Raw genomic sequence first — 70,844 nt, 5'->3', positions numbered from 1 at the left:
CGTTTTACAAAGAAACAGACCGAATTCTTAACTGACCAATTTCAAAAAGGGGAGCAAAGTGGACGGAAAAGCGATCCACAGGAAGTTTCGAAAGCAATGAGCTTAGCAAGAGACCAAGCGGGGGAACGCCGATTTCAACCTGATGAAGTCCTCACGTCGCAGCAGATTAGTGGCTTCTTTAGCCGTCTTTCAGCAAAGAAGCGATTAGAAGTTACAGCCGCCGGTAACGAAGCAAAAGCCAGTGACGTCTCAGAAGTGGTCATGGAGAGTTCCGACGAGGACGAAATTTCCGCCGAAGCTGAGAGTCATCTATCTGCTGTGTGTGCGCATGTGATGAGAGATGTGGCTATTCAGCATCCGATTGTATCTTTCGATCTTAACATCTGCGAACTTGTACAAAAACGTACACTCACAACTTTAAGAGTGGATAGGCTAAGAGACATGTGCATCGACCTTGGGCTGGATATTTCTGACATTTCACCTCAGAAGAGGAAAAAGCCATACATCGCACGACTCACACAATTAGTCCAGGAGTGTACCTGCACTTCCAAGTAACTGAGCCCTGTACGTTTCACGAATAACTGATCCGCTGATTATAAAACGCGGTGCGTATATAATTTTTAAGAGGGCGTTGCGTGACAGCAGAGTTCTACATATCGCATTTCAGTCACTCGAGCTCGTCGCTGCTGGTGGCATCTCCTCCAATTTGTGTTGACGATTTTCAGTATATTCGAAACTGGCGAGTGCAGAAGGCGCAGAAGGGATGTAAATGCTCGAATTCATGTTCACTGGATGCGAAGCAAACGTAAACTAACGGCTGTGTGGCAAATTTAACCTGTTGTGTGCAATTCAAATGTTCAACCTGTTGTGTGCAGAATTATGCAGAATTATGGCGCGATTCACAGGGTAGGAAAAGTCGAAATTTGTTTCTCCTGTCACAGTATATGAAAATAAAGTGTAGTTATAGACATTTTAATATGTTTCTAGTCATTTCAACGGCCAGTGAAGATATAACTGACCAAAACAGTTATTTGTGTACAACGCGTTTAATTTTGTTATTATGCATCTCATTATGGCGTCATAGTATTTAACCGAATTACGGCCGGTGGTCATCTTTTGATTGTCAAAGGTCCCAAAGAAATAAAACCCAAATCGAAAAGAACTATCTTTCAAGACTTCTTGGTAGTGTTATTGTAAACTTTGAGACACTACCACATGTATTATTTGCCAAGCTATTCTAGGCCACCTTTGCCTTAATTTCAAAAGGCCGAAGATGTCGTCTCTTAACAGAGACGTAGCTCCTCCAGGAATAACACGAGACAAAAGCTATCACTTTGTCTTGATTAAGCAAGTCCAACTCTATATTTCTATAGCTAGAAAAGTCCTTCTGTTACATTTTTGTTCGTATGACTACTGTCCGAAAAGTGCATAATTTCAGGATCGCGCTTGGTGAAATTTGAGCAATTGACCTGCCGAAAGTTTTTAACGGTTTATTCCCGTTTAAGTGCATATTTCAAACATCTAACCCCATTTCCGTTTGTTTACTATATAAGGCTACCTACAGGCAAAAAATGAGCCAAATCGATTTTTGGCCGTGTCCGCGATTTTTTCGATAATCTTTGATTTTTATTGACATTTACTCTTAATCTGCTTCTCCCTTAACTCAGCTGGTGTTTTAATACCTGTTCTGTGTTGTGTTGTAGTTACCAGTGCAACTCCGCTGATTAACGGAGTTTTCCGCGTCATGTTAATAAAGCAATTCTGACTCAGCATTAACACGAGACATTCAATGGGAATAGTTTATTGAGAATGCGTCAGTCAGCTATCTGATGCAAATGTATTCCGTCTAATAAGATAGTCTATCTCCTTGCAAATTAAAACGGTTGGTTCTAACAATTAAAACCTGTTCTACGCCAAATACAAAACACCACTAAAAGCGTACCCTTAAGATATGGTCAAAACATGTGTGGAAACGTATTCCTCAGAATCCCGAGGAAAGGGTACAAATCAATAAGCTATAAAATTTTACAAGACGCTGTTAAAACAAAGCTTAATAAAATTTTGGACGAACACGAAGACTGACCGATCAAGAATGACGTAAATCTCCCGCCAAAAGGCAAAAAAGTCCTTAAACATCCCAGGACAACCCGCGAGCCTCTCCATCATGCTCTCAGAATAGTAATCTCTGACTAATTCGTCCCTCGATCGTCAGAAATTACATATTTCAAAAGCGCAAATAAATTTGTTGCTTTCTCGGCTACAAGATACAAGATGAAAAAAGAAATAAAAAGAACAAGCTCGTCTTGATTGACAGACGTCACAAAACCGTGAATAGCAACAAGCGAACGATTGGGATCAGTTGGTCAAATGTCTGAAAAATTAATGTTTAATTTTAACAAGAGAAGAGAACACAAGTCTCTGTCCCTCTAACGTAGGGCGCCGTAGCTCAGTTGGTTAGAGCGCCTGTCTTTAAACAGGAGGTCATGGGTTCAAATCCCATCGGTGCCTCAGAGGGGTCGAACTTTTTAATTCTCAATACTTTTTCATTACTTTTGCTCATCGAAACTTCACATATTGTTTAACAGGGAATTTTTGTAAGGTTGTGTTATCCAATAATAGTTTTATTTTTAAGGTCCACGCTGGGGTCGACTGAAAAATTACATGACGGTTCATTTGAAGGGCTACTATATATCATGAAATTCGCATCTTTCCTATCTATGCCATTTTAAAGCACAAAAAAGCAGACTGTACGAGAAGAAAAACGCCGTTTACTCTTTCAAAGATCTCCTTTCGTTCCAGAGATATTCAAGATTTTAAAATATGCAAATTAGCCAAGTGATGACATCTTAAACTCGACCAAATTTTAATCAAATTTCATGAAAAAGATATCTCAGCCAATTTGTATCAGAAATCTTTGATTCTTTACGGTAAGATTCTACTAGATGTGCTCCACAATATGAGCTAAACAGTTCTGTTACCATGGGAACATGCTAGGGCGCAGACGTCCTCGATATTAAAAGCTTTTCTGGCAACCTTTGGCGTTCCATTTTGATATTTGCCAGTGGTGCCTCATCTGCATTATCCAGCAAGCATATATAAATATGTTAGGTAGCAATTGTAGCCTTGTTTAATGTTTTTCGAGCTGAAAATCACTAAAATATTTGAATCAGATTGGAGGGGAATGGAAAACAGTTAGTTGCCCTGGGAACAATGGTTCAATGGTTTCCGCTGCAAATTGACCAAGATAGCTCTATTTATACATTCGATGTAATATTGAGCTGTCTTTCATTTGCATATTTACACATTTTTCAAACTTAAATATCTCCGGAACTAATGCAGATATTTGCAAGCGGCAAACGGCGTTTTTAATATTTCGTGGAATTCCATGTGATTCACCCAAAAATTTAAGGAGTAAAATTTGATCAAGTACCATGCACGTTAGCGTGGTTTAGAAATACTTCGTTTCAAGATCACGTGCTTTTAAAACATTACTCAAATGTAAATAGACGCCCTGGATTACATTTGTCGCGTTAGTTCAGCGACATTTCTTTGGCCGACTTGTCTCGTTTGATGAATTTACATTTCTTTATTCCTTCATTGCTGTAAGAGTAGTTCGCCCCACGGTGGGGGGCCTGGGAGTGGGGGCGGATAACTACGACTGACTAACATCCCATTCATGGGAAAGAAAACTACTTTCAGCTGTTTAATACAACGGAGACTGGGATTAGCTCTGCAGTGTGTGGGCTAGCAAGGCCTGGGTGCGGCCATAAACCTTTCCTTGCCATTCCGTGTCAAAGGAGGGCGTCAATTTCAGTTCTAAAAGATGAAATTAAACCTTTAACTGCCAGGTTACAATAAAGCAAGTCGTAAAGAAAAGAGTAATTCTTCAGAGAATCTTTGTGTTATCTGCGTTATACGGCTGTTATGAAAAAAGTTGCGTTACAAAAGCGTAAAAGCGTACCGCGCGCCAATACCGAAAGGTGCTCCGGGTATTGCTCGTTTACCGCTGGTCGATTGAAGTCCACGTTGTTTCAGAGCGACAGCGGAAAATTAATTAATAGGAGCATTCGCATCTTCTCTGATAGCTAGAGAAAATGATCCAAATAAAAAGTTTACAAACCGTTATTCGTACAGCAATGGTCAGAAAAACATCTGTCTTCAAAGAGAATTAAAGCTGCATATTAGCTAGTAAAATAAAGACTGCTGGAGAATACGGGTATCGATCCCGGTACCTTCCGCATGCTAAGCGCGCGCTCTACCATTTGAGCTAATTCCCCAAACCATAAACATTTGATTCAATATACAAATTACTATATCTATTGAAAACACAATGTTAGAAGCATGACCCAATAATTAGTTTCACGCTTTTATCTAACCAAAGTACTTAGAATCTCATTTTAGAAAAACAGATAATTTAAGAAAACATGTTGCTTTTGATTCTAGTTGCTTGTTATTTAGAACATAAACTACTGATATGGACGAGAGATTATTAGAAAATAAATGGGAAACAACTTCTAATAAATGATTTCGGGATAACTATATTGCAACAAAAATCCCCTCATCATTTGAGAAAGCACGTTAGCAATGTATACATACATCTTAAAGAATAAAACCGAATCAGTTTGAATAAAGCCAATAAGCGGGTGCTGTTCCTCATTTGGCCGAACTTTTGACAACGTTCTTGTACAAAGGCACCGAGGTTAATGTGTTTGGTCCCTTAGCTCAATCGGCAGAGCGTGGTGCTGATAACGCCAAGGTCGTGAGTTCGACCAACACATGGACCACGAAAATTACTATTCTAGAGTGGGTGGACCCAAATTATTAAATATTTTAAAAACACTTGAAAATTACTTTTTTGCTATTAAACAAACATGAGGTGATGCTATAGTCTGTGTTTTGCATTTTGTCGTTGGTTTTCGTTTTTTTGTTAATTTCTCTGTTTCTGCTTGTTTTTGTTTTTGTTTTTGTTTTATTTTTAGCAATTGTGATGATTTATTCATCCACGTCTTATTCAGCAATGCTGAGTTTAGTCTCCCACGTAAACCAAGTTAAGATCGATTTTACAACAATAACAAAGCTTCAAATCTTGTTTTACCAGGTAAATGAAAACTTTCATTTAAAACTGCCAAGGACAATTTTTTTGTCAAAATTTAGCAGTAACGTTATTTAATAGTGTTCTACCAAGTAATCAGCTGTGTTTTAATATGCACTTGTTCCAGCAATTGGTCCGTTAGCTCAGTTGGCAGAACGTGGTGCTGATAACGCCAACGAACCAGATAGTCGCCATTATTTTCCCCACATTTTTAAACAATTAAGTTGAATACATTTTGTTTTCTGAGCGTAACTCGATCATGGTTTTTTCTTTGGTGATGAACGTTCCAAGATTCATAACCTTTTGTGTGACTTTGGTACCTGCACGTAATTCCTGGCTGTAATAAACTGTCAGTTTTCCAAACAAAATAACAATCAATGGAGACATTTTAGAGCTCTGTTAGGAAGCTTTACTCTAGTTTAAAGGGTAAAGGTTGTTGTAAGAAACCAAACCATGTCATGAATTCAAAGCGCCCAAGAAAATACAAGTGACAAGTGGGATATTCATGATATACCACGAGACGGCACTGCAAAACTATTTTATACTATGCCATAGAATATGCTATGTTACGTTTATTGTATTGCAGCTCTGGAACAAATGTCCTAGGTCGTTCCACGATTAAATAAAGATTCTGATTACCCTGTTGAACTAGCTTCAAATTGTCAAGTTATTTTGTGTCAGTATTGTCTGTTTATTGTCTTGTTAAAGGAAGTAACCTATTCACCGCAGATAATGATCTACTAGATACCGTAATATAAATCAGGTAAATCTCTAAATTTACTCAGTCAAAGTAATTTCACTCATAAGTTTGCAATGGGGGAAATATTCTGGGGAATTAGCTCAAATGGTAGAGCGCCCACTTTGCATGCGGGAAGTGCCAGGATCGTTCGTGACATTTGTACATTTACCTTTCTCTTCTCGGTCTCTTGACCTTTCTTTGTTTCAAACGTGTTTAGGAAGGGCACTTTATGTTCTGTTATTAGAGCCCGGCTGTTTGATTAGAACTGTTCGCAAGAAAAGTATGTTGCTTCTATGCACGGATATCATATTTATCATGTATCTTCGCCCGATTTTTCTTCGGAGACTACCGTAGCTTTACTTCGAGAAAGAACACCTTGTTTTGGAGGTCGATAGCTGTCGACCTCCTGAGTAGGTTTTAGCACGCTTCGCGGAAGGAGTATCTCCTGTCGGCGATCTACATGCGATGCGCCCCAATTAACTGAATACCTGACCAGAGTTTGGTCCGCCCAGATTGGTGCTTACAGTAGTTGATGATACCTGGCTTCGGAATTTTAACGAGGAGAATTCACATAGTCCCTGGGCCAACGTATGCTTTCTTTTTGATGCCCCAAGTATATGTCAATTTACAGAGATTTTATGGTGCCTCGAGTATGTCAATTTACAGAAATTTAATGGTGCTCCGAGTATGTTAATTTACAGAGATTTTATGGTGTCCCGAGTATGTCAATTTACAGAGATTTTATGGTGCCCCGGGTATGTCAATTTACAGAGATTTTATGGTGCCGCGAGTATGTCAATTTACAGAGATTTTGCAGAGATTTCATGATGCCCCGAGTATGTCAATTTACAGAGATTTTGCGAAGATTTCATGGTGCCCCGAGTATATCAATTTACAGAGATTTTGCCGAGATTTTATGGTGCCCCGAGTATGTCAATTTACAGAAATTTTCCGAGATTTCATGGTGCCCCGAGTATGTCAATTTACAGAGATTTTATGGTGCCCCGAGTATGTCAATTTACAGAGATTTTCCGAGATTTCATGGTGCCCCGAGTATGTCAATTTACAGAGATTTTATGGTGCCCCGAGTATGTCAATTTACAGAGATTTTATGGTGCCCCGTGTATGTCAATTTACAAAGATTTTACATGATCAGGCTAAACGCGTAAAATCTTTGTAATGTAAATTATGTTTCCTCTTATTCTAGACGGTGCAATTTACAAACATTTTCCAAACATTTTGAAATGAACAGAACTAAAAACTAAACAAAATCTTTGCAAAATAAATTTACAGACATTTTGTTTTTGAGCGGGATAAGTGACCAAGTCTGTAAATTCAGGATATTTTGGCGACTTCCGTTTGAGAGCAAATGCAATTTGCTTTCAACAAGAAACTGGAACATTGCAAGTTACAACAATGTGCACAGTCCCAATCAAAGGGCCATCCAGGCTGTTTGGTTGTACATATAACTGTACAACTGCATATGAGTTCAGCTTCCATATGAGTTTGTCAGGATAAATACTGATGTTCTTGCTAACTAAATCCGAATGTGCAGTTCCAGAAGATATTCACACCCAACACCCATTCATGGCCAGTCTTTAGAAATTCCAAATTAAAGTATCAGGAAGAGAGAGGTCTAATAGAGAAAAAACTTCCATGTGGGGTATGAATCTTTTCTTGAGGAAAACAACGTCTGAGAAATCATTAATTACAAAATAATGTTTAACAAATATCTTACCTGGTAATTCCAACTTTCAGAAAATTTTGCAATCTAGACTGTCTGGCCAGTTCATATATTTGACAAGTTGACACTGGGCATGTTTTTAAATTTGTGGGCTTCAACATCACATTACTATGTAGCAGCATTGGCCAACTAAAAAGAGCATAATTTGGTTAATTAATATACACTGTACATTATTACGTTGAAATATTGGTGTATATCGTTGCACACCAACAGATACAGAAACTATTGGCAGCTGAATCATAACAAGTGAAAAACCATGCATGAGACATTTACATGTACATGTAACAGCCCTCCACCTCAGAACCATCACAGATATGATATGATATTTTTAAACTCTCTGAAATTTCAGATTATTCAAGATTAACATGCACGTACATCATTAAGGGCAACCCTAAAACACTGAATCTGGAAACCGGAATTCGGAACTAGAAACTAGAATCCGTAATCCAGATGTTACGAATGATGATGGAAATAATTCACTTCAGCAATGTCTAATAAATAAATATGGGGAAAAACTATTTTGCTGTTATTTATTTTCTTGGCTTTACTTAAGCCACAAACTGTAATTGCTAAAACATTTTGACTAGTTCTGAACAACCCTTAGCTATACATCTGGCCCGATTGTTCAAAAGTTGGATAAAGCTATCCATTGGGTAAATCACTATCCAGTCAGGGTTAGTGATTTTTCGGGTGGATAGAGTTACTCATAGCCTACGAGAAGGCTCTAGTATCTGTCTCTAGTGCCTTAGCAGGCTAAATAAGTGTGTAGTGTTTTTCTGTATTAACATGTGAGCGAGTGCCTTCATGCGGCTTTTTCGCTCAAGTTCCCGGCCCAAACACGAGAGCCTGCTCATAGGCTAAGTTACCCATCTTTTGTTCAACCTGGCTCTGGTGAGAGCGGGGTTCTTCTCTAGATCAAATTGCTCTGAGAAGACTGGTGAGTAGCACGTAATGGTCTTAATCTGGAAGTTCGCTCGGGATATGCCCATGAATGATACAAAAGGAAACGAGTGTCACACTATTAATATAACGCTTTTAACAAACAGCTTTCTTCCTGAAACGTCAAAATTTAATTTGTTTGTGCTTCGAAGTAGTCACGCAAGTCACACAATCAAAGGGTTTACGCTATCCACGGCTAATTTTAGAACGGTTGTGTTTTTTCTCCTAGCACTGACTTAAAAGTTGCAAGTTCTGGCAAGCTCTTGTTTACCTCAGCAAATACTTCATTTTTCTTCAAATCTTTTAACTTGCTGCGATAAAATAGCTAAAGAATTCGCTTCATTTGCCGAAACCCACAAGAAATACTCGCAATATTGCACCTAAATTAATGACCGTCGCTTCTGGCGAAATAAACTTGCAAAGTAAACACGATCTTATTTGTCACGTAGCGAAAATGAAAGCTGCCACGTCAGCGCATTCCATGGCTGACCTAATACCCTTTTTTTAGCATTTTTAGCGTATTAATTATTTAACTTCGAATCCAACGCTTCGATAAATCCAAAAGAAAATATATATTATACACAAATAAAGAAACAATATCCGTAACAATGTCCTTTTATTAATGTTTCAACAGCTTTTGGCGAATAAACATCACAGGTTGCCTGATTCAAAATTTGGCTGAGGGGAAGTTTGGGTCTGGTCACCGACAAAAACAAACAAACAAAAAAACAAACAAAACAAAAACAAAACAAAACAAAAAAAAAAACAAAAACAAAACAAAACAACAACAACAACAACAAAAAAAACACGGGTAGAACATGAACCGCACTCGGCCCATGACCGCGTGGCTAATTACCAGCATGCTTATTTTAGACGGTCTCAGGGTGCTTGGAATAAAATTACCACGCACTTTACTAAGATTCTCATAATCATAGCCCTCACTAGAAGTAACGGTTGCATGAATTTTAACAGATGGGGAATTTTTGTTTCAGTTTGAGGTCATTTTTACTTGGCAGCTTATTTTTTACGGGCAAAAACCTCAGCAAAACAATTTTCGAGTATTTGAAGAACTTGTTTTCTTTGATTTCTGGATTCTGATTTCCGGTTTCTGGATTCTGGTTTCTGGTTCTGGATTCCGGATTCCGGTTTCTGGGTTTTAGGGTTGCCCATCTTTAACAGTGTGTTTGCTTTACATTCAGTTTACACATGGCTGTTATCCAGCATAGGCAGACTTATAAGTTTCTTAAAATAAATTGTAACAACTATTGCATCTTTCGTCAGCTATTCTTGTGATGAAATGACACAAAAACTAAGTGCAAGAAGTCAAAAGCATAAAAAAACTTACCCGGTGATGCTTACAGTTCATCTTACTGTCTGCATATGCCATCCATAAACTGGTGCTGCCTGGACAATGTACTCATTATTTTTCTGATCACACCTTTTAAAACGTCACTGTTATATAATTTGTCCTGAAAAAGCAATACATGAAATGTTACGCCTGTGGCACTCACAAAATGCCTTTACAATGTACATGATGTACAATGTACACCATATCAACATTCACAATTCTTTTTACTTTCATTGTAACTTTTTTGTATCATTAAGTTCCCTAACTTGAAGACAGGATTTCCACATTAGGTGATAATTTGCCTCTGGAATCTCTATGAATTCCCAGGGGGTGATAACAATTAAATCGTGACTAATTTTAGCAAAGGAGGCGTTCAAATGTCAGATTTTAATGTTACGTTTACATATGTATAACTTTACATTACTCTTTGTATATATATAACCTCTCAATAATTACACCTGTAGACAGAAGGTGTGCTGGGGGAAGAGATGTTCTAAACTTTCTGAACTTTCCCCCTTACCTGTAATAGGATGACTATTATGAACTACGATTCGCAACCAACACCAACATCAGGTTATGTATACACATGTATATTTTGTTGTCTTCTGTAATCATAAAAAAATAAAAATTTAAAACCATCCATAAAGTTCGTACTCAATAACACTGCTACATGTAGCGCAGTTACTGGGAATTGATTTAAGTGAAACTGTTGAAACAGCTCTGTCAAAATTGTTTCTAGCAGTTAAGGCAGAATAACAGAATATACACGTAGTACACAGCAAAAGCCAGAGATACACACATGTTGGTTATTAGTTAGGATTTGGTGAGCTTCTGTGCTAGGTATGGTGGAAAATAATGGACTATCAAAAATGAAGGTTCCTGAGACATTTTGACAGCGCTGAGAGGAATGAATGTAAAAATTTACAAAAGAAAGAGAAGTTCTTGCCCTGTCCAGTTTTCTGTCATAAAAATATCATTTAGATACATTCTAGTGCATTATTTACATTTACACGGTATACGTCGGTAAAATCATAAAACATCACTTGCGACTAAAATAAAAAATTAAAATAAAAAGAAATGCCTAATTCATAATAATTTAAAAATACTTAACACTAAAACGGATCTAATTCTTTACTTGAAAATTATTCTCCCGTAATGCCCATGGGCCAATTACGAGCATGCTAAAAGGTCCCAACACAAAGTAGAAGGAAATTAAGAAAACTATTGCTATTTTCCTGAAAATTGTAGCGACTGAAAACAATGATTGAACACTCTGAGAGTGCATTGTATTACCCTGAAGAGATAAAATTCAAGGAGAATAGAGAATTCACAAAGTTATATCACAAACGAATTGGTACCGGACAGGATAAAGGAAACAGCCAGGCAGAAACTGAAACTTTTTTTCGACGAGCAAAAAAGTATGCATGCACAACAAAGAAAACAGGCAGTGACATTTGGTTAATGAGTTAGTTAATAACAAAATCAGTGTGAAGAAAAGAGCCAAGAGAGAGAAAGTGGAGAGAACAGAGCGCTCTCACCAACTAAATTGTGTATATATACATGTAAAAGTTATTTCTATTACCGAGAAATGGTCAGGGCAAGAACTTCTACACCCTAAATTTTTTCTAAGTAGGTAAATGTCATTGACACTGTTCAATTTACCGAGTAAAGATCTTCGCATTTTTTTTTCTTTTTCATCAGTACTATCTCACTTTTGAGGAACATTTCCATATTAAGTGTAAATACTGCATTGCGGAATAACCTCTCAGTAAGAAAATAGGGCCCATGTACCCCCAACCAAAAGCAGTGGCACTAATAAAATGAAATAGTAAATCAAAATCAAAGTAGAGCTTTATTTGCAGACAGGATTTACATGCATAATCGTCTACTCGACATTTGGACTATATAAGCATTTCACCAAACCGAACTAATTGGACAGACAACAAATTAAAACGAGGAAATCTACATTATAAACACAATATGCATATCACGTCATCTGATTATCAACAGCAAATCACTTCTCATTGAAAGGTAACCGAATGAAAGAAAGGATAAAGAAAATTCGTTTAAGCTTGCACTGTTAAAGTTTAATAATTATTCACGCTTAAATTTGAATATTACAGTGTGTATTTTGGTAGCTTTGCCAGTCTTCAACCAAATTAACCTGGGAATTCACCCAAGCATTTCGCCAAACCGAATAAATTGAACTAAAAAAAACGAGGAAATCTCCATACTTTGTAATCACAATATGTAAATCTTCACATAGGAACGTCAAAAGAAAATTTCGCAAATCCTGTTCGCTTCGGCTTAAAATGGTTTGTACACCTTTCTTGGCGCGGTTTTCAACAACAGAAGAAGAAATTTTAGCACTCTACGAGGCGGCTGTGCCAACTAACACAGAGAAAACTTCAAACCTCGCCCGGCCGTGTTTACAAATACGCTTATTTTTAGACGTGAGGTTACAAGCTCTTTTTCGCTTACTTTCTTCGCTTTTCTTCTTCCGCTCGTTCGTTCAGTTCTTCACATGCAATAAGCAGTGATAAAAAAAGGCCAAAGAAATCGATGCTGTTACGGCTTGCAAAATATTTTGACAAAATAGTAAACATGGGGCCTATCCGGGAGTCGAACCCGGGACCTCTCGCACCCGATGCGAGAATCACACCACTAGACCAAGAGGCCAAAACGATGAAAAAATAATACAGACTACGGTAAATCTGGTTAAAAACAGGTTAATTTACCAGTACGTTACTACCTTCACGTAGAGTAACACCAAAAAAATTAAAGTGTGAGATTTTCTGGATCAACCTATGAATTGTGTCGCCATATTTTGTTGTTTCTTCTTTCTTTCTTTTTTAATCAAAGCAACGTGCAAATAAAAACAAAAAAAGAAAAGACAGTTACTGCATGGGCCGGAATCATTGGGATTTTTACGCTACCGTACAAAAAATGTTTCATATATTATATAGCATATAAGTTTCTGAATTTGTAATTTCTAACCGATCAAATTCAACAGTACCACTATTTAACCGTAGAATTTTCTGTTCTAAGCGCAAAATAGGTCGGTGAGTTTACTTCCTTTTAAAAACAGAAATCAGAAACAAATCGGTAGATAGTGTTATCTCAGCTGGCTTACTTAAGCAAGAAGATGGTCCGTGTACAGTGACATTGAGAAACCGCTTAGCAATTTGGCATCATGAGCTTCTGGGGAATTAGCTCAAATGGTAGAGCGTCCGCTTAGCATGTGGGAGGTACCGGGATCGATACCCGGATTCTCCAGATTTTTTTTTTCTTCAAAATCATTATTTTCAAGATTCAACAACTCTTTCTTATGTAAATACGGGTGTATGTTTGCAATTAAAAAGTATCACCTTTGGGAGAACCTCAGTCGGACCTGTGTGGTGTTTGGCTTTTGCTTACATAGGAAAAAATTAAAACCGTGATTCTAGCGGAACATAACCTCAGTGAATTAAAGCGTTTGCAAGAATAAAATAATAAAATAGCTTTACTTTCTGTCCATCATCATCAAATAGGAACTGAACCTAAAAGACCTAAACCTCGGTATAAATTTGCTAAGAACAGCATATAATAGTAGGCTGAACCTTAGGGTATTTTCAAATCGATGGCGATCTCTAACATCAGTCGGTAATTACATTTACCCTTCATATATGAAGCAGCAGATGGCAGTCTGAACACAAAACTGATTCTCGCACGTGGATTAAATGCTCTGTTTGTTTTAATCTTTCGCGCTATGAAATAAATACTAAGTGATTACGATCGGCGCATTTTCAATTAATTTCCTCTCCCTGGAGAAAGCAAAATTAATATAAAAACTGCCATCGCTGTACCAACTACCGAGCTGGATTAAAAAGTTTCACAAGATTTCATTGTTAATCAATTTCATTCTCCGAAGAACGATTCATTTTTTTTTTTAAATTGCGTTTGCTGTCATTTATAGACAACAAAATTGATTACCCCTTTGCATTAAAGTTGATTGCTTTAATGACATTTTTCAGGAAGGCTTACTTCAATTTGTTACTAGCCATTTGCTTTGGCACAAACTTCAACGTTCAACAGATCTTCAATCGCTACCAAGTAACGAATCTGAGAAACAGAATGTCTTTAAACATTTCAGCGAATTCTACAACGAACGGGACAATAGTGGAGTTGGTAAAGAAAGTCTCAAATGGAAAACTTTATTTTACGATCGACAAGTTATTGATTTGTTTGTCAGCGTCAGTAGTTATCGGAGTTGGAATCGCTGGAAATATTTCAGTCCTGTTAATAATCAAGAGAACCCAGTCGCTTCAAACCGCTCAGAATTATTTATTGGCAAATCTAGCGGCTGCCGATGTTACAAGTCTCCTGTTTTGTAGTTTTTCCCTCATCCTAATGATCAGTGTCCTTCCAGATGGAGATGTTGGAACTGTTCTCTGTATGTTCTTTGTCAGCTTCAATGTTCCTCTGACTGCTACGGTTGTCTCGGTATTCACGCTTACAATCCTAGCAATAGAACGTTATAACGCAGTAGTGAGACCTCTACGGATGTTGCAGCTTACGACAGAAACGGTTCGATACGCGATTATTGGCACATGGATGGCGTCCGCTGCCTTAAACACACCATTGTTTTTGTACACAAACTACAAGTTCAAGACAGCAGCTTGGCGACAGACGTACAGTCAGAACGCAGAGTTAACTCACATTATCTTCTACATAATTTTTGTTTTCACTCTTCCTTTTCTCGTTCTCAACTTTTGCTACACTAAACTTGTGAAATTGCTCAATCACAGAAGTGCGGTTACACCTGATAGCAATATCCCAGAAAAAGAACTCATGCGACAACGAAAACAACTCTTGAAGATGTCGCTGACAGTTACTTTTGTTTTCGGGGCGTGTGTTTTACCTGCCAGTGTTGTTACTGCCCTTCGCTATTTTCGGCTGGTAAGCCAAACCGTGCGGGCTTTTGGGCTATTGCTGTTTTTTATAAGTTCTGTGGTAAATCCATTCATTTATGCATTTAACAGCTCAAATTATCGACGCGCTTTTAAAACATTACTCAAATGTAAACAGACGCCCTGGATTACATTTGTCCCGTTAGTTCAGCGACATTTCTTTGGTCGACTTGTCTCGTTTGATGAGTTTACGTTTCTTTCTTCTTTCATTGCTGTAAGAGTAGTTCGCTCCACGGTGGGGGGCTGGGGGGTGGGGGCGGATAACTAAGATGGACTAGCATCCCATCCATGGGACAGAAAAATACTCTCAGTTGTTTAATACAGCGGAGACTGGGATAAGCTCTGCTGTGTGTGGGCTAGCAAGGCGCAGGTGCGGCCATTTAACGTTTCCTTACCATCCAGTGCCAAAGGAGGGCGTCAATTTCAGTTCTAAAAGATGAAATTCAACCTTTAACTTCCAGGTTTCAATAAAGCGAGTCGTAAAGCTAAGGCAAGAGTAATTTTTCAGAGAATCTTTGTGTTATCTGCGTTATACGGCTGTTATCAAAAACGTTGCGTTACAAAAGCGTAACTGAAAGCGTACCCCGCGCCAATACCGAAAGGTGCTTCCGGTATTGCTCCTTTACTGCTGGTCGATTGAAGTCCACGTTGTTTCAGAGGGACAGCGGAAAATTCATTGATAGGAGTATTCGCATCTTCTCTGATAGCTAGAGAAAATTATCCAACTAAAAAGTTTACAAACCGTTATTTGTACAACAGTGGTCAGAAAAACATCTGTCTTCAAAAAGAATTAAAGCTGCATATTAGCTAGTAAAATAAAGACTGCTGGAGAATCCGGGTATCGATCCCGGTACCTCCCGCATGCTAAGCGGGCGCTCTACCATTTTGAGCTAAACAAATACAAGTTGCTCTAACTATATAAAAACCAATGTTTGAGGCGTGACCTGGCAATTAGTTTTAAGCTTTTTTCTAAACAATTTACTTAGAATTTCATTTTAGAAAAACAGTTAATTCAATAAAATATGTTGCTTTTCATTCTAGTTCCTTGTTATTTAGAACATAAGCTATTGATATTGACGAGACATTACTGGAAAGTATATGAGAAACAACTGCCAATAAATAATTTCGGGATAACTATATTTCAACAAAAATGTCCAAATCATTTGAGAAAGCACGTTAACAATATATACATACATCTTAAAGAATAAAGCAAATCAGTTTGAACAAAGCCAATAAGCGGGTGCTTTTCCTCATTAGGCCAAACTTCTGATAACGTTCTGGTACAAAGGCAGTAATACTTAAGAGTGACTTCCTGTAAATACTACGGATAGCTGTGCAAAATGGAAAAATCGAATTCCCTCAAACTTTTTCACAAGAAAGCCCTCTTGAAACTATTTAGGAAAATACAACTTTTAGTTCGTTTGGATTTATATTTTTCAAGTAAAGCGATTTTTTAATTTTCACCCTTGGAGAAGCCCTCGAACCACTGAAAAATGTGCTTCGTATTTGCGACTCGTGTAAGAAAACTAAAACAATTATCAAATCTATTTCGATATTACACAATTCAATGACCCTTCCTTTACAAAGCACAGTTATTAGAATTGGAAAAGGTTCAAACATGAATTTTTAAAAAAATTTTCAAATTTACCCTCCTAAACAGCATTATCAGAAAGCTCGATTTTGGCAAATTTCAACGGCAAAACTCCCTACCTGGTACATGGATTCCGCTGTAAAGATGGTATTCTATAGAAAGAGTGAGGCTTCCTCTATCGTTCTGTGAAATAAAATTTTGGGGCAACTTAAACTGCGAATTTAGACGACCGAAAATATTTACGGTACTCGCTTGAAGTTTATGACCTTTGAACTTACAGTTGTCTTCATGAATACAAGAGATAACCTAAACAACAGTGGGAATTTTAGCCTGAATGCGACCCTTTCCCCTATTTAAATGATTTATAGTTATTTTTTATCTTCTGTGGGCAATTTATCTAAAGTAATATTTTTTTTACACGGAAAAGGAGTGCTAACTTGTTTATGAGTACGTGCGTATTTGTTTACTGAAGCGGAAATTTGTGGATATTAAATTTATTCCATCTAAGTTCTATTTCGTGTGCTGCAAGGCGTTTCGCGTTCTCATTAAAACAAAATGGTATTGCCAAGTAGAAGGTTTTCTTCTCAGATTTTGAAACAACATATAGTTTTTGACTTACCGTCCACATGCATGGCTTGATTTACTCAGCAGCGTTACACCGGGTGTGATAGCGCTAAGATGGCGTGACGATAATTGACAAATCGCTTTTTGCAAATCGAATTCATCTAAATATATTTATTACATCTTTTGACATCATAATGCTTTGAGAGTACTTGATAAAGACTCTTGTGAAATAAGTCTACAAAATTTTGAAACTCTCATTACGGTGAAATGAAGAACCTGGATCTACTATTTTTATGCCGCGGTCGTGTGATCCTCGAGTGTGGTATCACATGACAATAACAACTAAAAAAATGGCCACCTGCAGTTATTCTCAAATCGTTGGGGGCACGTCCGGTCCTAGAGTTTCGAATCCCGCACATATTCAATTTGTTGAAATTGGATAATGTGGCGAAGATATTCGAGGTGTGTTCACAAACGGCGGAGGTCTGGGTATCTGTACTTGTTTCTAACGGATATCCCTCCTCGTTTGTACAGATGATCACAAAGGCACGAACAACCCCAAGAAGAGAGCCCGACGCGGAATTTAAATCCACCGCCGTTTTACCTTATGTCCAAGGAGTTTCGGAGTCTCTCCGCCGCTGCCTAGAACAACAAGGCATTCGCACCGTCTTCAAGTTCGACACGACACTTCGGTCACACGACCCAAGGACACCGTCAACCCGGCTAAACAAGATGGTGTTGTCTACAGGATTCCCTGTGAGTGTGGCAAAGTCTACATCGGAGAAACAGGGAGATCTATTCAGGAGAGGATCAAAGAACACGACAGGGATATACGACTGGTCCGTACCCAGACCTCCGCCGTTTATGAACACACCCACGAGACCGGCCACTATCCTATCAGGAATGAGGTCAAGTTTATTGATCGAGATCCTCACTGGTACACACGTAGGGTCAAGGAAGCTATTCACATAAGACTTCACCCTAATAACATCAACAGGGATAGTGGAATTGAAATTCCTGAAGCATGGATGCCCACGATCAAAAAACACAACAACAGGATAGGAGAACAGTACAACAGCGGACCACTAAGGGAACAGCTACTCGTCGGAACAATGGAACAATAGGAGGATCGAAATGCACCAATCACAGCCGACCTTTGTGATATAAATGATACCGTGCAATCAGTCGACCTTATCGCCTGAAGACGTCGTGATCTACATCTCAAGTGACTACATCGTGAGACAAACGATAATACACTTTATTATGAGAGCCTACAGGCAACAAAATTTGCGTCTGAGGGTGGAGTCTTCTCGACTGAACCAGATTTATCCCACGATCCCCTTTCTGGTTCTTCTCATGTTGTATCCATTGCTCTGGACAGGAACAGTTTTTTTTGTTGCTACGCCACCTTATCCCGCATAGGTCCTCATGACGAGAGCATACTATTGTGTTCAAATTACCTTCATCCACGTCAAAACAACTTTGGAAACAAAATGTGTGATATGCGTTTACTGGAAGTTTAGTCTAAAGGTAAGGGTCTCGAAAAACCATGCGACGGCAACGTAAGCCCGGGGATGTAAGCCCTTGGATAACATTGAGAAAGGCATCACAGAAAATGTCGCGCAGTATTATAGGACTCCGCTTTCTTACGCAATTTAAATGATACGGGAGAATGTTTCGGCGACAGAAGAAAGCAGAGGAACCATCCGCGTTTTTGTTCAGTGAATGGGATTCAATGCTGGTAGGTGCCTTTATACCTTATTTAACAAGCAAGAGGACAACAATGCGAAAAGTCATCAGATTCGCGGATTTTCATAACAACAAGCGGGGTCTACAAATTATTATTATTTTTTCAGTCATATATGTAATTCCCTTATATGTTACTACCTTAAAGTTTCTCTTGACTTATCTCTGTAGTGAGGCAAGCCGACAAGTATTCCCCCCCTGCCCCACCTTTAATTTCTAGTCCCTCTTCTCCACGTGGTTAGTAATTGGGATCATTTTCGTGGGAGAAACGTAAATAGCCGGGCCGCAATATAACTCAAGAGACTATAGTCTCAAGAGACTATTACGCTTTTGCACGGTCAGCTACATTGAAAGAGTGCCATTAGATTTTGACTTCGGTATCATGAAATCACGCCTTATTGGGCCTCATGGTGATTGTCTGTTACCGTAGCACTCAGTATTTTCTCGATAATCTTCCGCAATATTTTCGATCTAAAGAGAAAATTGAATTACGAGTACACTGACCTGCTCTAGCTAACAGTAGCCTTGCTTCGTCCAGAGAAGAATTAATCGCTCACATCAATAGCCTTCAAATCACCTTGAATGTCTTTGTCACATTTTCGAATTAAAACACATTGAACATGTGCGGGATTGGTAACTAGGACCGCACCTGCCCCCAACGATTTGAGAATAACTGCAGGTGGCCATTTCTTAGTTGTTATTGTCATGTGATACCACACTCGAGGATCACACGACCGTGGCATAAAAATAGTACATCCAGGTTTTTTATTTCACAGTAATGAGAGTTTCAAAATTTGCAGACTTATTTCACAACAGTCTTTATCAAGTAGTCTCAAAGAAAGATATTATATATACATATTTTTTGATGAATTCGATTCGCGAAAAGCGATTTGTCAATTATCGTCACGCCATCTTAGCGCTATCACACCCGGTGTAACGCTGCTGAGTAAATCAAGCCATGCATGTGGACGGTAAGTCAAAAACTACATATTGTTTTAAAATCTGAGAAGAAAACCTTCTACTTGGCAGTACCATTTTGTTTTAATGAGAACGCGAAACGCCTTGCAGCACACGAAATAGAACTTAGATGGAATAAATTTAATATCCACAAATTTCCGCTTCAGTAAACAAATACGCACGTACTCATAAACAAGTTAGCACTCCTTTTCCGTGTAAAAAAAATATTACTTTAGATAAATTGCCCACAGAAGATAAAAAATAACTATAAATCATTTAAATAGGGGAAAGGGTCGCATTCAGGCTAAAATTCCCACTGTTGTTTAGGTTATCTCTTGTATTCATGAAGACAACTGTAAGTTCAAAGGTCATAAACTTCAAGCGAGTACCGTAAATATTTTCGGTCGTCTAAATTCGCAGTTTAAGTTGCCCCAAAATTTTATTTCACAGAACGATAGAGGAAGCCTCACTCTTTCTATAGAATACCATCTTTACAGCGGAATCCATGTACCAGGTAGGGAGTTTTGCCGTTGAAATTTGCCAAAATCGAGCTTTCTGATAATGCTGTTTAGGAGGGTAAATTTGAAATTTTTTTAAAAATTCAGGTTTGAACCTTTTCCAATTCTAATAACTGTGCTTTGTAAAGGAAGGGTCATTGAATTGTGTAATATCGAAATAGATTTGATAATTGTTTTAGTTTTCTTACACGAGTCGCAAATACGAAGCACATTTTTCAGTGGTTCGAGGGCTTCTCCAAGGGTGAAAATTAAAAAATCGCTTTACTTGAAAAATATAAATCCAAACGAACTAAAAGTTGTATTTTCCTAAATAGTTTCCAGAGGGCTTTCTTGTGAAAAAGTTTGAGGGAATCCGATTTTTCCATTTTGCACAGCTATCCGTAGTATTTACAGGAAGTCACTCCTAAAAAAACGGCACCGAGGTTAATTTGTCTGGTCCGTTAGCTCAGTCGGTAGAGCGTGGTGCTGATAACGCCAAGGTCGTGAGTTCGACCCTCACACGGACCAACTTTTCCTTTTAAGTAAACCATCTGGAAAATACCATTTTAAGATTTCTAACTGACTGTACTCTGATTTCTCTTTTCCTTTATTTTGTTTCGTTTGTTAATTCCCCCTGATAAGTTCAAAACAAGAGGACTAGATCAAAACTACTTTAGTTTAATATTTTCCTAGAAGTCGTTGGAAATGTTTCCCGGCCAACAGAAACAGTTGGTTAAGTCCTATTTTAATCTAGAAGGGCTTCGTAGTAGTCACTTGGAATTGTCTGTGCAAAAATAAAAGTGATTATTTAAAGAAGAAAGGTATTCCGTTGTTTCATATGGCCGTTGTGACGTCACAAAAACCATCGTAAAATTGTCTGTTTCGTTATGATGTTGTTTTCATTGACAAAAGAGTATTAAAAAAGGCCTGTCCGGGAGCGGAACCCGGGACCTCTAGCACCAAAGCGAGAATCATACCACTAGACCAACAGGCCACACGTGGTTGGACAACATTTGACAAAAGTCTTAATCTACCTTTTTCTGTTGAACTGGTACTGTAATACCTGTTATGTGTTGTCTCATTGGCCAAGATATTTACTATCCAAATCTTCCGGGTTTTCGGTTTTCATGTCTTTCGAGCATGACACAATGTAGCAGAAACCTTACACAAGTTAAAATTTCTTCCACAAAAATAAATTTGATGAAAATTGTACAAAATCCTTCGAAGGAAGTCTCCGTGGCGGAATCGGTTAGCGCGTTGGGCTGTTAACCGAAAGGCTGGTGGTTGAAGCCCACCCGCGGACGGTTCTTTTTGTTTTGGTAATTATTTTCTATACAGTTAGCGTCAGGATTCCATCCATCCATCCTGTTTTCATAATTTTTAGTTGTAATACGTGTAAGTAGATCTTCTCGAATAAAGCCCGGCCGCAAACATTTTTTTCATTTTTTTATTTGACTTCGTCAGTGTTTTAATGATTGCATGCTCAATTTCTTTATGAACTGTTTTATGGCATCTTGTATTTTGAGGGTAAAAATATACTGAAGTAATAGTAATTTTGACAAGTAAATTAACCATAATTAAGGGATGTTAAAGTATAATAGCAGACTTTGCTGCGTCAGTTATATTATTTAGTAGTTATTTTTTTGTTGTAATATTATGACATAAATATGCTTGTGACAATATTATGACAATAATATGACAATATTATGACAATATTATGACAATAGCTTGTGCCACAAACTAGTAATTTATTTTATCTAAAACTCTGTTTTATTATGTAACAATCAGGGGATTAGCTCAAATGGTAGAACGCCCGCTTTGCATGCGGAAGATACCGGGATCGATACGATAATATTATTTTAAAAATTTATAAAAAACGTTCACTGGCTATATAAAGTTAAAACTTTCAGAGCTTTTGGCTGTCAGGCTACAGCCTTCGATGGATAAAAAGTGGAAAAGATAACAACTACAAATATATACACAAATAGGTGGAACTATAAAAAGAATATATTAAAATGGAAAAATATAAGGGGTGTGCCAAGATTCTAGCGTCTTACGAATACGTGAAGAACCCTTGTCAATCACTTGGGAATTTTTAAAGTCAATAGAGTGATTTGAAGACCAAGCGTGTTTAGCGACGTTGGAACCTCTTGCGTAAGACATCACATTCCTCATGTGTTCTTTTTTTTCTCGTTTCAAAGCATCTGCCAGTCTCGCCTACATAACTCCATGAGCAGTCGGCACAAGATATTTTATAAGCCACATTTGGTTGAAGTTCAATCGGAGGTCGAGATTTGCCACTAGACCAACAGGCCAAACGTCGTTGAATATTCCTTTGAGAAAGGTCTTAACCTACTTCTCTCTATTGAACTGGTACTATATAACACCAGTTATTTGTTGGCTTATTGGCTCAGACAGTTACTATCCAACTTCCCTGGTTTTTCGCTTTTCATGTCTTTCGAGCAAGATACAATAATGTAGCAGAAACCTTACGCAAGTTAAAATTTCATCCACACAATTCAACTTGATGAAAATCGTACAAACTCCCTCCATGGAGGTCTTCGTGGTGCAATCGGCTAGCGCGTTCGGCTGTTAACCGAAAGGTTGGTGGTTCAAGCCCACCCGGGGACGATTCTTTCTCCTTTGATAATTGTTTTCTATATAGTTAGCGACAAGAGTCCATCCTGTTAGCGTAATTTTTAGCGGCAGGTATATTTTGCAGGGCGCAGGTTACAGGTTGCAGGTTGAAATTTAATTATAACTGGAAAACCGCTGGCAGTTAAAAGAAACGTGCAGGTGGTAGACTTACCGTGACTGTTACATGACGCTGTTTACAATCGCTCGGAACGGTGACTTCCATCTAAGTACCAAACCCGCCGAAGCGATGGGAGGAGAGTATATTCCTATGATTTTAAGCCTGCAGTGAATTATTGTTTTTGAAGAAACATTTGAGTACCAAAATAAAGGCACACTGAGCTTGTGGTAGTATATTCCGTCGGTTAAAATCTTATATTATCTCATTTCTTTATTTATTTGCTTCATTTGTAATGGCAATTTTCTGTTGTTAAGGGAAGTGTAGCTTGCAGTTCTTGTTGACGTTACGCCTAGAGATTTCGAACTCACGCTCTGTTGAAGAGACTCGATGAGCCCGTTGAGTATTGAAAGATCGAGCGAGGTTCGACTAGAAAAATAATGAAAATACATGTGAAGAAGAGCCGAGCGATAAGAAAAATACAGGACAAAATGTAAAGACTTACAAATGTTTTCTGACTGTAGCGATGACGGTGAAGCTAGGTAGAGTATAGATTCCGCAACAATATTAACTTGAAGCTATAGAAAACGTTGAAAAGATTGGCGCGCTAGGAAACCGTAGCGTTTAAATAGTCCTAATTTGTATACATTAATGGCAAGCTAAAATAAAAATTCGCACGTAAAGTCCTATAGGAAGACCCGAGCCAAATCTGGAATAGATGGAAACATCTGTGAAGCGGCCATTCAGATGGCTTTGAAGAGATTTCACTGGTCTCAGCGTGTCGATCGATAAGTACTTATAGCGGATCGATCGTGTTTTCACTACGTGAAAGAGGCGAACTACTTTATATAAGAACCCCTGACGAGTATATAGGTTATTAATTATTTTTAGTGCCAGCGGTTTTCCCGTTATAATTAAATTTCAACTTGCAACCTGCAACCTGCGCCCTGCAAAATATACCTGCCGAATTTTTAGTTGTATTGCATGTTAGTAGGTCTTCTGAAACAAACAGCCACTGCGCGGATGTGATGTGAATAAACCGTTATTATCGTGATCGTTATCATTATTGGTTTTTTGACGGTTGAAGCAAATTTGGCTGTAATTTTTCATACAAGGCTACAAATTTGTCCATATTTGAGTAATCCAATTAGTACTATAATTTGTGCATTCAATATTGCATCTTTACTCTTCAAATGTTTATCTTATTAACGTAATTACATCACCTTTATTACCGCCGCGTGCATTAATCGCCTGCTCCCGTGACTAGAAGTTGAAGGACTTGAACATAAGCATACTTTTTGTGATATATTAAAACGTTCCTTTATAAACAGCATACCTTGCCCAAAGTCAATCGTTTAGTTCTTAATTAAGGATATCTGAGACATTTGACGGCTAATATTGGCTTGCTCATTTGACGGTTGACGGTAAAAATATTGCGTTTGTGAAGGTTGACGGTTAATTTTCTGGCCATTTGACTGTTAACCCCATTGAGACCCTCTGCCTAACGCTAAAACAAGGATAGCGTTGTTTTTGAAAAACTTCAATATTGAGCATCGTGAGAAGTAGGCAAATATTCAACTGTTTGCTGTACTTCGTAGACTTATTTTTTCTGTCTTCCTGATCAAAAAACTAGAAACTACCAGTTCCTGATTGGCACACCACTGAGTATTGCAGCTTTCATTCGTAACCCGTTTCCGTAGTGTAGCGGTTATCACTTCCGCTTTACACGCGGAAGGTCGCCGGTTCGAGCCCGGCCGGAAACACATGATTGTTTTTCCTACGAGACTAAATCTTGCTACCCAACTCTAGCCAGCTCTTAGAAAATTTTGAGTCAGCAAAAACAAAACGAAAGCAAAAAAAAAAAAAAACGAAAGGTGTTGACGTAACTGAGCTCCATTAATCTTTTATCCTTTAGCAACTTCATATTAGGATCGATACCTTAAATAACGCTATCGAACTATGATCTTAATGAAGCTTATGTTATGGTAACCAGAAATGTGCGAGTTTTAGTCGGAGAAACCAAAAATCTATTCGCAAATAGTTGACGGTTGACTACAATTTTTGTGTTAAATGTCAATTTCAACTTTTGTATTCTCCAACGACAAAACCATCGTTTTAAACTTTTCTGTTCTTTTTGTTGAGTTCCAGGGTATTTTAAATGGAGTAATCAATTTCTTTTATACGTTTTGCTAATAAGATTTGGCGAAAAAGAGACATGATGACATTGACCATTCCATTGCAAGCAATCCATAACCTTAACCCCTATTATGGTATAGCATGATGAGAACATCTTTGAGGGTGAAGAGTATTTTGGCAGGTTGCTTAAACATTTCGCCGGTATCAGGAGAGGATGAAGAGTGAGCCACGTCATGCATCAAGTGCGCGCGCTAAGTACTAAAATGAACAATGATGGGGCAGATGGCCACTGCTAGAGCTTTGCTTGGATTTAACGAGCTTGGTGACCCCTACGTTTCTTTCCAGAAACAGATTTTATTTACAATTATCTCCACATTGTCCAAAAATAAACAGAAAATCAAAGTAAGAAGTTAAAGAAAACAAAAAAAACAAAACAAAACAAAACAAAAAAAATGATATTTGCTAGCAATAAAGATAAAAAGTTAAAAAAAAAGGTAGGAAGCCGGCAGTTAAAAAAAAAAAATCAAGATTTCTCTCCACGGGACATCGAATCCTGCCATCTTGCGGCTGCAAGGCGCGTGGAACTATAATCGCTAATTGCGAATTTGTTCTTAAAACCTGAGATTTGTGTAAATGTTGTTGCAAAATCTGTAAACACATCTGAGAATAGTTGCTGGGCGCCAATGAAGAACACCTTTGATGAAGTATGCTCCCTGCTAAACATTTATTATTATGGTTACTGTTCTGTGTAGTCGTGTAGTTACCAGTCCAACTCCGCTGATGATTTTTCTGCGTCCTGTCAATAAAGCAAGATCAGGAGCCCATGACCCGGAGCTTCCATCTCCCATACCAACCCAAGGATTCAACCCTTTCTCGTATCTATTTATTTTTAGAATTTGACCTCTGGGAGTTTTCGCACCCCGCCTTTAAAACGCCCAATCAAAGCCCAGGTGGTCCCCGAGGGACCCCTAAGTGGTACCAATTCCAAAACAACACATTATCTCCTGTCATACTTTTTTGAGCTCAATACGCTAAAAGGAACCACGAAAGCTCCCGCTGTGGACCTTTTGATGCTGAACACCCTAAGAGGGGTTGAGCTATCTTAGTACTGCTGGAAATTACCAAGCGTGAAAGTGGACATGTCACCAACTTAGTACTACATGTATCAACAATGTTTTTTTTAAATTTTAATTGTTTCTTTCTTTTTATTTTTAAAAAATAAACAAATAAACAATAATACACGAAGTTATCTAATGTAGGGCGCCGTAGTTCAGTTGGTTAGAGCGCCTGTCTAGTAAACAGGAGGTCATGGGTTCAAATCCCATCGGTGCCTTACAGATGTTGCACTTTTTAATTTTTTATTACTTTTGAAAATTGCTCAACGAAGCTTCACGTGTTGTACCACTGGGAATTTTTTTGGTTATGTTATCCAATGGATTTACTTTTGAGACCTACGCAAAAGTCGAGTGAAAAATTTCAAGAATTATATGGAACGTAATTTGCGAATAAATGACCATTATAATATAGATAGGACCCTGCGCACGCACTGATTGGTCAAAAACCCATGTTTTATCAGAGTATAAAGCCATTTTAAAACATTACTTAAATGTAAATAGACGCCCTGGATTACATTTGTCGCGTTAGTTCAACGGCATTTCTTTGGTCGACTTGTCTCGTTTGATGAATTTATATTTCTTTCTTCTTTCATTGCTGTAAGAGTAGGTTCGCTCCACGGTGGGGGACTGGGGGTGTGGGCGGATAACTACGATGGACTAGCATCCCATCCATGGGACAGAAAAATACTCTCAGCTGTTTAATACAACGGAGACTGGGATTAGATCTGCAGTGTGTGGGCTACCAAGTCCCGGGTGCAGCCATTTTTAAAACCTTTCCTTACCATTCCGTGCCAAAGGAGGGCGTCAATTTCAGTTCAAAAAGACGAAATTAAACCTTTAACTGCCAGGTTACAATAAAGCAAGTCACAAAGGAAAGAGTAATTCTTCAAAGAATCTTTTTGTTATCTGTGTCATACAGCTGTTTTGAGAAAGGTTGCGCTACAAAGCGTAAAAGAGTACCGCGCGACAAATATACCGAAAGGTGCTCTGGGTATTGCCCGTTTACCGCTGGTCGATTGAAGACCACGTTGTTTTAAAGCGACAGCGGAAAATTCATTAATAGGAGTATTCTCATCTTCTCTGCTGGCTACAGAAAATTATCCAAATAAAAAGTTTACAAACCGTTATTTGTACAACAATGGTTCGAAAAAATCTGCCTTCAAAAAAAAGTGAAGCTGCATATTGGCTAGTAAAGTAAAGACTGCTGGAGAATCCGGGTATCGATCCCGGTACCTCCCGCATGCTAAGCGGGCGCTCTACCATTTGAGCTTATTCCCCAAACCGTAAGCATTTGGTTCAATATACAAGTTACTATAACTATTGAAAAAACAATGTTAGAGGCATGACATGGTGATTAGTTTTATTTTTTTTTCTAAATGTACTTAGAATTTCATTTTAGAAAAACAGATAATTTAAGAAACATGTTGCTTTTCATTCTAGTTCCTTGTTATTTACAACATAAGCTATTGATATTGACGGGGCATGATTATAAAATAAATGGGAAACAACTTCTAATAAATAATTTCGGGATAACTACATTTCAACAAAAATGTCCTCATCGTTTGAGAAAGCATGTTAACAATATATACATACATCTTAAAGAATAAAACCAAATCAGTTTCAACAAGGCCAATAAGCGGGTGCTGTTCCTCATTAGGCCAAACATTTGAGAACGTTCTTGTACAAAGGCAGTAGTACTTAATAAAAAACGGCACGGTCCGTTAGCTCAGTCGGTAGAGCTTGGTGCTGATAACGCCAAGGTCGTGAGGTCGACCCTCACACGGACCAACTTTTCCTTTTAAGTAAACCCGCTGGAAAATACCATTTTAAGATTTCTAACTGACTGTACTCTCTTTTCCTTTATTTTTTATTTCATTAGTTAATTTCCCCTGATCGGTTTAAAACAAGAGGAAGAAATCAAAATTATTTTAGATTAATATTTCCCTAGAAGTCGTTGGAAATGTTTCCCGGCCAACAGAAACAGTTGGTTAAGTGATATTTTAATCTACGGATTCATGGTAGTCAGTTGGAATTGTCTGCAAAAAACGGAGGAAGGTGTTCTGTTGTTTCATATGGCCGTTGTGACGTGACAAAAACCATCGTAATATTGCCTGCTTCCTTATTATGTTGTGTTCATTGACAAAAGAGTATTACAAAGGGCCTGTCCGGGAGTGGAACCAGCACCTCTCCAACAGGCCAAACATGGTTGAACGTCATTTAACAAAGGTCTTAATCTACTTCTCTCTGTCGAACTGGTTCTATAACACCTGTTTTGTGTTGTCTCATTGGCCAAGACAGTTACTACCCAACTCCGCCGTTTTTTCGCTTTTCATGTCTTTCGAGCAAGATACAATAATGTAACAGAAACCATACGCAAGTTAAAATTTCTTCCACAAAATTTGATGAAAATTGTACAAAATGTTTTCATGGAAGTCTCCGTGGCGCAATCGATTAGCGCGTTTGGCTGTTAACCGAAAGGTTGGTGGTTCAAGCCCACCCGGGGACGGTTCTATTTGTTTTGATCAGTATTTTCTATATAGTTAGCGTCAGGAATCCATCCATCCATCCTGTTAGCGTAATTTTTAGTTGTATTGCATGTAAGTAGGTCTATTCAAACAAACAGCCACTGAGCGGGTGTGATGTGAATAAACCGTTATTATCGTGGTCGTTATCATTATTGGTTTTTTGACGGTTGAAGCAAATTTGGCTGTAATTTTTCATACAAGGGTACAAATTTGCCCATATTTGAGTAATCCAATTAGTCCTATAATTAGTACATTAAATATGAGTTCTTTAATCTTCGACTGTTTGTCTAATTAACGTAATAACATCACCACACCGCTGCGCGTATGAATCTCCCGCTCCCATAACTAGAACTTGAAGGACTTGAACATAAGTGTATCTTTTCGTGGTGTATTAAAACGTTCATTGCTAAACAACATAAATTTCCCATAGTCAGTCGTTTAGTTCTTGATTAAGGATATCTGAGACATTTGAGGGCTAATAATGGCTTGCTCATTTGACGGTTGACAGTTAATTTTTTGGCGATTTGACGGTTAACTCCACTGAGATGCTCTGGTAACGCTAAAACAAGGATAGCATCGTTTTTGAAAAACTTCAATATTGAGCATCGTTAGAAGTAGGCAAATGTTCAACTGTTTGCTGTACTTCGTAGACTTATTTTTTCTGTCTTCCTGATCAAAAAACTAGAAACTACCAGTTCCTGATTAGCACACCACTGAGTATGCCAGCTTTCGGTCGTAACAGGTTTCCGTAGTGCAGTGGTTATCGCGTCCGCTTTACATGCGGAAGGTCGCCGGTTCGAGCCCGGCCGGAAACACATGATTGTTTTTCCTATGAGACTAAATCTTGCTACCCAACTCTAGCCAGCTCTTAGAAAATTTTGAGTCAGCGAAAACAAAAAAAAAAAAAGAAAAAGACGAAAGGTTTGACGTAACTGAGCTTATTTAATTTTTTATACTTCAGCAACTTCATATTAGGATCGATACCTTAAATAACGCTATCGAGCTATGATCTTAACAAAGCTTATGTTATTGATTGTTAGTGGATTGGTAGGCAGAAATGTATGAGTTTCAGCTGGAGAAACCAAAAGTCTCTCTGCTATAAGTTGACGGTTGAATGCAATTTCTGCGTTAAATGAAAGCTTTCAAATCACCCAAAGACAAAAACCATGGCTTTAAACTTTTCCGTTCATTTTGTTTTGTTCCAGGGTAATTTAAATGGAATAACTAATCAATTTCTTTTTTTACGTTTTGCTAATAAGATTTGGCGAAAAATAAAGATGATGACATCGACGATTTCATGATCGCATCAGTCCAAACAATCCATAACCTTAACCCCTATTATTGTATAGCCTGATGTGAACATCTTTGAGGGTGTAGAGTATTTTGGCAGGTTGCTTAAACATTTCGCCGGTATCAGGAGAGCAAGGTAATTCCTCTCAAACTATTTTTAGATATAGAAGCCAGTTATCCCGCGGATAATGTTAGCACGCGCGTTGCGTTGATGTTTTCTTGGAGGATGAAAATGCACGTATTAAAGCCGCTTGGGATTCTCTTGGGCTGTGACTAAAATTCGCTTTAAATTGATTAGTGGATTTACGAAAAATCTAACATTAAGCGAAGGAGAGAGGTAAAGAACGAGTGAATGTCTCATCCATACCTACATTTTGGAAAATACTAGTTTGCTAAAAAATGATTGTTATGATTATTTTAATTATTATTTGAAAAGAAAAACAATCTGGGCCTGTCCGGGAGTCGAACCCGGGACCTCTCGCACCCAAAGCGAGAATCATGCCACTAGACCAACAGGCCAGACATGTAGTAAACTGTTTAGACAAACGATTTAATCTGCTACTCCCTTAACTCAGCTTGTGTTTTAATACCTGTTCTGTGTTGTGTTGTAGTTACCAGTGCAACTCCGCTGATTAACGGAGTTTTCCGCGTCATGTCAATAAAGCAATTCTGACTCAGCACTAACACGAGACATTCAATGGGAATAGTTTATTGAGGATGCGTCAGTCAGCTATCTGATGCAAATGTATTCCGTCTAATAAGATAGTCTATCTCCTTGCAAATTAAAACGGTTGGTTCTAACAATTAAAACCTGTTCTACGCCAAATACGAAACACCACTAAAAGCGTACCCTTAAGATATGGTCAAAACATGTGGGGAAACGTATTCCTCAGAATCCCGAGGAAAGGGTACAAATCAATAAGCTATAAAATTTTACAAGACGCTGTTAAAACAAAGCTTAATAAAATTTTGGACGAACACGAAGACTGACCGATCAAGAATGACGTAAATCTCCCGCCAAAAGGCAAAAAAGTCCTTAAACATCCCAGGACAACCCGCGAGCCTCTCCATCATGCTGTCAGAATAATAATCTCTGACTAATTCGTCCCTCGATCGTCAGGAATTACATATTTCAAAAGCGCAATAAATTTGTTGCTTTCTCGGCTACAAGATACAAGATGAAAAAAGAAAAAAAAAGAACAAGCCCGTCTTGATTGACAGACTTCACATAACCATGAATATCAACAAGCGAACGATTGTGATCAGTTGGTCAAATGAAACCAATTTTATCCCTTGTCTGATTAGAATGCAAAAAAGAGCTAAGCAGTGGAGCAGACATAGAAACACAATCATTACCCCCACATTATGAAAAAAAAAAAAAACACACACACACACACACTTCTTAGTTTTAACAATAATTCCATTATCAAGAGAACACAATTCTCTTTCCTGGCTACCAGATGTTTCTTTCTCGAATTCATGAAGTCTCTCTCCCTCTAAAGTAGGGCGCCGTAGTTCAGTTGGTTAGAGCGCCTGTCTTGTAAACAGGAGGTCATGGGTTCAAATCCCATCGGTGCCTTAGAGGGGTCGATCTTTTTAATTCTCAATACTTTTTCATTACTTTTGCTCATCGAAGCTTCACATATTGTTTAACAGGGAATTTTTGTAAGGTTGTGTTATCCAATAATAGTTTTATTTTTAAGGTCCACGCTGGGGTCGACTGAAAAATTACATGACGGTACATTTAAAGGGCTACTATATATCATGAGATTCGCACCTTTCCTGTCAAAGCCATTTTAAAGCACAAAAAAGTAGACTGTACGAGAAGAAAAACGTTGTTTACTATTTCAAAGATCTCCTTTCGTTCCAGAGATATTCAAGATTTTAAAATATGCAAATTAGCCAAGTGATGACATCTTAAACTCGACCAAATTTTAATCAAATTTCATGAAAAAGATATCTCAGCCAATTCGTATCAGAAATCTTTGATTCTTTACGGTAAGATTCTACTAGATGTGCTCCACAATATGAGCTAAACAGTTCTGTTACCATGGGAACATGCTAGGGCCCAGGCCTCCTCGATATTAAAAGCTTTTCTGGCCACCTTTGGCGTTCTATTTTGATATTTGCCAGTGGTGCCTCATCTGCATTATCCAGCAAGCATATAAATATGTTAGGTGGTGTTTGTAGCCTTGTTTAATGTTTTTCGAGCTGAAAATCACTAAAATATTTGAATCAGATTGAAGGGGAATGGAAAATAGTTAGTTGCCCTAGGAACAATGGTTCAATGGTTTCCTCTGCAAATTGACCAACAATATGAAGATAGCTCTATTTATATATTCGATATGATATTGAGTTGTCTTTCATTTGCATATTTTACACATTTTTCAAACTTAAATATCTCCGGAACTAATGCACACATTTGCAAGCGGCAAACGGCGTTTTTAATATTTCGTGGAATTCCATGTGATTCACCCAAAAATTTAAGGAGTAAAATTTGATCATAGTACCATGCACGTTAGCGTGGTTTAGAAATACTTCGTTTCAAGATCACGTGCTTTTAAAACATTACTCAAATGTAAATAGACGCCCTGGATTACATTTGTCGCGTTAGTTCAACGACATTTCTTTGGTCAACTTGTGTCTTTTGATGAATTTACATTTCTTTCTTCTTTCATTGCTGTAAGAGTAGTTCGCTCCACGGTGGGGAGCTGGGAGTGGGGGCGGATAACTACGACGGACTAACATCCCATCCATGGGAAAGAAAAATACTTTCAGCTGTTTAATACAACGGAGACTGGGATTAGCTCTGCAGTGTATGGGCTAGCAAGGCCTGGGTGCGGCCATGAACCTTTCCTTGCCATTCCGTGTCAAAGGAGGGCGTCAATTTCAGTTCTAAAAGATGAAATTAAACCTTTAACTGCCAGGTTACAATAAAGCAAGTCGTAAAGAAAAGATTAATTCTTCCGAGAATCTTTGTGTTATCTGCGTTATACGACTGTTATCAAAAACGTTGCGTTACAAAAGCATAAAAGCGTACCGCGCGCCAATACCGAAAGGTGCTCCGGGTATTGCTCGTTTACCGCTGGTCGATTGAAGTCCACGTTGTTTCAGAGTGACAGCGGAAAATTCATTAATAGGAGTATTCGCATCTTCTCTGATAGCTAGAGAAAATTATCCAAATAAAAAGTTTACAAACCGTTATTTGTACAACAATGGTCATAAAAACATCTTTTTTCAAAGAGAATTAAAGCTGCATATTAGCTAGTAAAATAAAGACTGCTGGAGAATCCGGGTATCGATCCCGCATGCTAAGCGCGCGCTCTACCATTTGAGCTAATTCCCCAAACTGTAAACATTTGATTCAATATACAAATTACTATATCTATTGAAAACACAATGTTAGAGGCATGACCCAATAATTAGTTTAATTTACGCTTTTTTCTAACCAAAGTACTTAGAATCTCATTTTAGAAAGACAGATAATTTAAGAAAACATGTTGCTTTTGATTTTAGTTGCTTGAAAGGAAGACTTATTTCTTTCCAGAAGGCAAGATATGTTGACCGATCAATATTATGTACATACAGTGTACCATTGAACAACCACCAAAATAAATTTTGCCTTTGGATCAAGATCTTATATACTTAGTTGTCATGGGGATTTCATCAGGGAGCAAGAAATAAAAGACTGCCAGTCGTAATAACCCCTGAGATTGCTGATGATGTTTAATGTGAACTATTAATTTCTTGAATGAAAGTACTGGATCCACATTGTAAATTCATTTATAACGCACAGGATACTATGGCACATACCACATTCTTCAAGCCCATAATTCTCAGGAAAGTTATAGATGTGGTCTGGTATACCATCTGGAAGTGCAGTGTCTCTCTGTGCTCTGATCCTGTATGTGTTCCACACTGTTTCTCTGAAAATGTCTAACTCCTTCTGTATAAGAGGTACCACGATGAAGGCCAACAGCAATCTGCCAAAACATTAAATATAATGTTGAAAGCAGTCATGACAGGATACTTCTGTATGCAAATACAGTAAATTATGTCAAGAAGTAGATGACATTCCTTTCAATGATATACAGCGAGAGGTACAAAAAGTTTCAGAAGATAACTGCTTCAGATCCAAATTATTGTACATACCTATCAGAGTCATTGTGTGGGTCATAATGACCTTGATCTTTTAGCCAACGCAAACCATCTTTAAAATACCTCTCCATCCTTTCGTGCAATTCCTTCCACCATCTTTCAATCTACAAAATAGCAATATAACATAATATTTCAGTCAGATGAATCCATTATGCATATTGCATTTTGGATGCAATATTATTATGTCATGTTTGTTTGTATTCTGTGTGTAGGGGGTGGATGGGGTTGGAGGTGTACAGGAGGTAGGCAGAAGTGCGAGGTTTTGACCCCCTACTGCCTATTCCCTCCCCACTATTCTAGTAAAATATCCTGTTCCCAACCCAATCTCTACCAATTTCAAAGTTGCTTAGGAAATAAACAGAGCACTTCCATACCTGATTTGAGGTAGAAGGGCCATATATGACTGTTTCGTGAGGATCCATATCATTGTGGTGTCTGCGAAGGAAAGCGTGCATTGTGGCCATGGTCCCTGTTTCGGTTCCCTTATCTACTCTTAACATCGCAGATATGATCTTAGTTTCATATAAATGTTCAAGATACCATCTTCCAATTAATTTAGGATCATGATTAGAAACCCAAACTTTCAACCATAGCAGCTTTCTACTGGCTGTGTCCATGCACCCATACACTGCTAATGGAAATGTTGAGTTTTGATAACCCATTTGCTTGTCGTGACCATCGAGTGAATGAACCCAGTTAGAACCACGTGTCGTGAAGTTTCCTTTTCTTCGCTGTCTCTTGACTCCGACATTACCACGGGCTTCGAGACCTTGTGGGTCCAGTTCAGACATCACATCGTAAACCTGGTCTCTGGTAACATTTAGCCCGTGCTCCAATCTGATTTTCTTGTGCAAGGCTCTGTATCCTAGGAGCTTGCCAGGACCTTTAAGCTCCTCTTCCACCGCTTCTTTCACGTCCTGAACTTCGACACTCCTGTCATTGTAAAAGATGTTAAAGTGACGAAGCCTTCTGTCAAGGGAACGAATACTCCATGCATATTCTGGAAATTCGCGTCTGACAAAATCCAGTGCTTCCGATCTTTGCAAGCCTTGCTGGACATATTTAGTTAAAACTTCTTTTAGGTTATCGTCATCGGTCCAGGTAGACTCACGGTTATCCGCCATATTTGCTAATAGAATCGCGGGCGCAGAACTTTGTAAGCGCGAGTAGCATGATGGTAGTGGCAGCGCTCGGCCACGGTGAAATTCACTTTCACTCGCACTTGGAATTTCATTTGAAATTGATTTTATATTTCACTTTGAACTGTATTTCCATTTTAGTTTAACTTAACAGTAAAGTGATTTTATTTTTACAACTCAATGTACTGTTAAATTTCATGTCATTTTACTTTTAAATTCATTTAATTTTACTTCATGTTTTATTTAGTTTTGTTTTTATTTCTCAGTCAAACTAACATTTATTACACAAAAATATATGATTTTTTTACTGGCTGTTCTCTGCTACCATAAACGTGCAAACGGATTCTATCCCTGCTAAAGTATTTGTGTAGCCACCTCCGCTATGTTAATTAGTTATAACTCTTGAACTCGCATTTGTTAATTTAATTCTCATTTGTACCCTTGATAATGGCGTCATGAGGTCGCCGAAACGTCGGGAGATTATATCGTTTGTTTTTACTTGTCTATGACTTTTTAATTGGCAAGTTATTTTCTTGAAAATTTTACAAATAGCAGTAAGTATTTTTAAATGTTCTAAATTCTTTAATTTGGTGTATTTAAATCTCCTCTTTCATTTTCGGTAACACTTGACGAAAACTGGTGAGCAGTTTATCAAAATAGCCTCACAATAGTTAAGGCATTTGTACAATGGGGAATTAGCTCAAATGGTAAAGCGCCCGCTTCGCATGCGTTTGCTACCCATGATAACATCTTTTTTTGTCTTTTTGTCTTTTTCTTTTTTGCAGTTCATTTTTCTTCATCTATCTGCTCATAAAACGCAGGTAATGTGCCATAACTTCCTACACAAAATTACTGTATTACTCATCATCAGTATTGACTGTTATTCGGATTCTCCAACTTTTTTTTAATCAATTTGTCATTACATATTTGTTTTTCACGTTATAATTTAAAACGTGCATTGAAATTTTCTGTAGGAAACCGTGAACGCACTATACTCTCAATGTTAAGCAGATTTTCATTGAAAATATATTTATTAAATGCGATTATTATTTACTTAAATCTTTAAGATGAGCTGGCTCACTGGTGGCGGAGCCCAAGTGCGGCTTCTTGGACACAAGGTGTCATGGCTTCTGTAACAGTGCGCCAAAATCCACAGTGGGAAAAAATGGCGCCTGTACATTTTACCACACTGAATGCATGGCGTACCTGGATTATCAAAGTAGGCATAAATTGATATCTTTGCAACATTTGTCACTGTATTACATTCATTGTGTACGCTAGGTTTAAAGCTTTAGGAAGTTTTCTGTGTATTTTTCACGAGCGTTTATTAGGGATATTGACGCTAAGAATTAGTGGTAATAATGATGCTTGTAACTTAAATTCCATCGTGTTTAATATATATATTCATTCATTCATCGCAGATTCTTAGCAAAGCCATCGTTGCCTTCAGTTAATTTTCAATCTTCTTATTTCTGCTCTGGAAACAGGGTGTGAAGAGAATCACACGTGCTGTCATCATGCGCAGCTTTTTGCTTCACGAATAGGACAACCAACGCAACTCTATTAACATGTTTATACTGCTTTTTTTTAAAGCAGTTTAAAATTCCCTTTTCTGTTTTGATAAGGACTAGATGGAAAACTAAGCAAGCCGTTTTTAAAAAGTTTGAAATAAATTTTCATGGCTTAGGACGTTTGTGTAGCAGACCATTTACTTTTGCTTCGGTGAGCCTATTTCGGAGATCCAAAACACACAGTTCGGAACGCGCGCGAGGAAGAAAATAACCCTGACCTGATCTTTTCACCCAAACCAAGCATTGTTCTTTTTCGCTCGTTTCTGATACAATGAAGCTGCTCACGGCAGTGTTCAATGAAAGGCCCCCATTGATATATTTATACACTTGATCTTGAGGCTATATATAGTGTGTGGAATGAATTTTTATTGAAAAGCTACAACTATCAGACAAATTTTAATTTGCATATTTGAATATCTGTTAAAGAGATTAAAGTATCTCATAGAAACAATAATCTGCCGGGACAGCCCAATGGACTATCAAAATAACTGACACCACTAAGCGTTTGCTATATTTCACCGGACCCAACTTATGGTAAATTTCTTGTACAAAGGCAGACTAACTTAATAAAAGACGGCACTGAGGCCAATGTGTCTGGTCCGTTAGCTCAGGTCGTAAGTTTGACCCTCACACGGACCAATATTTCTTTTAACTAAATCAACTGGAAAATACTATCTTAAGATTTTTATCTGATTTATCTGATTTCTCTTTTCCTAATTTTTGACATTTATTTCAATTAAAAACCTGCTTTTATAGATTTTTTTTGATCGCTACAAAAACAAAAGGACTAGGTCAAATTTACCTTTGTCTATAATTTTACTGCATGTGGCTGAAAACCCGGGGAGGGGGATACTTTAGAAATTTCTGGGTGGGGATGTTCCGCTGGGACCCCAGTTAATAATATCCAGTAGTGTTTTATGATAGTCATCTTTCGACGCTGTTGAGGCTGAGTTGCAAAAATCTAAACTTGCCGATTTCAATTTTTTTAAATTTTTGAGTGGCAATTCCTGGTTTCCTTACTTTAGATAAAATCTTTAACCAACTGGTCAGTTTCGTGACAAATGATACTCTACTCTAGACCCAAACGCTCTGATTTATATACACTATGCTAGAGTAAACTGCTTGAAAACCATACCCTTTACTGCGGCACTTACCTATATAGCCCTATATACGGCAGTATTCCCCCCCTCCCGGGGGCTGGAAAGTACCCGTTTGAAAAATACTGATGCCAACAGAAACACTTGCTTAAGCCATATTCTAATATAAAGAGGCTTCATTGTGGTCAGTTAGAATTGTTTGCACAAAAATAAAAGAAATTTGTTTTAAAGGGGAAGGTAATTCACTGTTTCATATGGCATTTGTGACATCACATAAGCCATCGTAGCTTGTTTCATTTTGATGTCGTGTTCATCAATAAAAGAGTATTAAAAGGGCCTCTCCGGGAGTCGAGCCCGGGACCTATCGCACCCTAACCGAGAATCATGCCACTAGACCAAGAGGCCAAACGTGGTTGAATATTTATTTGAGAAAGGTCTTAACCTACTTCTCTCTATTGAACTGGTACTATATAACACCAGTTATTTGTTGGCTTATTGGCTCAGACAGTTACTATCCAACTTCCCTGGTTTTTCGCTTTTCATGTCATTCGAGCAAGATACAATAATGTAGCAAAAACCTTACGCAAGTTAAAATTTCATCCACACAATTCAACTTGATGAAAATCGTACAAATTCCCTCCATGGAAGTCTCCGTGGCGCAATCGGTTAGCGCGTTCGGCTGTTAACCGTAAGGTTGGTGGTTCAAGCCCACCCGCGGACGATTCTTTCTGTTTTGATAATTGTTTTCTATATAGTTAGCTTCAAGAGTCCATCCTGTTAGCGTAATTTCTAGTTGTATTGCATGTTAGTAGGTCTTCTCAAACAAACAGCCACTGCGCGGATGTGATGTGAATAAAAGTTTATCATCGTGATCGTTATCATTATTGGTTTTTTGACGGTTAAAGGAAATTTGGCCGTAAGGTTTCATAAAAGGGTACAAATTTGTCCATATTTGAATAATCCAATTAGTACTAGAATTTGTGCATTCAATATTGGGTCTTTAATCTTCAAATCTTTGTCTTATTAACGTAATTACATCACCTTTATTACAACCGCGTGCATTAATCGCCTGCTCCCGTGACATAGAAGTTGAAGGACTCGAACATAAGCATACTTTTTGTGATATATTAAAACGTTGCTTTATAAACAGCATATATTGCCCCTAGACAATCGTTTAGTTCTTAATTAAGGATATCTGAGACATTTTACGGCTAATATTGGCTTGCTCATTTGACGGTTGACGGTAAAAATATTGCGGCTTAGACGGTTAACCCCATTGAGATCCTCTGCCCAACGCTAAAACAAGGATAGCGTTTGTTTTTGTGTAAGATGTCAATTTCAACTTTTGTATTCTCCTACGACAAACCCATCGTTTTAAACTTTTCTATTCTTTTTGTTGTGTTCCAAGGTATTTTAAATGGAGTAATTAATCAATTTCTTTCATACGTTTTGCTAATAAGATTTGGCGAAAAAGAGAGATGATGACATTGACCAATCCATTCCAAGCAATCCATAACCTTAACCCCTATTATCGTATAGCACGATGAGAACATCTTTGAGGGTGAAGAGTATTTTGGCAGGTTGCTTAAACATTTCGCCGGTATCAGGAGAGGGTGAAGAGTGAGCCACGTCATGCATCAAGTGCGCGCGCTAAGTACTAAAATGAACAATGATGGGGCAGATAGCCATTGCTATAGCTTTGGTTGGACTTAACGAGCTTGGTGACCCCTACTTTTCTTTCCAGAAACAGGTTTTATTTACAATTATCTCCACATTGTCCAAAAATAAACAGAAAATCAAGGTAAGAAGTTAAAGAAAACAAACAAACAAAAAATGATATTTGCTAGCAATAAAGATAGAAGGTTAAAAAAAAAAGGTAGGAAGCCGGCAGTTAAAAAAAAAATCAAGATTTCTCTCCATGGGACATCGAATCCTGCCATCTTGCGGCTGCAAGGCGCGTGAAACTATAGTCGCTAAATGCGAACTTGTTCTTTAAGGAACCTCACCAGTTGACTAAATTCACTTAGTAGGCCCACTTAAACAATATTTGGCAGAGAAAAGTTCACTTCAAACTTGGAATTGATACTATGTTTTTCCATGTTGAGATTCGTGCGGTAAATGTTGTTGCACAATGTGTAAACTCATCTGAGAACAGTTGCCGGGCCCCAATGAAGAACATCTTTGATGAAGTATGCGCCCTGCTAAACATTTATTATTACGATTATTGTTCTGTGTAGTCTTGTAGTTACCAGTCCAACTCCGCTGATTAATTTTCCGCGTCCCTTCAATAAAGCAAGATCAGGAGCTCATGACCCGGAGCGTCCATCTCCCATACCAACCCTAGGATTCAACCCTTTCTTGTATCTTTTTATCTTTAGAATTTGACCTCTGGAAGTTTTCGCATCCCGCCTTTCAAACGCCCAATCAAAGCCCGGGTGGTCCCCGAGGGACCCCTAAGAGGTATCAATTCTAAAACAACACATTATCTCCTGTCATATTTTTTTGAGCTAAATACGCTAAAATGAACCACGAAAGCTCCCGCTGTGGACCTTTTGAGGTACTTAAAGACCCTAAGAAGTATTGAGTTATCTTAGTGCCGCTGGAAATTACCAAGCATGAAAGTGGACATGTGACCAACTTAGTACTATATGTATTAACAATGTTTTTTTAAAATTTTTTTTTATATTTTTATTTTTAAAAAGTAAACAAATAAACAATAATACACGAGGTTATCTAATGTAGGGCGCCGTAGCTCAGTTGGTTAGAGCGCCTGTCTAGTAAACAGGAGGTCATGGGTTCAAATCCCATCGGTGCCTTACAGATGTTGCACTTTTTAATTTTTTATTACTTTTGAAAATTGATCAACGAAGCTTCACATATTGCACCCCTGGGATTTTTTTTGGTTGTGTTATCCGATGGATTTACTTTTAAGATCTACGCAAGAGTCGAGTGAAAAATTTCAAGAATTATATGGAACGTAATTTGCGAATAAATGACCATTATAATATAGATAGGATCCTACGCACACTCTGATCGATGTAAATAAACGCCCTGGATTACATTTGTCGAGTTAGTTCAACGACATTTCTTTGGTCGACTTTTCTCGTTTGATGAATTTATATCAGGAGCCATAATCGGGGACGGAGACCGTAAGCGCGCGCCATTTCTAGTATTGGGGCTGTCCCTATGATATGGGACAATTTTTCTATTTTTAGAAAAAATTTCGCGATCATGTGCGGCATACGCGCGTACATGCTGCGTGGATTTTTGCGGATATAGCGCGGGGAAATGGCGTCCGAAATTCCCGAAATGTTTGATACTCTTGGCCCACAAATCAATACGTTCATGTCTGTTGGAATTTTGCTTCAGTATTTTCGTCGGAAGCTGCTCCAGTTTGAGTGAAGTAAGACAGTGCTGAATTTAGTTGTCCCGCTTTATATCGCTGACCAAGTTGTGTTCCGCTGCTTTTTTTACAAGAGCTCCACATTACTCCACTCCAAGTTTCACATATGTTGAACGAAGATTAACAGCTTTTCCATAAGACAGCGAAAAACCAGTTGGATATATTTGGATATAGAACCGTTTCAGGACTTCAAAGCTTCCCTCCTCTTGCCACAGGCGCTTGCGAGGATTTCGCCAGAGTCCATCTCGACCGAAAGGTAAAACAAAGTAATTGCAACTTTGAGTTTCGCCTGAATTGTAAGCAACGCTTGATGCTTTATCAAGGCCCAATAAGTGACAATAAAGTTTATGTCTGTAGATCATGCTCAGTTTTCTTTGTGTAAAAATCCAATAAATTGTCTGTTGTCGATGAATAAGAGCGCCCGCCGATGCGTGTTTTGTACAGTCAGTAAAACGCGACAAATTGGACTTCCCCACTTTCGTGTGAAAACGTACATCGAACTCGTATAATATCTCTAGTTTTTAAATATGTTTAAGGTTGATAAATTTTTGAGAACATATTAAAAGCTTAGCTGAAAATATGTGAATACAGCAGAGATAATCAGCTTTCTTTAATCAACTCGAATAGTCACTGTACTCGAATAAAGATTTCGATTTTGTTGGTTAAGTTATCAAAACTCCTTGTCTATTTTATTTTCGCAGTGTAAAATTTCACTATGTTAAAGAAATACACATGATGTTAGTAGCCTTTTGGCGTTGGTGAAAATTGTTGCAGCATCTCAGCGCAAAAGACAACGAAAGAAATCTTTGTCAAGATTTGTTGACAATTGAAAACACCGACTCGGATTTGAAGGTGCACGTGCGGCACTATGTAAATGAGCTACTTATGTACGCCTGAGACTTTCCTTTAAAAAACTTTTGCAAACTCGCCAAACAAACAGAAGCAATAAGAAACTATCAAAAAACAGAGTTTGGTTATGATTAAGCATTGTTTGGGAAACTCTCAAATGAACTCGATACCAGAGTAAATAGTTTTCTTTCATAACTTTTCTTTACAGAACAAACGCAAAAGCTTACGCGTTCAACTAGCGCGAGCACGTATTATTATTCATTCACAGCGCGAAATTGAAGTCTTGTTTTCGACTCTGAAAAACTCACTTTTTCCATTAGTTTAGAGCATAAAGCTACATATAAGAGCCCTGGATCTAATTCCCTGCCTTATTCCCTGCCATCGATGTGAAAAATCTGCAAGAGAATCTCGCCTCTCTCACCATTTGATCAGGCAACGTGACAACATCCACGCGAGCTCCCCCGACATGTGCGTGGATCCGCGCGGATATGTGACGTCAGGATGGCGCAATTTGTTATAAAAATAGAAAAATTGTCATATATCATAGTCGCGCGCGGATCCCAAGACTTACGGTCTCCCTTCCCGATTATGGCTCCTGTTTATATCACTTTCTTCTTTCATTGCTGTAAGAGTAGTTCGCTCCAAAGTGGGGGACTGGGGGTGTGGGCGGATAACTACGATGGACTAGCATCCCATCCATGGAAAAGAAAAATACTCTCATTTGTTTAATACAGCGGAGACTGGGATTAGATCTGCAGTGTGTGGGCTAGCAAGGCCCATTTGCGGCCATTTAACCTTTCCTTACCATTCCGTGCCAAAGGAGGCGTCAGTTCTAAAAAATGAAATTAAAGCTTTAACTGCCAGGTTACAATAAAGCAAGTCGCAAAGGAAAGAGTAATTCTTCAAAGAATCTTTGTGTTGTCTCCGTTATACGACTGTTATCAAAAAGGTTGTGTTACAAAAGCGTCAAAGCGTACCGCGCGCCAATACCGAAAGGTGCTCCGGGTATTGCTCGTTTACCGCTGGTCGATTGAAGTCCACGTTGTTTCAGAGCGACAGCGGAAAATTCATTAATAGGAGTATTCGCATCTTCTCTGATAGCTAGAGAAAATTAGCCAAATAAAAAGTTTACAAACCGTTATTTGTACAACAATGGTCCGAAAAAATCTGCCTTCAAAAAAAAGTAAAGCTGCATATTAGCTAGTAAGGTAAAGACTGTTGGAGATTCCGGGTATCGATCCCGGTACCTCCTGCATGCTAAGCGGGCGCTCTACCATTTGAGCTTATTCCCCAAACCGTAAGCATTTGGTTCAATATACAAGTTACTATAACTATTGAAAAACCAATGTTAGAGGCATGACTTGGTGATTAGTTTTATTTTTTTTTCTAAATGTACTTAGAATTTCATTTTAGAAAAAAAAGATAATTTAAGAAATATGTTGCTTTTCATTCTAGTTCCTTGATATTAGTAGTATAGGACGCTTATATGGGCAGTAACCAATCAGGAGCCGAGAAAGACAATAGGCTATTGTTTGGAGAACAATGGATGCTATTGTAATAGTAGTAGTAATAGTAATAGTAATAGTTATAGTAATAGCTAGTAGTAATAGACGCTTATATGAGCGATAACCAATCAGGAGTCGAATTAAGAACAATGGATGCTATTGTTTTCCAAATCCAAGATGGCCGCCACAAATTTCAGCCAATCAGGAGGCGAATTAAGAATTCAAGATGGCGGCGCCCACGAAAGTCGGCCATGTTGGAAAACTGCCCACCAGCCTCGACGGAGGACTGGGTTCGGCCTCACGGATTTCCATGGCGACACAAATCACGCCAGGGTCACGCAGAAAAATGTCATGCAACTTCAAAATCGATACTTACAGTGTCCTGTGGTCCTAAACGACAGAGGTGTGTCCGGAAAGTGGCCAGACTGAGAGACTTGGGTCCGACTGCAGCCTAGATAGGGTGGTGCAAAGGATCCTGGGACGGTGACCTCTTCGGGAACCAATCAGAATACTCACAGATGGGCTTCCCCAGTCGCCCTCTCTTAAGGAGAGCACTAAACCCCGAGCGTGTCGATAAGTGGGGCACTCCCCGAGGGTTGGTTACCCCGGCTCGTGGAGGAAATCCCGGACCGATCGGCACTTCCGGGGTGGGTATCATCGAGGCGCCACCTCGACTCTTTGTGGCCGGGAACTATCTACCAAAAACTATGTACAAAAACACTATGTCCCGACCCTTCCCTAATGGAACCTTGTCCCGCGGGATCCGTCCAAAGACGCGCCAATCCGCTAGGGGTAAAACTATGTACGAAAACTATTTACAAGGTGCCGGGGGTGTTGCCGGACTTTGGAAAACACAACCATTTACAATTCCAACAAGTTTCAGCATTTTCCATGTCCACATCATTAAACCCAGATGGCATGTATCCATAAGGATAGGACTTGAAGGTGTCCGGATCGACCACACGTTTGTCAAACACCAATCCATATCTTTTGGTGCGTGGACCCACTTTGAGCTGTTTGGTGGCCGGGTGTCTGGTGAAGAAATTAGGATTGACGACGTCGATGTTTCTGCGTTCGTCAAGAGGATCCGTCAATTCATCTAGAAGGTTCTGGCGCATCATGTTGTAGTTAAGTTGTTGTTGACCACGAACATTGAGGGTGAACCCACGCATTTTGCAGCACACTTTACCATTTTTCGTCTTGTATCCATAATTCTTTGGTCCTGCCGAGGTGAAATCGATGATGGAATCTCCATCGTCCAATTCGTTGGTCATTTCACCTAGAAAGTCTCCCAGAGGAATGTTGGGTTGGCCAGGCTTCCACGAGAAAATGACAGAGTCCGTGTCGAAGTATAAGACTTGTTGTTGTAGCTGCTCTAGATAGGAGTACAACTTTAAACGGGCCCAACAGGTAGTGAAGGAAGCAATGAAAATGTTGACACGTCCGTTGTCGGGCTGGTTTTCCTTCAGATGCGAGTAGACCACTTCCAAGGAATCTTGTGAACAAATGCGGACCGTGTGGATGTCTGTGAAGGTGTTTGACACTAGAGCAAAGAGATGAGCGGGTGTGGTGACTGCCTCTGTGGTTTTCTTGTGAAGATTTTCGCCAAACTTGCCCCAGAAACTATGAAACATTAACTTGACCGTAGCTTTACGTCCTGGATTTTTTTCGATGAGGAGAGGATCTAAGGTGATGCCTTCTTTGTCGAAGTAGTCACGGACGTATTGCTGTTTCTGTTCCTCAGTCCGCGCCCATCCAGGATACCCGGCTGATTCTTGTTTTATTTTCAACCATGTGTTGACATAGTCAGCAAAGAGTCCTTCTTGATGTTGTTCTTCTGGAAAATGCCAGACCTCGTGGATGCGTGCGATGCGGTACCCGACCTCTACTGCTTTGACGAGTTCAGGAGTGCACCACGCACCCCTAAGAAGACGTTCCTCTGGCGAGTGAGGACAACGATGCGATTTTTCCAAGAGGTCCTTGGTCATCTCCTCTTCCATGCAGGTTCTGCAAAGAGGTAAAGTCAGTTTACCACGATGTCGGAAGGGCAAGACGGGATGATACAAATGATAGGGAGAAATCACATTTACTTTTGCTACACCAAAGTACTCATGAATGTCTTGGTTCTCTGGGTTGGTCATGATGATGGGATGACCAATGGGATACTGTTGTGTCTTGTTAACCCACGTGTACAAGGAGGCGACGTCCACGTATTTGATTTGTTCACCCTGGGCCTCGTTGGCCACATGATGGAGGCGAACGGCATTGGTACGTCCCCCAAAGAAGGCATCTCTTGGATTAAGAGGTTTGACCATCTCGTACGATGCTAGGAACTGTTTGAGATCTTCATTGCTTTTGACTTCACGATCCCAATCACATTCCCACATGATTTGAAGGTTGTACCCGTACTGACGCAGAAGACGGTGTTTTTGTTGGGTGACTTCATACAATACTTGGATGGTATGATCAGGATGGAATTTTGAATGTCGGTCACGATGATGGGGATGACAACGAGGACAGCCGTGCCATAGACATCCGTGAAATTCATAGACAGTGTGGGTATGTACATGGAGGCCATCTACCAGGAAGTGGAGCATTCTCTGTTCGCCGCCATTGCTCGCATGTTGAATGCGGTCTGCTTGAGGCTCGTCGTTAGGGCAAGAGGGACTGTGACGACGAAGAAGGTGTTCCTGCCATGCTAGCCACTTGTACGCTTTTACGGATTGGTTGGAACGAGCTCCTTGCCATCCTTGCATGGGTTCTGTGGCTATGCTGTTGGGAGTCAGGAGTTTCTTCCGCCAGAATCGATTGCACGCAGACGCTATGGTTACACACTTCTCGATGGGGTCAAATTCGGCATGTTGCTGGAATTCTTTTCGGAACTTTTGACATCCGGCTTTCGGGAGTTTGATATCTGACTCACAGTAGGCTCTCATTTCTGTTTTAAGATTGAAGATGTAGTTGTTTCTGACCTTCTCTGCATACCACTGCTCAAATTCTGCCTTCTTTTTAGCCGACATGCCATCAGGATCATACATCTCAGCAGGAGGCATGAGTCCTTCGTAGTCTTGATTTTCACGAGTATTGAATTTGTGAGGAACGAACCCTTTGACTAATTCTTGGATGCCAAAGGTAGAAGGGAAGTTAGCAAGAGGAAAGGGAAGGAAGCAGAGTGAATCTTTGAAGGTCAATCAGTCTGATCTGAAGGACAGCACTTTGGTGCCGACGGTGATCTGATCCGTGACTTCCCGATGCTTTGCGTAGCAATGTTGCAACAGGAACATCCCGTCATATCCTTTGAGGTTATGGAAGACAGCAATCACGCTCCGATCGTCCCCGTCTTGATCAACAGCCAAAGATTCCAACCATTCAAAGAAAGGCTCTGTACAGTCTGCACCATAAAAGAATTCTATGTGGTCCTCCTCGTCGCTCTCGGCGCTAAGCAAGATGGGAGTTTGCACTCCCTCGTCGTCCACGGTCGCTTCATAGTCACAATAGACTTGGAGAGGTGGATCTCTCTCTACCTACACTCTGGTATCTGGATCTTCGGGATCGGGTTCTTCAGAAGGATGCGTCCCTACTTCGTCGCGCGGCACCCGTTTCATTTTGGGATCATCCTCCTCTTCTGGAATGGTCTGGATGTAACATTGGTGAGAAGCGACGTGCACTTGTTGTTCACAAATGGGGCATTCACCCCAACCGCACTTGTGTTATTTAGGTTTACTTCTAGATTTACCTGCATTCTCGACTTCATACTTCTTGCAACACTCGAGGCATTTTCTGTAGGTGAGACAGATAGAAGGAATATTTTTAACGCGACGATGAAGATGGTAAGAGTAACAGTCCTCACCAAAAAAGGATCGATGACACAAACGGCAAAGACAAGAGGGTGAAAGGAATTTGCCCGGACCCAACGGTCGTTTAGCCTCTGTGAAATCCGGACAGTCCTTTCGATGACAAGATGGACACCATTTACCATTGCAGGGATGATGTGTAAAGTTGTCTTGATCGTACCCCCGATTACACTCATCACAGAAGTAACTCTTGGACAAAAAACCCGAGAACAAGTTACACCCATGGTAATGGTCATCTTCTTTGATGATACGGATGATCTTGTCCGATGGTGTGGGTTCCACGTAAACGAGCATGTGTGGTGGAGTGACCGATAAGACTTTTATTTGATATTGAGGGAGAACCGCTTGGAATTTTTGGAGTTCAGGGCTGCCACATGGTCCCTCGGGTACCCCTGCCAACTGGTGGAGGGCCTGGGCTTCCCGCTGCCGGACAGGATAACCCTGTTTGAGATTATGGTAATGACGTCGTTTGCATCGATCAAGGCTTTCATGGTCACGATGGCCCGAGGACAACACAGTTCATCTCTGTTCTTGATGGTGATGCGGGAATGTTTGACAATCCCACGTACAGCTGCACTGCTTGGTTTGTAGCGTTTGCCGTTTCCACTACCAGGTGCAGGGGTGCGTATGAACGTTGTCTCCATCCTGAATGAGTCATCTGCTTCGAAGGCTTGATTAGAATTGAGTTTGTTGGCCAGGGCTTGAAGGTAGGTGTCTAATCGTTCCAACCCCTCTTCAAATTCACTCACGGTAAACGTCGTCGATTGAAAGGCATGGGTGAATGCATCTGATTGGATGGTAAAATGCAACGTGTGATGAGGTCTGACGGTAGGGTCAGCAACGATCTGGTCAGCAATGGAACGTCGTAAAGCCTCCGTGATCTCTCGTCCCAAGTCGTCAGTGGGATTGGCCTCGCGATGTTGTTGTATGCGTGCCTGGTATCTCTGCCTTTGTAGGACGTCTCGCCAATTACGTCGAGGTCCCACGGGGCGCATCTCAAAATCCAGCAACGGCTCTGGTGGTGGTGGTGGTGGTGTCCGACCGACCATTACCCCTCCTGGAGGCAAGGAGGGTCCGTTCGAAGACGCGCCGGTCGACAGGGACTTTGACATCTCCATGTACGGGTCTAAAGCTGGATGAAAGATCTAATCGTCGTCATCATTAAAGAATGCCTGGTCGTACGATCTTTTAGTTCCCACAGGAACTGGCTTACGCCCCAGGGATCGACTTCGGCGAGGAATCACATGTCGAGGTGAACGTACAGGTGAAAGAGATCGGCTTCGGCGTGAAACACGCTGATGTGGCTGTGAAGTGAACATGACTGTCTCACGACTAGCAATGAAAATGACTCAATGGTACACATGCACGACTTATCTTACCTAGATGATGTCATATCTGACCAATCATAACAAAATGTGACCAAATAAGGAAATGAGTATACACCAATCACCATCTAGTACTTTTACAAAGCACGCGGGAAACACGTTCATCCACATACGTACTATCAAACACGTGAAACTATAGCATGATGTAATATTCTGAATCAAAAACACTGGAGTAACACATTCAATAACAAACATGAGCGGTTTATATGGTAAATATAAGTGGTTGATATGTTTCAAGTTTTTCAAACTCCCAACGACAAAACCAGTATTCGCTCTAATTAAACACATGTATAGATAAATAAGTGTCGATCACACAGTAATGTCGTGGTAGCATTATATTAAAGCGTGGCTGCGATTGCATATCTTTTACTCCTAACATGATTCAAGAAATAATTGTTGTGATTTCCAAGTGGTGGAATTTATATCACCCTAATAGAACGGTCGCTCAATGTAAACATTGTTAACGACGAAATTAAAATGATTACATCGACCACATATTCCTTCAAAGCGTTGTTTGAATACGAACGCATGTTTAGAAGTTGAAATCATGATTAGAATTTGTATATTAACTATAGAGAATAACAGCGAACAAACTTTTTCGTTAAAGGAAAGATCTAACACGGCAAATCGCATCACTCCTAAATTTAACAATTATAGTTGTCTAAGCGGTTTTCCAATAGCGACAAGAATAAACACCTACATCAACCATAGTCCTTTCAATTCCTCCAATGCATCGCACAGCTCTTGATCACTTAGATCCATAATCGCCAAGACAAGAACGAGAAGACGTGTGTCCAACTTTGTAACGAGTAAAATTAATTCTCTCAAGACCGTTTGACTTATAAACGAGTTTTCACAAAACAATAAACAATGTCGCGTGGTTAACAACCAATGAGAGGATGGGGGATGGGGGGTACGCGGTATCACGTGGTCAAGAATCAATGAGAGAACGAGGGAAAGGGGGCTACGCGGTATCACGTGGTCAGAAATCAATGAGAGGACGGGGGATAAGGGTGATACCTCCAGTTATGTCAATAAATTATTATAAACAAAACAAAGAGTCTGATGCTTAATTTATACCGTTTAATGAATAACGTGAACTCCAAAGGGAGAATCGATTACAATTTTAACTTTTTCTTCGCCTGCATGATTCTTTTCACAATCTTTTCAGTCACCGTTTTGTTGCCGGGTAGCCTCGTTATGGCCTTGATCATCTTTGTATCTGCTTTCCACTTGTCTTGCAAATTCTTAGCGCGACTGTAATCGATGTCGTGTTGTTTGGCAATCTTGTCCAGTCGGTTGATGCCTGGGACTCCTCGTTTCAGTCTCTTTGCCAACTTGGTCCCAGGCCCCATGTACTGGTACCCAGGCCAGTGAAATTCAATCCCCGTCTTGCCTAGCCATTTTTGAATGTCAAAACCAGACCCTCGCTGTCGTCGGGTGAGACGTGTTTTCTTGTGCGTACGGGTCTTAGTTCGTGTCATAATCGTGTTGTAGATTTCTTCTCAGTTTCTTGCCCTCGGCCCAGTCTTCCCAACCACTCGTAGGTTTTAAGCGTTCTGCCTCGTTTTTACGTTTGCCTTTGCGCTTGTCTTTACCCAGGAGAATGTCAGCTTTTCTTAGGAGCGTTCCCAGTTCCGAGTCGGGCGGTGGAATGGGTGCTTTAGAAGTGGGTGGCTTCTTTTTAACACCTGACGTAGACGGTGTAGCTTCTTCCTTGATCTTCGGTGTCTTCGTACCTCGAGAAGCGTTTTTAATCAATTGTTTGAACATGGTTTCCAACGGACCCTTCACCAAGGCTCCTTCCTCCTCATCTTCCTCTTCGCTGACATCAGCACTATTGCTCGACAAAGGACCAATATGTCTGATACGTTTGGTTAAACGACCTCTTTGACGAACTAGAGGTTTAATTTTCTTGATGGCAATCGAATCTGGAATCGATTTATCGCGGAGTATCACGTGACTTTCGGCGGCCAAACGTCCCGCTTTGTTCAACAAGGCATTGTCGGTGATTTCTCCTTTGTAATACTGAACCAATTGGTCAAACTCTTTCGTGGGTACCATCATGACTTCCTCTGTCATTCTCGAAATGTTGTTGGAGTAGCGTTTCGTAGCTATCTTGCCAGTAACGGAGTTCAGTCTCTCTTTTCTCGAGTTTGAGCGTCAAACTGGCTGTTGTGTCTTTATCTCGACTGCAATTCGTACAGAGAGTAATAGTATCTCCGGGTGGTGTGGTGTCTCTGATAGTATGACACCTTTCGCACAGGTCCTCGAACTTAAAAGCTAAATACTCTTGATTGAGGTTCTCGTACTTCCTCTTCCAGTACTGCACATTGTCTTTCAATTGTTCCACTCTTTCGTTGGCTTGTTGTAATAACTTGACCAATTCGCTCAAGGTGTCTTTGGGTTTGGGGACGAAGTCGTAACCTTGCAGTGGATAACCGTGGGCATCTCGGGTGTTTAACATCGACATACTTGGAACACGTCGTTCAAACCTTGCCAGAATCCGCTACCCTTTTGTTCTTGGAGATGTTCTCTTCGCCTCTAGACTGAGTTTCTGCGTTTCCCCACCTCGCGTAGCGTTGTCTTATAGCGATGCAGTCTCCCCATGGTGATTGGGTGAACGGGAATTCTGTTTCGTAATAGATTGAGAACCATTTCGCTCACGGCGTTGATTTGATCTGCATTAGCATGTTCTAACATCTCCTGTCTCCTGTTCCGATTGGCCTCTTTGAGAATAGCCTCCAAGAAAGGGCGTTGTCTGCGTAATCGAATCATACTTCCCACGTTGCAGGACGTCTGTTGTAACTGCCTGTGACACCCTTTGCGCCCATTCTCTTATACCGTTTGTCCTTTCCGAGCTCGTACCGATCTTGGCCGCATTCTTCAGAACAGTAAACAGGGCACCTCCACGTTGTCTCTTGTTATAGTGATTCACATTGTCTCTGACTCCTTTTGCTGCCTGACCCGCTAATTTCAAAACCAGCGTAGCAAAGGCACGTGAGGGTCCCGATAAGAACATACTGGCTCCTTCGGCGATCTTGTCTACCAATCGATGTTTACGTCGTGTCAGTGCTCCACCTCGCTGTTTACTTCTTTTCTTGGTCTTCGGTTTATTTTTCATCGTCGACGTTTACGCGAAGCAGCTTCCAAACCCTTTTTCACGCCGTAACCCGCTGCACTAGAGATTCCTCCTAGAGCCGCCGCCTTGCCTGCTGCTACTAAAGCTGGAATGAGAGCTGCCAATGGTAACAATCCCCCTTTTTGTGCCTTCCTTCGTCTCCTTGGTTTTCTACGAACTGTTCGTTTGCTCTTCATGACACATACTACCACTCACACGTAAGTGCTCCCGCTTTTATCGACGTGGTCGTAGCGAAATCGTTGTTCGTATTCTTGCACGCACTTGTCAGACACAGGAGAAGTGAAATCAGTGATTGTGTCATCCAAGGTTTGCATCTTGATCAAGAATCCGTCAAACTCCTCCATCGGAAGTCCTCGCACGTACGTTCTCAATTCGATCAAAGCTTTGTCGTAAGTGGTGTAGGCAAAGCGACACATGTCGATTTTGAACGAAAACTTTTTGAAGTCGTTCAACCCCTTGATCACAGTTCCAGCAGCAGTTAAACAGGCAATCAGGAGACTATTTTCCAAGACGGATCCTACGACGATACCTGCTGCCACGATGATCAATGCCAAAGCGTTCAAACAATCGTGGCACCACTTAAAGTGGTAAAACAATTGGCGATGACACCACCACTGACGGTGGTAAAAGGAAAACAACCCATCCAATCGGTACAGCAAATCTTTGTTTACCAACTGGGCGCTTTTCTTGGATCCGTTCATTAGAGATACGGTAGTGATTGAATCTTGGGAAGAACTCATCACGATGTCTCGATGAATTTGTGACATCGCATACATCCTTCGTCCTTTAAAAGGTGGCTGAGTGTGACGAAACCGCGCCACAAAGGTGGGCTCTCTCTAACAAAAAAAAAAAAACTAAGCGTAAATGAACCCGAGAAAACACGCAACAACTACCTAAGTCTACAAGCATTTATTACAACAATTACAATAAAATAACATTATACTTTAAATAGGGTAACTAACAATAATACATTAAGCTAAATAATTAACCTTAATTTATTTACAAGAATATAATAAACAAGCTAAATACTTCAGTACACTTAATCTATTTACAAGAATATTCCTTAAAAAAAATAGGCGTTTCCGTAGTTCAGTTCAGTTCACCTTGCGTTTGAAGTCCTTGTCCATGAACTTGACCCCAACAACGTTCCACCAACACATGACACACACAACGAACCAATTCAAACTCCCGTTTATAACTCCCACCTTTCAACTTACTTCTTCCGATTACGTCTTCACTCAGTCCGGTATATTTCAACTTGACTTCTCCGATTTACTCCAGCTGTCCGGTTTACAACGGCCGACTTCGACAGAACTTTACGCTTGTCCTTCGATTGCTTCGACCAGAACTTTACGCTTGTCCTTCGATGGCTTCGACAGAACTATTTAGCACTCACGTTCCCCGGCAAATGGCTCTTTGTCGTGAATTTAGGAATGGTTTACTGATGGTTTCTCAGTAATGAAAATGTGCTTCCGGACGTGTTCCTGCCACTTTCTAGCCTCGCTCGTAACTACACTTCAACCTGCTTCTTCTACACACAGAAAAACCTCTCAACACGTATCACCCCAAAAAACCCTAAATATGTAAACATGTTAAAATATGTTACAATCAAAGAAAGGAAAAGAAAACTATTGGTCAAGGACCAACCACAAAAGCACCGAACAGAACTGGTTACACAATCAAAGAATACAAATCACATAATCGAGTGCCACGGAATAAACACGATTCCAAATAAGCCGTTCCCATGGGATGTAATTAAGCATTCCATGACACCTACACCAAAACTATTGTTACGGAATAAATATGATTCTAAACATGCTGTTCCTATGGGATGTAATTAAGCATTACATGACACCTCCCCCTTAAATAGCTATTTTTGGGGAAAGTGAAAACACAAAAATAGTACTTAAAGGTGAAATTACAGTAGCATAAAGTATTTACGCCCTGCTAAGGGCATCTACGTTACAGTTTTGTTTGCCACTCTTATGTTCTACTTTAATGTCATACTCTTGTAAGGTAATGCTCCACCTTAGTAATTTCCTACTCTTGTACCGGACCTGATTCAACCACACAAGAGGATTGTGGTCTGTTTGCAGCCTAAAAGTGCGACCAAATAAATAATAGCGAAATAGCTCTACAGCCCAAACAATTCCTAAACATTCTTTTTCTGTGGTAGACAACTTTTCCTCTCTAGGCTGTAACTTTCTACTAGCATACGCTATGGGGTGTTCTTCCCCATCCTGATCTTCCTGACTTAAGATGGCACCAAGACCTCTATTTGACGCATCTACTTGCAAAATGAAATCGTCATCCCAGTGTGATGGCCTCAAAACAGGGGGAGTCTGCATTGCAGCTTTCAAATCCTGAAAAGCTAATTCATGATTAGTACTCCATTCAACCTTAGAGGGATTTTTACCCTTAGTGAGGTCGGTAAGAACCGCAGCCCGTTCCGAAAAATTTGGAATAAACTTTCTATAATACCCAACCAACCCAAGAAAAGATCTTACCTTCTTCTTAGTTTCTGGTCTGGGATATTCTTTAATAGCTTGAACCAAAGCTGTGCGGGCTGAATTCTATCACCTCCAACTCTGTGACCGACAAAATCCACCGTCGACATCGCAATCTTACACTTAGAAGGTCTAGCATTCAGTTTGCACTCTCGCAGACGTTGTAAGACCTTTTGAAGTTCAAGAAGGTGTTGCGGAAAAGATGTTGACGTGTCAATTTCGACATCATCAATGTAGGCATCTGCAAAATCTAATCCCTGTAAGACCTTGTCAGACATCATCCTCTGAAAGGATGCTGGAGCTGTTTTCATACCAAATGGCATAACTAAAAACTCATACAGCCCTTTAGTAGTAATAAATGCGGACTTTTCAATGGCAGAGGTCTCCAAGGGAATCTGCCAGTAGCCTTTAGTGAGATCAATTGTACTAATATACTTAGCACAGGCGATCTTTTCAATCATACGTTCCATGGATGGAACTGGATAAGCATCCATCTTTGTGACACAATTGAATTTTCTGTAGTCAACGCACAGCCTTATTGTACCATCTGGCTTGGGAACAATGACAACAGGGGCCGCCCAAGGACTAGTAGAAGGACGTATTATGCTCATTTCCAGCATCTTCTCAATCTCTTTGTTAACCTCCCCCTCAAGTTTTTGAGGAATCTTGTAAGGGGAGCACCTGATGGGTGGAGAATCACCCGTGTCGATAGTATGCGTCGCTACATTGGTTAAATTTGGTTTTCCTGAAAACACATCAGAATACTCATGTAGGAAGTTTCTTACCTGCCGTCTTTGACCTTCCGTCAAATCATCAGAGATCACCACATCTTTCCAAGTCTCATCATGACCACATGGGGAAACATTGTTTTCGTGTGGCAATGGCATCTCTGGGGACTCCGCCATTACTAAAGCAGCCATTTCATCTCTGCTTTGCCATTTGCTAAGGAAATTAATGTGATAAGTGCGATGCTGTTTGTACATCTTGCCCGTGTCGAGCTCATAATTCAATCCGTCCTCTAGTGCTCTAGTGACTGTGATGGGTCCTTGCCATCTCATTTCTAATTTACTCCCAGGGGTGGGTAGCAAAACTAAGGCTTTGTCTCCAACTTCTAAGCGCCGTTTTGAACTATGGATATCATACAACCGTTTCTGTCTACCTTGAGCTTGCTTCAGGTTCTCTTGAACAACTTGCTGCATTGTTGCAAGTCTTCTTCGGATCTCAAGGACATGAGTTATTAGATTGTCTCCTGAAGACGATTCTTCCGACCAAGTCTCCTTGATAACGGCGAGGGGTCCTCTCACCGTACGTCCATAGAGTAATTCAAAGGGCGAGTAACCAGTGGACTCACAAGGAACTTCTCTGCAAGCAAAAAGCAAGTATGGGAGATATTTGTCCCAGGTCTGAGCCCGCTCTCGAACAAACTTCTTCAACATACTCTTCAGAGTGCCATTGAATCGCTCCACTAGCCCATTTGCCTCAGGGTGGTATACTGAAGTCTTAATCTTGGTGATGCCTAATTGGTCATACAGCTGGGCCATGAGCTTACTCATGAAATTGGAACCCTGGTCAGACACTATCTCATCAGGAATGCCCACCCTAGAGAAGTATTGAATCAATGCATCAGCGACCGCTTTAGAGCTTGTTGATCGCAAGGGTATGGCCTCTGGGTACCGTGTAGCATAGTCTACGATTGTTAAAATGTACCTGTAACCCGTTGTTGTTCTAGGTAACTCGCCTACGATGTCAATGGCGATCTTCTTAAAGGGCTCAGTAACAACATCCACAGGCCTCAAAGGTGCCCTTTTTGACTTCAGTTTCCTGGCTACCATCTGACATTGCGGGCAGGTTGCGCAATATTTGCGAACATCAAAGCTTAGACCAGGCCAGAAAAAATGTGCAGCTATACGTTCTAATGTCTTCTTGGCACCCATATGACCTGATAAGGGGATTGTGTGACCAACACGCAGGATTTCGTTCCTATAGGATTCTGGTACTACAATCCGATCAACATACCTTGTTCATTGCGTTCTTCTGGGAGGTATTTACGGTGCATCAAGAGGTCGTTAGTGAAAAAGTAACCATCCGATTCTTGTGGTGCTATTTTAGACGATTCCCTGCGTATTTTCTCAAGAGTTACGTCTGACTTCTGATCCGCTATCAGCTGGTTTCTGTCCCTATCTAGAATGTTTACTGGAAGTTTATCTTTACCAGGTTCTGTTACCAAAGCATCACTCTCAGGATTCTTCTTACTTGTCTCTTCCTGTAACATGCCCTCAAATAACATTTGTAAATCTCCTTCCTATGGACCTTCAGGCTTTGTTTCTTTCTTTGATAAACTCTTGACGGCAAGTGAATTTTCTCTGTCAATTAACTCGTCTGCTTTCAACTGGGCCTCTTCTAATGCTTTCTGTCTCCTAGTCATCACGAAAGCGTCATCTCCACCAGTATCATCAGCTAAAGCATTTCTCTCCCACTGGTCCAAAACACTTTGTCTCGAAAGTGTTCGTCCAAAAGACGACCTGCCAAGTAAGCAATCTACAGGTAGCCTGTCCAAAACTCCCACTAATTCTACATGTTTATCTTCTTTGCTGTCGAATTCAACGTTTGCAAGGGGGACTGTAAGACGTTCTCCCGCAGCTGTTAAGACTGTGATTTTGTCACCAATGAGGGCTGTATTACTTACATATCTTTTGTGGACTAGGGTCCTAGTACAACCAGAATCAATGACCATTTCTGCAATCTTGCCTTTTATTTTACCACTAACATTGCAAGGGGGGAACTCACATTGTTCTGACGTTAGGGGTGTCATACACAGGAGGTATCCCTGTGAAGGCTTCACACGGCCCCTACCACAATTGAACGACATGTGACCCGGTTTACCACATTTGTAACATCTAATTTCAGGCTTTGTGGTTCTGCGGGCTCGAGGGGAAGGCGATTTGGGTTTTTTTTCTAAGTGTTGATCTTCTTTTCTTTCAGACAATGAATCATCCGCCTTACCATCTGGCTTCTTTTTCCCAGATTTCTCATTCCTACCAGTTGACACATACTTTCCCTCAACAAGTGGCCCTTTCCTAGACTGAACATGCAAATTAGCAAGATTACCAAGTTCTTCAGCAGTTTTTCGCTTTTGCTCCTTTAACCAAGCTCTAAGTTCAGGACTTACCGCATCAAGAAGTCGCTCCATCAATACTTGTTCAATTATCTTGTCTGCATCACTAGTAGCCTCGGCAACGGCCATCCAACGGCTGAGATATCTTCGGGTCCTATTTCCCCACTGAACGAAGTCCTCGTCGGGCTTTTTCTCTGAGGTTCGAAACCTATATCTATAGTGATCAGCGGTTAACTGGTAAGCTTTAATAATACTTGCCTTACTCTCATGGTAATCCTGGCATGCAGGGTCTGGAATTTCTAAATAAATTGATTTAGCCTTTTCAGTGAGCTTAGGTACTAAATTACCAACACATTCCCCCTCGGGTAGGGATTGCGCCCTTGCAGTCATTTCAAAAATTCGGAAATAATCATCTATATCTTCGCTCTCCCTCATTTCCCTGATTTTTATAAACTTGGGCTTTTTAACCTCACTGTTACTCACCTGTCGCCTTTCAAACTCTCTTACAGCAAAATCTTCCTTTTCAGCTCTGAGATTTCTGAGCCTCTCCTCCTCTCGTACCAAACGCTTTTCTTCTTCTTGGGCTTTTTGAGTTTCAAACTCTCTTCTCTCCCTCTCTATCTCCCTTTCTGCCTGACGCCTTTCTCTCTCCACCTCCCTTTCCAACTCCCTAATTTCCCTTTGTTCCTGACTAATTTTTCTCCGCAGTTCTAGCATCTGCAGCTCACGCTCTTGTAACTGTAATCTCTGCTCAAAATTGAGACTAGTTTCCAAAGTCCCCTCTGCAAGGTTTTCCCTTTCCTGAGCATCGAAACTTTGGCCTATCCGATCGAATGTTCTAAGTTTGCTCGCTAAGGTCTTAACTCCATCCTTTGATGAAAAATAAATACTTCGTTTGGTAGCCTCATCTCTAAGATCTTGTAAGGACCAAGAATCATAGTCGATGGCTCTAGCAGCCATAGTAAATCCCTACTATTTGTTTGCGTGTCTCCTATTGAGCTGTTTATGCGAACTGTTAAAGAGCGATCCCACTTCTGACACCAAAAATCTGTGACGAAACCGCGCCACAAAGGTGGGCTCTCTCTAACAAAAAAAAAAACTAAGCGTAAACGAACCCGAGAAAACACGCAACAACTACCTAAGTCTACAAGCATTTATTACAACAATTACAATAAAATAACATTATACTTTAAATAGGGTAACTAACAATAATACATTAAGCTAAATAATTAACCTTAATTTATTTACAAGAATATAATAAACAAGCTAAATACTTCAGTACACTTAATCTATTTACAAGAATATTCCTTAAAAAAAATAGGCGTTTCCGTAGTTCAGTTCAGTTCACCTTGCGTTTGAAGTCCTTGTCCATGAACTTGACCCCGACAACGTTCCACCAACACATGACACACACAACGAACCAATTCAAACTCCCGTTTATAACTCCCACCTTTCAACTTACTTCTTCCTATTACGTCTTCACTCAGTCCGGTATATTTCAACTTGACTTCTCCGATTTACTCCAGCTGTCCGGTTTACAACGGCCGACTTCGACAGAACTTTACGCTTGTCCTTCGATTGCTTCGACCAGAACTTTACGCTTGTCCTTCGATGGCTTCGACAGAACTATTTAGCACTCACGTTCCCCGGCAAATGGCTCTTTGTCGTGAATTTAGGAATGGTTTACTGATGGTTTCTCAGTAATGAAAATGTGCTTCCGGACGTGTTCCTGCCACTTTCTAGCCTCGCTCGTAACTACACTTCAACCTGCTTCTTCTACACACAGAAAAACCTCTCAACACGTATCACCCCAAAAAACCCTAAATATGTAAACATGTTAAAATATGTTACAATCAAAGAAAGGAAAAGAAAACTATTGGTCAAGGACCAACCACAAAAGCACCGAACAGAACTGGTTACACAATCAAAGAATACAAATCACATAATCGAGTGCCACGGAATAAACACGATTCCAAATAAGCCGTTCCCATGGGATGTAATTAAGCATTCCATGACACCTACACCAAAACTATTGTTACGGAATAAATATGATTCTAAACATGCTGTTCCTATGGGATGTAATTAAGCATTCCATGACACTGAGAATCCTTTGATCGTCCAAACTACCAGGATGTAAATCCCAGACCATGTATCCGAACGGACGTTCTGTCAAACGTTGAAACGTGTCTTGTAAAACTTGCCATTGGGTGGGAAACGCCTGTAACAGTAAATTTCTTATGCCTAATTGATCTCGTGGATTCTTGAAGGCAACGATGTAGTGGGCGTTTCTGGAAATGCTCTTGGCACATTTTCCTGGCGGAAACATGTCTTGGCACAAGTAGAGCACTGTCACGTTTTGATGGTGAGAATGTTTGGTGAACAGATCCAACACCCGTTTATCGTTTCCTCCCTCAGCCATTAGATCGTCCAACACGAGTAATCCGCCTTTAGGAAACCACGTTTTCAATTGATCTGTGTCGGGAACGCCTTCGTGAAACTTGACTCCTTGTTCTTTCATAGGTTGAAACCCGTCTTGCCACACTCCATAGCAATAATGTATTTGGGAGGGTGGGGTATGAAACAAATCGAGGTTGTTCAGTAACAGTTTGGTTGTGAACACCGTCTTGCCACACCCTGAAGGACCCACCACCAACAGACTAGAAGGGGTGTGAAATCGAAAAGCCTTGCGTCGTTCCATGAGTCCAAATGACCAAAGGGGCATGGGCATGCAGCTTTTGATACCACATGGAAAAATTGACCCTGCGGGGAATCAAGTGACAGTCGCGGATACTAACCATTGTACTACAAGATCATCACACAAAACATGTTTTCAATCGTATTTTAATGTCAAACCAACAATCATTGCACTAAATGTCTCGCACCGCAACGAGAAGTGTCTTGGTGATGTTTTACTTTGCACACTTTATCCCATTCTAACTCTTTCTCGATCAACTTCTTTAACATCTGGCCTACTTTGTGATCATTGTCTACATAATCATGCTTCGAGAAACGCCTCAAGAACTCGTTCATGCTTTGACCCCTCGCTCTGTCTTTTAAATAGAACAAGGCGTAATCACCACAACTTTTACTGTAAATCGATTGCAGAGACTGTCCGTTGTAAATGACATATTTCCATTGACTTTTTAACCAGTTATGCAGAGGCTCTGTTGTCGCGTAAGACTCCAAAGGTAGGGCGTAGCTGTCCATCACCTCGCACACATTCCCACTATAGGTCCAAAGCGCCAGCCAGTGTCGACCTGGTCTATGGTGTGGATCCGTGTTCACAATGTACCCACGAGGTTCTTTCTTGATCGGTCGACATGGTAATCGATCGCAAGCCACGGTCCCGTAAAAGTAGGGTTTCAAGATGGCATCCGCGGTCGCCAAATGATCCAGTTGTACGTTATTTAGGGGTACTTTCTCCATTAGCGTTGGTAAATGTCGTACAACACGGCTTTGTTCTTGTCTATTTCCAAGAGGTTCTCAAACTCTCCGTACAAGATGACTTTGATGTTGTTACCTGGTGGTACACCGAAGTTCAGCACGATCTGTAACTTTCCTGACTGCTTGGGGTTCAACACCGGACTGTCCAAACATCCGTTGGCTGCATTGTCAAATACAAACAGTGTGCAATTCTTGCCTTGACCCCAGTCCTCTCTTCTGACCATGTTTCCTTGATGTTTGCACAAACATCCTGTGGCTTGTAAGAACCGATAGTAACCTCTCAGATCTTGGGTACCGTCGTTGCGCACTAGCTCCAGGGTCTCGAAAGGGTACTCTTCTCCTCTGACCAGTTGCCTGATGTTACTCACGCCAAACTTTTGAAAACAGAAAGGGTCATGTGCCACAGTACCATTGAAGGCTTCTGAAAGCCCGAGTCCAACGATGACTCTGTTAGGAATTCGGCCTTGAAATAAACTGTTGCACTCGTATCGTTGCTGGTTCCCTTGCATGTTGAAGGTCCTAATTTCACTTTTGACGGTGGGGTAAGCCACTATGCTTCTGTTGACGTTCATTTTCGTCATCAACTCTCGGTAGACGCTGGAGTTGAGCCTTACTTGACACAGGTACATTCTTACTTTGACCTCTTCGTGCGACAATCTGCCAGCGACATTCACACCATTCAAAGACAAATTGGGAGAATTGAAGTACATCTGGATTCCAATCTGCACGCCAGGTACCAACAATTTGTTCAAGTGGAACACCTCGATGTGGGATGTGAACCTTAGCACGTGTCGTTTTCCATCCGTGTAATTGCCTTGTTCTGCTTTCATGAGTTGCACTGAAGCTTGTTGGTTGGAGGACAATGCTTGGAAAGCCTCATGCCCATCTCCTTCCGTGTTTGTGTTGTTCACAGTCAATGGCGCTGGAAATTCCAGGGCATTGTGCCAACCTTGAGGTTTCAGCACGGTTTCTCCATCATCTCTGTTGTAGTTGAGCAATGTTTCCAGGTATGCTTTGTAGTGATAAGTGTCGGTTTGAGGACTGATCAAGGTACCATTGAGTCTCACAGTGATCTGTTTGAACAAAGTGTGGGCCAAATTGTTCGTGGGCCAGAGTCTCGTGGCCTTCACAACGTTATCACCATTCGCCAGTTTGAGTGCCAACTCAATCTCAAAGAAACTTCGACTGAGATCCACGTAATCTTCTTGAGGATCCACTTGGAATTCCACGGGGTTGATGCCTGTCGTGTAGGTCTGAATGGGTACAATGCGATAACTGGACATGCTGAGATCAGTGGGTGGAACGGTGAACAGGTTCAGGTGAGGATTCAGGACTGATTTGGAACCCGGATGTAACAATCCATCGTCCATCAAGGTATCCGTCATTTTTTTCTTCTTCTTCTCCTTTGTCTTCTCGCTAAGATGTGATCCCAATCGTAGCCAACAGGTTTACTGACCTCAGGGCTAATCCATCCGCCTTTTTGTACCTTTCGTTGACGTTTCGAGGTTTGTGGGAACCCTTCACGACGTAACGTTGACATCCCTTTTTTAGATTTGACGAGTCTCGAGCTTCTGGAGTAGATGGGATTCATTAGTCGCCGAAGATGTCGTTGAATTTTCACTTGATGGTTCTGTCTAGGACTTCGTAAGCTTTACGTTTCACGGCTTGTTTAGCGCTCTATTTTGCACCCTCTTTGGCCTTTCGAATGCGATCTTGAACGCCGCGACCGCTTTTTAACCATTTCAGGCCTCCCATAACACTCGCCTTCAGCAATTCTTGAACAAACCCGCCTCCGTCTTGTGGGTCAGGTTTGAATCGCGTTAAACTTCCACCTTTCATGCTCGTTTGAAGTGAAGGGTGAGAATCGTGTTTCCTTCACCAAATTCGGTCAGTTCACCTGTTGTCTCCGACACTTGCGTGTCAATAATGTCCAACTGGGCCTTGCGCAACGAAATATATTGAACGTGGAGCGGTTCAAAATAGTGACTTTCATGCCCTGTGCGTCGATAATTGACCTCTCGCAGTAGATCCGTGACTTGATTTCCAACCATTGACCTTCCTCCCACGTCGGAATAAATGAATAAGGAACGTGATGTCGAACCCACCACGTTTTGAAAGGCTTTGTTGAGATTCGTGAAGCGCCAATCGCAAGTAACGCTCCGATGAAAAAGGTCTTCTGCTATCAACCAAAACAGAGGCTCACCCCTGTCGTTTTTCAGATCGTGTGTCATCGTTTCTAAATTGGGTACCGTGTCTGTAAAAAACTGTTGACGTAAATTGGGTCCCAAGTCATAATTTTCAGAGCTTCTCTCCTTCAACCATCCCATCTTTAAAGCCAACATCTTATTAATCTTCAATGCTGGTGAGCCATTGGAGCGTACGTGTGTCGCTTTGTTATCCGTCAACAGATCGTCTCCATCCCAACGAAATTTCACGTACATTCTCTTTCCATCGGATGCTGTATAGCTGCTACCGAGATGGGGTCCTTAGTAATTCAAGATGCGCCGCTGCTCGAAAAATGTCACCATACTTTTCATGAAACCAACACCATAAATGTACTCAACCACGGTTCGGAGATCGTTAGGGTCATAGTGAGCTCTACCAAACTTTAACGCACCAGAAGGGTATTTCATGATCCAGTCCATGGTAAACAGGATTTCGTTGCCTTCGACCAACTTGGGGAGATGCACTTTCACATCTGGTAACGAGATGCTAATCAATCCCACTTTCCAACTCGACCCTTGGAACCTGATGGGGTGGGGTAATCGAATCTTGAAATTATTGCTTTGGTTCTGTGGAAACTCTGCGCGGTTGCTGTGACTAGGCAAGGTGATGTAAAACTCCTCATTCATCCTCAAAGCTTTTTCACGTCCTTCTTGTCAATCCAACTGTCGTATTTATCTGACCAACTTTTCCAACGTACAAGCAATTTATTCCCTTTTCGTTTCAGCACTTTTTCTACTCGATACAAATCGTCGTCCGATACGGTGACTTTCTGTAAGTCTTGAGAATAAAAAAAGTACCTTCCAAAGGTGTATCATCCATCTCTTTGATTTTGTAAGTGACCACACTTCCAGGGATGACTCTGGATACTATAAACACTTCTTCCGTCCAGGCTGGTAGGTAGCCTTTCTTAAAGGTTCTAAACGTCTTATTGAGTCTCACGCGATCATTGACTTTAAACTTTGGCTTGAGACGCTTGGCGTTCAAACGTTTGGCGTACAAGTTGTTCCACACTTCTTTTTGATTACTTGCAGTCACTTTGTCGGTGGCCATCTTGATGCTGCGATGACACGATCGATTGTAACCCAAGACCAAGTCCTGCAACACGGGTAAGAACGTCAACGTATTCTTGATGGTGAAATATCGATACAATCTTTCTTTCAAGGTGCGATTGAATCGTTCCACGACGCTGGCTTTGGTGTCTCCACTGGCGGAGAAATGATGGATATTTTTCCGTTTGATCAAGGTTTGGAAGTGTTTGTTGTAAAATTCTTTGCCGTCATCCGTTTGAAGATTCTGTGGTTGGCGACCTTGACTTCGTTTCAAAATCTTCTCGAAAGCAGTCGTCACGTCTTGACCACTCTTGGACTTGACGGGCTCCACCTAGGCGTACTTGGAAAACACGTCGACTACTGTCATTAGATACCTGTAACCACGATTGGATTTGGCAATGTTGATCACTTCGATCAGATCTGCCACCCATTGTTCGTCGATACCAAACACCATCACGGGGAGGGTCGGAAAATTTCGTCTTCGGGGTTTGTGCAAGGTATAACCCAAATCGCCCTCCAATGTCTCTCGAACTTTTCTGAACGGTAATTTTTGAGCTCGTGCGAAACGAGCCACACCCCCCAAACTACCTGGTGCGGTCGGATCTCGATAGGTCGTCAACAGAGATGCATAGGGATTCTTCTTTTTCCTTTTACTCTTCATAGCACCGCCAGTCTGTAAAGACATCGCCTCCAGAGGTCTGGGTAACGTTCACGAATAGTCAGAAACCACTCGAATGACTGAGATTGATGTTTCAACCACAAGATAAAGACCACGAAACGAAATACGTTTTTACTCACATCAACGACTTCAAATTCTCTTAAGGGGTTGTCTGAGGGTTCTACAGGAAGGACTATATCGTTTCCATATTTGTTAACGATACGCTCGCATCTTTCGCATAAACTTGACCAATAAAGTCGACTAGACCAATATTGACCGTCAGGCATGATGATTCAAAATGATTGCTTTATTAAAACGTTACACTTACTTATAGATAGTTTTACGTAGTTTCGGAATCCAAACAATCTTGTTTGTAATATCTACAGTTACGCCACACACAGCTCCCTTGGCCAGGTCTCCACTTCAAAGCAGCCGTTCGATCTTCGTTATCGTAAAAGGTAAGACACATGGACCGTTTACAGTCCTCACAAAGATCTTCATCCTCGGCGTCCATGGCACCGAAGAAGGAACGATCCTTCCACCGAGTGACCTCCTGATCGAGTGAAATAGCACACCCTCATCACGTGAAAGTCAAAGGTCGGATCACGCCACCCTTCCTAATATGGTCATGAAGTGATGTCAATGGTCAGATCCGAAAATCACGCGTTGGAAAAGTACTGAATCATGTAAAAGTCAAAGGTCGGATCATGTCATTTTCCTTATATGGTCATGAAGTGATGTGATTGGTTATGTTCGAAATCACGTCATGATACTTGGCATTCGCTGATTGGTTTGTCTCACTGGCATGAGCCGTTCACCCCCTCATTTGACATCATTCACAAGTTGAGAGTAGTGCCAGAACAACTTATGTCCGTCGAGCTTACCACAAACATGGAACACAAATCTCCTACTCGCTACATGTTGAGTGAAGGAAGTGTGTGTTTACCAAAACAAGAGAAAGAAGAAGACGCCATGATAGATTGCTCTTACAATCCATATTCACCAGCTACTTATCTGATTTCCACCCAAAAGAGAAAGAGGGTAGTCAAGAAAGAGAAAGCAGAAAAGAAAGCAAAGACCAAGAAGATCAAGCAGGAACCCGAAGGAAAGACATTTCACGAAGTTTCCCCGGTTGTAGAGAATGGGGAAATAGTGGAAGGGCAAGTCCTGGAGGAAGGAGAGATCTTTGACCCTGACGTCTTTTTGGACGGGCTCGCACAGCAATGGCAACCCCTAGCACCTAGTACTCCTCAAACCTCTACAGAACCCTTTAGGAATCCGTCACCACCGACCCGAGGGAACACGGAGATCCTGTACTCTTGCCCTGTGCATCCAAATGATGCTTTACTAAAGAAAGAGACTAACGCTCAGTACGGCCATTGGGAGTACTACAAGTGCCCCGTACAAAATTGTTTTGTCAGCTGCGGTGTAGACAATGTAGAGCCTTACTTAGACTCGGTCAAACGTCAACTCCACAAGTTCTACCTGGCCAAACCCGTACACATCATGAAGTGTTACTGCCATCGTCCATTGATCATGTCCTTGTCCCAGTCAGAGAAGAATCCAGGGAGATTATACCTAAAATGTCCCAAACGTTGGTGTGACTTTTTCCAGTGGGTGGATCAAGAACCCCGAGGCAAAGCCAAAGCTTGGATGGAAGGGGGTAGAATCCAAGAAGGGTATCCACGACCCCAAGGGTTGTTCATACCCCAGCAAAGACACTTCGAGAGGAAGAAGGCCGAAATTCGAGAAAGTGAAGAAATAAGAAAGAGAAAGTATGCTGAACGATAAGAGAGGGAACGTCAGTATGTAGAGATAATGAGAAATGAAACTCTTGAAGAACGGGAACGAGAACGCATCAGGCAAAGACTTCATGACCAAAAGCAAAGAAAACTACGGCAGAATATCGTGCGTTTTGGGGCCAGGGACCAAGAATCTGTGAAACTGGAAACGAGTTTAGTTCAAAACACTTTGTAACCTGTCAAGACTTTAAGAGTTAAAATTATAATCAATTCTTTCTTTTGAGTTATTATTCAATAAACGTTGTAAAGACTTAGACTCTGTTTTGCTTATAACAATTTAATGACATTACTGTGCGGTATAACCCCTATCCCCCGTCTTCTCATTGATTCTTGACCGCGTGATATCGCGTACCCCCCATCCCCCATCCTCTCATTGGTTGTTAACCACGCGACATTGTTTATTGTTTTGTGAATACCCGTTTATAAGTCAATCGGTCTTGAGAGAATTCATTTTACTTGTGACAACGTTCAGCACACGTCTTCTTTTCTAAGCGTAACATTCTTTCCTGTCTTCGTGGCTATGGAGTTGAGCGATTGCTAGTTGTGTGACGCTTTGAAGGAAAGGACTATATTTGATGTAAGTGATTTATTTTGGCGCTATTGGAAACCCGCTTAGACAACTATAATTGTTGAATTAGGAGCGATTTGCAGTGTTTGTAAATGAAGTTAAATCTTTACTTCAAGCGCGAAACGTTTGTTTGAAATTCCTTTGATTTTATTCTCAAGGGTTAAGATACAGTCTATCATGATTTCAGCTTCTAAACATGTGCTTTTCGGTTTTAATTTATTCCATGTTTCATCTCTGACTACTTATGTTAATTCTTCAATGGTCGCCCAAAATGCCTTTTGTTTGTTCAAGATTCCTTTGAATGATGCTTTTCTCAAGGGAACAGTCGAGATCAAGGAGTTTAGATTTTATTGCAAACTGCCATGAGCAATTCATTTTCACTTGAAGCATTTCAACGGTATTTTTTTCTTCTCACCTTTTAGCCTATAAATTTTTGTCTTCGCTTATTATTCGCTACTCGTCAAAGATTGCATTTACGCTAGATCAAATTGTTTCTGTTGCATTTCTTTCATAGTGTTATCTGATTTGAGACACAATGACCAGCTTTCTGTAATTTTAGCGCAAACGTTTTGGACATAAAAGTTCATTTGAAACATTGTGCGATGACGATAGAAACCGCTCTTTTTACTCGATCAACATGGCAATGACGTCATATCTTTTAATGTTAGCGCAAAAGATTTGTTATTAAAGTTCGTGACAACTGACATTGTGTGATGTTTGGTTTAGTGCTCTCCTCAAGAGAATAGGACTGGGGAAGCCACTGTTTTAAATTCATTCTGATTTCATTCCTCTGATTGGATACCGGTGATGTCATTGTCCCATGATGCTTTGCACCACCCCTATATAGGTTAGACTTGGACCCAAGTCTCTCGGTCTTCATCATGGCCGCTTGCCGGACAGACCCCTGTCGTTTAAGACCACAGGACACTGTAAGTATCGAGTTTGAAGTTGCATGACATTTTTTTGCGTGACCCTGGCGTGATTTGTGTCGCCATGGAAATCCGTGAGACCGATCCCAGTCCTCCGTCGAGGCTGGTGAGCTGTTTTCCAACATGGCCGACTTTCGTTGGCGCCGCAGTCTTGAATTCTTAATTCGGCTCCGGATTGGCTGAAATTTGTGGCGGCCATCTTGGATTTGGAAAACAATAGCATCCATTGTTCTTAATTCGACTCCTGATTGGTTACCGCTCATATTAGCGTCTATTACTACTAGCTATTACTATTACTATTACTATTACTACTACTATTACAATACCATCCATTGTTCTTAATTCGGCTCCTGATTGGTTACTGCCCATACAAGCGTCCTATCCTACTGATATTCAAGGAAAGCGGGTCCATTTTGCTAACAAAAGGCTTTGTTATACAGCACAAAATTAACCTAATATGGCCATTTTTTAACAATGGCGGCAGCAGCTTAAAAATACTCAAGGGACTTTCAAAATTTCTCGTGCGATACGATTTGAACGATTGTAAAAAGCCAAGTAACGACAAATTCTCCCCGGGGGAGGCATTACGGGTACAATTTGTTGTGTGTAAGTCGTTACCCTGGGGCGGCTGGTAGGGGTCACCATTGCGGCTATCGATGATATCACCATTGCTGTTTGGTTTCTCTGTTGGAAATTTAGTGTGGCTTCAAACTGGAAAAAGAATTATTCCCCCCTTTCATCCCTCTTAAATTTTCTGATTGTAATGTACAACAGCTACAAGATGAAGGACATGCTGTAAAATATTTGCGGAACTTCGAAGAAAGTTGCCAGGTAATTAAGATTAAATAGAAGTGTGCTGTCCCCTTAAGCTGTTTATATTCATACTGGACCAAAATTCAGTTATGCTCAACAAGCGACAAATTTGCTGATTGTTTCACTTTGCTGCATTATTCTCTCGCCCAAAAGATTTCATGTTACTACTTGCTTTGATTATGGAAGCACTGCAAAGCCGGAGCTAGACCAGATCGACATTTTAAGCCAGTCTTTATCACCGACACCATTCGAGGACGTTTTTCAAAGGCCCCGCTCTTTATATCTGACTTAATTGGCCGCGTCACGGGTAACTTGATTTAAATATTAACAAATCTGATGTTCAGCAGACCGTTATAACCTACGACGTATAATGAACTTGTCTGAACGACTCGCCCCTTTCGGCAAAGAATAAAAAGTTTAATCGCTCACAGACCTCCGAATGTTATTCACGTAACAATTCCAAGACGGATAAAATGTTTATAGAGCGTTTTCACTGTGACGCAATAAAAAAAAAAATCGAAAATCATTTATTTAATTTGTGTTTAGAAATCTTACTGAAAACCCGACTGGAAGAAATATTGGTTGGTAAATTTCGTTGAAGGCACTCTCCATAATTACGCATGCGCTGATGCTTTCAGACTAACAGCGGTAACCACAATGATGGAAAACAAGTCGGTCTAAATAACTAGATTTTGCAACATTCAATCTTTTCAAGCTTAAGATCGGCCAGAGGCCTCCTATGAGGGTTCCATGGTTTGCATCAAATACGCGGCAACGTTAAATGGGGTTGGTGTCCCGGTGCAAGTCCTCCCATTTAACCGATCTTAGGGCATTCCGCTCTCAAGCTTTGCGAAACTGGTGAGTTGCGCCACCACGTAAGTCGGTGAGAAGGGATGTTCCACTGCGGTTCTTTTAGCACTTTATTTAAACAAGGGTTTTACATTCAGTAGCCAGGGTAGTATTCCAAAAGAGCCCTGCGATAAGTAGATTTTAAATACTAGAATATAAAATAGTAGTCGGACGTGATAAAAAATACTATTTAGCATTCTGTTATTGTTGCTGTTGTTTTTGTTGTTTGTATATGTTTGAACATTCTGAAACGAACAAACGAAACGCACGTCCGAAAATTTTAGTTTCCGCGTAAAGAGAAATAAGCTCCGTCAATTAATTTGGCTGATTAAACTAACACCGCGTGCCGTTAAGTATCAGAGTCCTGGCTTCCCTTGATACGCCGCACATGACGTACCCAGGCTATGATTTTTCCTGACACGCCGCAACGTACGTATCAGGAATATGGCACTCTCCGACACGTCACGTTTCTTGACACATCACGTTCTGATCTCGGACTCGCCGAGTGTCGGGGAATTTCACGGCCACGAAACTGGATGCGTGTTACAGAAGTGTGCGAAATAAGCTTAATGTTGAACTTGTTGTGAATGATCATCTCCGCTTTCCACAGGCAACGAAAAAAAATCCGAAGGAAGTCTGCGATCAGTTGGCAATATTTTGCTTGCACTAATGATAACTGAGTTGGGTAAACTTTTGCTCTGTTTTTTTTTTTTTTTTTTTCTTCACTTTTAAATTAGGTAAAAACAAAGCATCTTAATTCGTTAATCGGCTATTAGAAATCGCACTTGTTTCTTTTC

At 40.4% G+C, this 70,844-nt stretch overlaps 4 protein-coding genes, 11 non-coding genes and 2 pseudogenes across 16 annotated transcripts in view; 11 read left to right on the top strand and 6 right to left on the bottom strand.

Annotated features, from left to right (window-relative positions):
• Positions 1-1,592, top strand: part of LOC145497897 (uncharacterized) — a 4,560-nt pseudogene extending 2,968 nt beyond the window's left edge. Inside the window, exon 2 of the transcript XR_014050745.1 lies at positions 1-1,592. This exon is cut by the window's left edge and continues 1,437 nt beyond it. The product of XR_014050745.1 is annotated as an uncharacterized LOC145497897 (transcript).
• Positions 1,593-20,621: 19,029 nt separating this feature from the next.
• Positions 20,622-20,694, top strand: Trnai-gau (transfer RNA isoleucine (anticodon GAU)). The gene has a single exon. It is a non-coding gene; the product is annotated as a tRNA-Ile (tRNA).
• Positions 20,695-22,723: 2,029 nt separating this feature from the next.
• On the top strand, positions 22,724-22,797 carry Trnan-guu (transfer RNA asparagine (anticodon GUU)). Its single transcript has one exon. It is a non-coding gene; the product is annotated as a tRNA-Asn (tRNA).
• Positions 22,798-24,608: 1,811 nt separating this feature from the next.
• Positions 24,609-24,681, top strand: Trnav-uac (transfer RNA valine (anticodon UAC)). The gene has a single exon. It is a non-coding gene; the product is annotated as a tRNA-Val (tRNA).
• A 1,632-nt stretch (positions 24,682-26,313) lies between these two features.
• On the top strand, positions 26,314-26,387 carry Trnat-agu (transfer RNA threonine (anticodon AGU)). Its single transcript has one exon. It is a non-coding gene; the product is annotated as a tRNA-Thr (tRNA).
• Positions 26,388-27,884: 1,497 nt separating this feature from the next.
• Trnai-gau (transfer RNA isoleucine (anticodon GAU)) lies at positions 27,885-27,957 on the top strand. The gene has a single exon. It is a non-coding gene; the product is annotated as a tRNA-Ile (tRNA).
• A 644-nt stretch (positions 27,958-28,601) lies between these two features.
• Trnan-guu (transfer RNA asparagine (anticodon GUU)) lies at positions 28,602-28,675 on the top strand. Its single transcript has one exon. It is a non-coding gene; the product is annotated as a tRNA-Asn (tRNA).
• Positions 28,676-29,436: 761 nt separating this feature from the next.
• Positions 29,437-29,509, top strand: Trnav-uac (transfer RNA valine (anticodon UAC)). Its single transcript has one exon. It is a non-coding gene; the product is annotated as a tRNA-Val (tRNA).
• Positions 29,510-30,431: 922 nt separating this feature from the next.
• Trnap-ugg (transfer RNA proline (anticodon UGG)) lies at positions 30,432-30,503 on the bottom strand. Its single transcript has one exon. It is a non-coding gene; the product is annotated as a tRNA-Pro (tRNA).
• A 986-nt stretch (positions 30,504-31,489) lies between these two features.
• Positions 31,490-31,563, top strand: Trnat-ugu (transfer RNA threonine (anticodon UGU)). The gene has a single exon. It is a non-coding gene; the product is annotated as a tRNA-Thr (tRNA).
• Positions 31,564-33,490: 1,927 nt separating this feature from the next.
• On the bottom strand, positions 33,491-35,415 carry LOC145497364 (uncharacterized). Its single transcript, XM_081477182.1, has 3 exons — positions 34,517-35,415; positions 34,137-34,246; positions 33,491-33,967 (listed from the first exon to the last, which is right to left on the bottom strand). The coding sequence occupies exons 1-3, from the start codon at positions 35,264-35,266 to the stop codon at positions 33,724-33,726; spliced, it is 1,104 nt and encodes a 367-aa protein (XP_081333308.1). The 5' UTR covers positions 35,267-35,415; the 3' UTR covers positions 33,491-33,723.
• A 3,181-nt stretch (positions 35,416-38,596) lies between these two features.
• On the top strand, positions 38,597-38,670 carry Trnan-guu (transfer RNA asparagine (anticodon GUU)). The gene has a single exon. It is a non-coding gene; the product is annotated as a tRNA-Asn (tRNA).
• A 2,021-nt stretch (positions 38,671-40,691) lies between these two features.
• Trnat-agu (transfer RNA threonine (anticodon AGU)) lies at positions 40,692-40,765 on the top strand. The gene has a single exon. It is a non-coding gene; the product is annotated as a tRNA-Thr (tRNA).
• A 2,934-nt stretch (positions 40,766-43,699) lies between these two features.
• LOC145497603 (uncharacterized) lies at positions 43,700-46,759 on the bottom strand. The gene has a single exon (XM_081477425.1). It carries the CDS (start codon positions 46,757-46,759, stop codon positions 44,522-44,524), a length of 2,238 nt encoding a protein of 745 aa, XP_081333551.1. The 3' UTR covers positions 43,700-44,521.
• Positions 46,760-47,404: 645 nt separating this feature from the next.
• Positions 47,405-49,192, bottom strand: LOC145497605 (uncharacterized; annotated as a pseudogene).
• A 3,634-nt stretch (positions 49,193-52,826) lies between these two features.
• On the bottom strand, positions 52,827-60,443 carry LOC145497996 (uncharacterized). Its single transcript, XM_081477869.1, has 2 exons — positions 59,815-60,443; positions 52,827-52,890 (listed from the first exon to the last, which is right to left on the bottom strand). The coding sequence occupies exons 1-2, from the start codon at positions 60,435-60,437 to the stop codon at positions 52,827-52,829; spliced, it is 687 nt and encodes a 228-aa protein (XP_081333995.1). The 5' UTR covers positions 60,438-60,443.
• Positions 60,444-60,475: 32 nt separating this feature from the next.
• On the bottom strand, positions 60,476-64,112 carry LOC145497946 (uncharacterized protein F54H12.2-like). The gene has a single exon (XM_081477825.1). The coding sequence runs from the start codon at positions 62,536-62,538 to the stop codon at positions 61,135-61,137; it is 1,404 nt and encodes a 467-aa protein (XP_081333951.1). The 5' UTR covers positions 62,539-64,112; the 3' UTR covers positions 60,476-61,134.
• Positions 64,113-70,844: the final 6,732 nt, after the last annotated feature.

This window comes from Orbicella franksi, chromosome 9 (assembly GCF_964199315.1).
Source record: "Orbicella franksi chromosome 9, jaOrbFran1.1, whole genome shotgun sequence".
Classification (NCBI taxonomy): Eukaryota; Metazoa; Cnidaria; class Anthozoa; order Scleractinia; family Merulinidae; genus Orbicella; species Orbicella franksi.
The sequence above is the reverse complement of the archived record's forward strand: the minus strand, read 5'-3'. Positions and strand labels throughout refer to the sequence as shown.

Bases quoted from the DNA above. Each gene is read 5' to 3' on its own strand.
- LOC145497364 (XM_081477182.1), bottom strand. From the start codon at position 35,266: ATGGCGGATAACCGTGAGTCTACCTGGACCGATGACGATAACCTAAAA. The intron at 34,247-34,516 runs GTATGGAAGTGC...GCTATTTTGTAG, and splicing joins GCCCTTCTACCTCAAATCAG to ATTGAAAGATGGTGGAAGGA. The intron at 33,968-34,136 runs GTATGTACAATA...ATGTTTTGGCAG, and splicing joins CCACACAATGACTCTGATAG to ATTGCTGTTGGCCTTCATCG.
- LOC145497603 (XM_081477425.1), bottom strand. From the start codon at position 46,759: ATGCCTCCTGCTGAGATGTATGATCCTGATGGCATGTCGGCTAAAAAG.
- LOC145497996 (XM_081477869.1), bottom strand. From the start codon at position 60,437: ATGCCCATGCCCCTTTGGTCATTTGGACTCATGGAACGACGCAAGGCT. The intron at 52,891-59,814 runs TCTCAGTGTCAT...CGGTTTCGTCAC, and splicing joins AGTTTGGACGATCAAAGGAT to ACTCAGCCACCTTTTAAAGG.
- LOC145497946 (XM_081477825.1), bottom strand. From the start codon at position 62,538: ATGACGGATACCTTGATGGACGATGGATTGTTACATCCGGGTTCCAAA.